The sequence below is a fragment of the Talpa europaea genome, assembly GCF_964194135.1.
Source record: "Talpa europaea genome assembly, chromosome: 8".
NCBI lineage: Eukaryota > Metazoa > Chordata > Mammalia > Eulipotyphla > Talpidae > Talpa > Talpa europaea.
This window is the reverse complement of record NC_140075.1, coordinates 35,556,461-35,628,549: the sequence shown is the minus strand read 5'-3', so window position 1 is coordinate 35,628,549 and position 72,089 is coordinate 35,556,461.

Below are 72,089 nucleotides of genomic sequence, written 5' to 3'. Positions count from 1 at the left end.
CTCCAATGGCACACAATGCAGCTGGAGACACCTGTGTCTTTCCAGCAGCACCCAGAGTTGAAGCAGGACCTACATGGCAGGGAATAGGGAGGAGATCAGAAAGAAGTAGGGAAGTCCACATATGAGCCTGTGGGCATTCCATTCCTGGGGATCCCCCTACTGACATGTGGACAACCCCACTACCTCAAGTGCTAAACCCTACCTCCCCCACTCTGTGACAGGTTCCTTGTGTGATCTTCCCAGTATAGTGATGACAGCAAACTCCAGTAGAGTTTGCTGCACTTAGGAAACAGGCCAGGGTCTGTGGGTAGGGAGAAACCACACACTTGAACTAGCATCACTATCTGGAAAACAAACGACAGGTTTCAAATATAAAGCCTGGTATTGTAAGAACCAGGAAGACACAAAAGTTTGAGAATTCTGCCACAAGGAAGAGCAAGAAGAGTGAAATGGGTGAACCCATACACAGGAAAGTCTACATAATAACAGCACATTCTAAAGGCAGCTAGTAAATATTGAGGTGTTTGCTACTACAAATGTGAAAGTAGAAAAGCAAAGCTTCAGGGACTATGACAAAAATCAAGAAATTATCACAAAAAGATAGTTCTTCAAAAACCAAGCTCACAGACGTTTGCACACTAACTGATAAAGAATGAAAAACAGTTAGAAGCAGCTCAATGAGCTACAAAAAAAGTCAGACAGATTAATAAAATCACAAAAATATACAGGTTCAAAATGAATGTTTACTAAATAGAATCATAAAAAGAAACAAACATATGTTCTGGAATCAACTCAATAAATGAAATAAAAAATGTAATAGCATCTGCAGTCGAGGAAAACAAAAGGAGGGGAGGACATTAGTTAAAAGATATAAAGATTAGTTAGAAAATCAAATAAATTCATAAAATCACCACAATTAATACATAAACAGCATTTGAAAAACACAACATCTTTTCATGATAAAAACCCTCAAAGTGGGTAAGGAACATGCCTCAACATACTTAAGGCTACATATGACAAACCTGTAACATTACATGCAGTGATGCAAAACTTGAAAGTTGTCCCTCTAAGATTAGGAACAAGGCAAGGATGCCCTTGCAGATATGATTTTGTATGTAGAAAACCCTAAAGACTTTTTTTTTTTTTTTTTTTTTTTTTATAGAGGCATGTTCCATTTATTTATTTGTCTGCTTGTTTGTTTGTTTTGTTTATACATGCACTGGGTACAGTCAGAAGCGCGGGAGGGTGAGAGAATTCACCAGAGCCAGAGCGGGGAGCAGAGCAGGCAGAAGGACCGAAGTACACTGCTGAGGGGAGCAACGGGCGGCAGGAGAGGTCTGCGCGCCATGTGGGACCCTCCTCTGGTGGCCGGGGAGCAGCCGGGGATCGAACCGGCGCCGCAGAGGCCGCGGGCAGCTTCGCAACCCAGCGCTCAACCGCTGCGCCACCGGGGAGGCCCAAGAAAACCCTAAAGACTTTTTTAAAGCAGTGCTAGGAGGAGTTAATTCAGTACATTGGGAGCATATGAAATGAATACACAGAAATCAGTTGCATTTCTATAAACTGACAGTGAAACGTGAAAAAGAAATAATGAAAACTATTACATTTACAATTGCATCAAAAACAATAAAAGACAGAAATTCAAGGAAGTAAAAGATCAATACAAAGAAAATTATAAGACTTTGATGAAAGAAATTGAAGAACAAAACAACTGAAAAGATGTTCATGGATCAGAAGAATTAATATTGTTAAGACACTCAAGCTGTGTGGAGATTTCTTGACCTACTAAACATAGAGCTTCCATATGATCCAGCCATTCCACTCCTAGGTATTTACCCAAAGGACACAGAAACATCAATTCCAACGAGCACCTGCACCCCTATGTTTATTTTATTTTATTTATTTATTTATTTTAAAGATTTATTTATTTATTTATACAAGCTCTGGGTACAGTCAGAAGCACAGGAGGGTGAGAGAATTCACCAGAGCCAGAGAGGGGAGCAGAGCAGGCAGAAGGACCAAAGTACACTGCTGAGGGGAGCATCGGGCAGCAGCAGTGGTCTGAGCACCACGTGGGACCCTCCTCCAGTGGCCGGGGAGCAGCCGGGGATCGAACCGGCACTGCAGAGGCTGCGGGCAGCTTCGCAACCCAGCACTCAACCACCGCACACCGGGGAGGTCCTGCACCCCTATGTTTATAGCAGCACTATTTACAATAGCTAAGCTTTGGAAACAACCCAAATGCCCAAAAAATAGGTGACTGGATCAAAAAGATGTGGTCCATATACACCATGGAATATTACTCAGCATTCAAAAAAGATAAACACATGCAATTTGCAGCAACATGGATGAAGCTGGAAGGGATCATGCTCAGCGAAATAAGCCAGAAAGAAAAAAAAAAATACCGGATGGTCTCACTCATAGCAGGAATCTAGAAAACTTAAATAAGGGACCAGGAAAAAGAATAACTATAAGAAAGAAAAAATCAAAATCAACAAACAACTATGAACCAGAGAAACTCTATGGGGGGTAGGGGGTGGGGAAAGGAGGGATTGGGGTCAAAATAAGGGGGTTGTAATTGTATGGGGAATATAAAAATAAAATTTAAATTAAAAAAAATTGAAAAAATAAATAAATTTTTTTAAAAAAAGACATTCATATTATCAAACTCATGTACAGATTCAATGTAGTCTCCATCCAAATCCTAGTGGCATTTTTCACAGAAATATAAAACACAATCCGAAAATTTGTATAGCCCCACAAATTATTCTACAGCCAGCCAATTGTGGAAAAGAAGAAAACCTGTGTGACAACGTATCTGCTTACAACAATGGCTTACTGAACATTTTAGGCCCACTGCTGAGATCTACTGCTCAGAAAAAAAAGATTTCTTTCAAAAAGATTACTGCTCCTTTACAATGCATCTGGTCACCCAAAAACTCTAAGATGTACAAGGAAGTTAATGTTGTTTTCAGGCTGGCTGACACCTTATACATTCTGCAACCCATGCAACCAAAAACATGATTTTGGCTTGCAGGTCTATTATTATTTAAGAAATCCATATCATAAGGCTACATCTGCCATCGATAGATAGTGATCCCTCAGACACATCTGGGCAAAGTCCAGACTCCTAACCTTCTGGAAAGGAGTCACCATTTTAGATGCCATTAAGAACATTCCTGATTCATGGGAAGTCAAAATATCAACATAACAAGAGTTTGGAAGAAATTGAGTCCAACCGTCAGGAATGACTGAGGAAAGACTTCAGTGGGAGAAGTAACCAAATGTGTTGGAAATAGCAAGAGAACCACAATTACAAGTAGAGCCTGTCAGAAATAAATGCATATAGATAGATAGATAGATAGATAGATAGATAGATAGATAGATATCAGTATCTAATCTAGAATAAAGCATCTTTGACCATACAATGGGAAAAAGGGAGTATCTTCAATAAATGATATTGGGAAGGTCACAAATAAAAGAATTAAGTTGGATCACTCTATAACTCAATACACAAAAATCACTTCCAAATGGATTAAAGATGTAGATATAAGACCTGCAACAATAAAATATGTAGGAAAACAATGGCGATAAGTTCTATGACATCAATGATAAAGACGTTTTCTGGAGCCTCAACTCCTGTGGCAATGAAAATGAAAACAAAAATAGGGGCCTCCCTGGTGGCCTATGGGTTAAGTCTCAGCACTATCACCACTATGGCCTGAGTTCAATCCCCCGGCCAGCGAGCTACCCACATGGCACAGCAGACCTCTTCTGTCTCGCCCACTGCTCCCCTCAGCAGTGTATTTCAGTCAATCTTCCTGTTCTGTTCCCCACTCTGTCTCTGGTGAATCCTCTCACCCCCCACACCTCTGGCCTATACCCCAGATCTTGTATGCATAGATAAAAATAAATCTTTTTATTCCACAGCTACTGGTCTGCAACTGTTCTTGTTGTAGCAGTTGTGGCATTTCTCTGTGGGAAAGAAACTTTTATAAGATTAAATACCTCTTTCTTAGTAAAACAGAAAGTGGGCATATCTGTGACAAAGATGTATTCTATAGTTTGGCAAAAGAGGTAATAATCCATTACAAAACAAATGGTGATGTGTTAGGTATCTTGCTCTAGGGTAGAAAAAATAAAATTGAGTTTTTAAGTAAAAATAAATAAATAAATAAATCTTAAAAAAATACAAAGACTTTCAACCACAAGTGCTGGAGAGGATTTAAAGCAAGAGGAAGCCTACTACATTGTTGGTGGGAATGTAAACTGATGCAGCCATTATGGAGAATAATTTGGATTTACCTTTTCAAACTATACATGGAAATACTGTATGACCCAGAAACCTACTTTCAGGCATCTCTCCAAAGAGCACAAAACCATTAGCACAAAATATATATATGCTCTACAATGTTTATTGCCTCACTATTTACAATAACTAGGACGCAGAAGCAACCTAAATGTTCATCAATAGATAACTGGATCAAGAAGATGGGGTACAGCCACACTGTAGAATACTGTTCAACCATAAGGAAAGATGAAATGCTGCCACCCACAGCAAAATGGAGGAGTTTTGGGAATTGTATGTAGTAAAGAAGTCAGACAAACACTGGCCATTTACGTAGTGGAAAATTTGACAAAATATTATATGAAAACTGGGGGGGGGGCATTAGTAAATGAAGTGGGGCGAAGTGGGGAGAGGACATTAAGAAGAGAAAGGGAGAAAGGGTGAAAAGAACAAGGGGATATATGGGATGATGGTGGGGGGAAATAAAAACAATAATAGCAATATTAGTCATTATACTGAACATAGACACAGAAGGAAAAAAGCCAGAAATGGAGACTGAAGATGCGACGAATTGCTGCAATATCAAAATAAAACTTCAATGGATGAGGAGTTGCTTCTTATGGATGAGCAAAGAAAGTAGGCTTTTTTGGGGTTTTTTTGAGATGAAGTATATTCCTGGGGAAGATGCTGTGAATATTGTTGAATAACAACAAATAATTGAGAGTATCACATAAATTTAGTTGCTAAAGCAGTGTCTGGGTTTGAGAAGACTGACTCTAGTTTTGAAAGAAATCTGTTTGTAAAATGCTATCAAACAATACCACGTGCTACAGAGAAACCTTTTGTGAAGGAGTCAATCAAAACAGCAAGTTTCATTGTTGTCATATATAAGAAAATCCCACAGTCACCAGCCTCCAGGGACCACCATCTTGCCTGCCAGCTGCCATCAACATGGAGGCTGGACACGCAACTCACTGAAGGCTCAGATGATGGTACACATTTTTAGGAACAGTATTTTTAAATTAAATACCTTGGTTTTTTTAGACATCATGCATTGTACATTTAAGAGATTACTATACAATATAGATCTAATTTTGGTATGCACTGGAAAAGCAAAAAAAAAAAAAAAAAGTGTGACTTGCTGTATTCGCAGTGGTCTGAAACTGAACCCATACTATCTTGAAGCTATGCCTGGAGATCAGGATCTTTGTTGTGACAGAATCACAGGTAGCATCAACCCAGAAGCATTCCACAGGGTCCTAGTAAGCCACCTACGTTTGGTAGGCTAAACTGCACATGCAACATACAAACTAGGCCTCCCCGGTGGCGCAGCGGTTGAGCTCTGGGTTGCGAAGCTGCCCGCAGCCTCTGCAGCACCAGTTCGATCCCCAGCCGCCGGGCGAGGGTCCCACATAGCACACAGACCTCTCCTGCTGCCCACTGCTCCCCTCAGCAGTGTATTTCGCCAATCTGCCTGTTCTGCTCCCCGCTCTGGTGAATCCAATCACCCACCTGCGCTCTGACTGTACCCAGTGCTTGTATAAATAAATAAATCTTAAAAAAAAAAAAAAACTATTCTTCTATGTGAGAGACCACCCAATGGGCCATACATTGCACAAGGCTTTGTCTTGTCTTTCCCTGAGTCCTCTATAGAATAAGACTCAATGCCTACTTAAGACAGATAGCCAGTGGCCACAACAGAAGAGTCATTACCCTGAGCTTAACATTAGGCATAGTTTATGTCAGAGTCAAGATGTGATTCAATCGAGATACAAAGGTCCAGACCAAAACACAAAGCAGGGCTACATATTCTCATTCACCTCATGTAGGAAACATTTAAAACTTCCAAATGAGGTCAAGTAGGCAGTGAAAGCCTTTAGTAATGCTTACTACCACTCTCCCCCATAACAACCAACATTCCTCCTATCTTGGCCTTATGGAATAAAGCAGCCAGTTTAGAAATATTTCCCTTTTGTTAGACAAAGGACAGAATATTGCAGGCATCAGAAATGTTGAACCTGATACCAGAACACCAGTTATTCTCACTGGATGTTGGAAGAAGCACTGTGATAGGTATAATTCTAGGATGGCCTCCCAAGATTCCCAACCGCTGGTACACTTGCCCCAATAATCCCCACAACTTGAGTTTGGGTAGAAATTGTGAATATGATGGGAATTTTTTCCCATAAGTGGTTATATTATATGGCACAGATAAAGGGATTTTGACAGATGTAATTAAGGTTCCAAAGAAGGTGAATTTCAGTAAATCAAAGGGGAGTTAATGTTGGGTGGGCTTGCCCTAATTAGGCAAGATCTTTACAGGAAGATTCAGAGGTCAGAGACAGAATCAGAGAGATTCAAAGAAGCAGGAGATGCTCCTTTTGGCCATGCAGAAGCAAACTGCCACGGTGGGGAGAGGGTCACATAACAGAAAATAGCAAGTAGATTATAGAAGTTGATGGTCACAATTCTACAATCACAGGGAACTAAATTCAGTGGGCTTAAGTAGTGAATTTGGAAGAGCAGATCAAACCTCAGATGAGGTCACAGCTCTGGCCAACCCCTTCACTATACCCTGAAATGAGGATCCAGGTAACCTATGGCTAGATCACTGAACCAAAGAAATGGAAAGATACTAAATCTGTGTTGCCTTACACTACTGTTTGCAATAATTTGTGATGCAACAACAGAGAACACAAATACTATAATTTTGGAGAACTCTTAAGTTCATGGTCACGCTCACCTTCAGTACTGATACTTGTCTGTTGCTACTTGTAGCAGAGAGAAAATTTTGTCTTCATATAAAGACTTACACTACCAGACCAACCCACGCTACCAGAAGTCAGTAGAAAAGAAATGTTCAATAATTGTTATTGTACTGAAGTCACAATTTCTGCCAAAGTCTTTGTTTCATCACTGTGGAAGAGAGAATATGACTGTTGGCTATTTGGTAATCATGGGCCACAGATTCAGGAATGGATTATAACTAGTTGGCAGAAAGGCAAACTGCAAATAAATTTAACAGTTGTTTTTTTAATGGTATTTGGATGATCCTCAACCACTTTGAGAAAATTTTCCTACAGCTGGTTTATTTATCTGGAATTTTTGGCAGAGTATGGGTTTCAACAGGAAGATCTTTGCAGTAGTAGACATACTTTCAGAATAAAAATGGAGAGAGTAGCCATCTGTTTGGAGGGTCAAGCAGTATATTAATTATCTATTGCTTTCTAAAAAATTTCTCTAAAACTTAGCAGCAAACAATAAAAATGTATGATTTGTGAGATCATGAATCCAGGAGAGGCTTAGCTAAATGGTTCAGGATTTCCCATGAATAACAAGAACTTAAGTGATTTCAAGGTGTGGTTGAGAAAATGATTTTCTTCCAACCTCACTTAGTGGTTAACAAGAGATTTCAGTGGTAGACTTCTCCATAAGACCGCTCACAATATTGCAGCTAACTTTCCCCAACCAAGTGACCTAAGAAAGAGAAAGAAGAGGGCAAAGGGAGAAGAGAAACCAATATAAGTCCCAGTGTATTTTATGACCTAATTATGGAAGCAATATACCCTCACTTTTTCCATATCCGATTGATCATAAAGACCAACCCTGGAACAATATGTAAGGGACTAATCATACAAGGGTGTAAACACCAAGAGGGAGAGAGCATGTTGGGCCCATATGGAGTGGGAAGTCTGACCCACCTACTTCCTGTGACCTGGACCGCCACCAAAAATTAAAACACAATTCATGTGTCCAAGATTGAAAGTATTTCACAGCTTTAGGAATCCCTTGGGGTAAATGTCTGTTTTACCAGCAACGACAGATGCTCAGCGTTCACCTTCTTCTTGTGATTACTGTTTTCTCCCTGTTTAACAAATTTCAAACTGTTTTCATTAAGGTCTTCTCAACTAGGAAATATGACTGGAGTCTCAAAGCTGTTGACCTGAAATATTCTCACCAACTTCTCAACTTATTTGCATTGTCCTCCATATCTGACTGGAAAAACCTACCTCAGATTAGTTTTGTTAGCTTATGCAGGATTATTTAAAGAAAAGAGCCAAAGAATGTCTTGGAAGACACAAGCCAGACTTCAAGGGAAACAGCAAAGGGGAATGAGGTCTGGAAAAAGTCAGTCATCATCATGTCTACTCTGCTTTAGCATAGGTAATGCAAAGTTGCTTGTCAGGTAAATTCTGTTAGGAAAATATGCAGGGAGAGATCACATCTGAAAGGGGCCAGTCTCAGCAGCAACTGAGGTAAAAGAAGAGATTCTGAGAAACAGACAGCACCAAAATAATGTGAGCTGTCATGAGATCCATGTCAGTTATACCCATGTTCTGTCTTCTCTATCTCTATACTGAAACACGAAAGATAATTAGAAAACAAGGCATATCTGAGCCTCTCAGATCATAACCCCCATCCGAAGCGCTTCCCAATGTGCAACTGGATTTACTGATCCCCTACAGCTTCTCTTCTCTCATTTTTACCAGGCTTTGCTTTCATCACTGTAATGGGATGTCCTGAGGGATAACCCCAAAAGAACAGGGAAATGATCTGAGAGTAAAATCCAACTTCAGAATGAGACAGACATGTAATATCTGAGAGATAAAAGCAGAAGTGATTCTCTGATTATTCTTTCATCTTTTGCAATCCCACCAGGCTGGATCAGTGCACACTGAACATTTCCAAGTAACTGGCTCACTTAAGGTTCTTTCTAAGATATAATGTAAAGATCTTATACAAGGTTCTCCCTGAGTCTCCTTGGTCTTAAATTCCTCTTAAGCAATAGCTGAAATAAGAGCATTCTTCCTCAAGAGAGATTTTACTTGTACTTTAAAAAGTGACATTAGCTTTCATAGAGAAGGAAACACATCTCTAAAGAATGAAGTGCCAAGATGTATCTATGGCTACATCAAAGATTAGTTTGGGAGATGTTGTGTCGTGTTTTGTTTTGTTAAAGCACTCAAGAGAGTTCAACTCTTTGGGAGCAATAGTTTCTCTAATGTTTCTGTTTCAGAGGCATTTTTTTTTTCCAAAACAAAATCCCATATTGGGAATCCTCAGACGAATGGAAAATTCTACCATAAATATTTGTCTGAACACATTTCTCTATAAAGAGGTATTGATCAGCTATTCTTGGCTTTGAAATAGACTTATACAGGTCAGCTAATTTTGCATATCTCATTTTCAAAATAGGAGAGACAAACCCCCCATTTATAGAGCATGTCTTTTATACAGCACACCAGGCCAAGGTTGAAAATGACTGCCACCTGCAGCTTTTACCAACATTAAGTTTCAGACCATATCATCAAGGTCTATCCATCGTCTATATTTGGAGGTAGTTCATAATACCCACAATTGTGACAGGTATAGTGATGTCATGAGTCACCATCCCCTTTGAAAAAAGGATTTCTTGACCAGGTATGAGGGGTATATAGTTAGCTTACAGTCTTCAAGTATTTGCTCACTTACATCCCTATTTTGAACTATTATACTTTTCTCAGGGTGGACCCAATCAAAAACAGAAGACTATGGTATAATGTCCTAATCATTTCACATCTAATGAACCACATTGTTTCTAAAATTCTGAAATTCCCTGGTATATTGGCAGAGACTTGGTCTAAGATGCATTATGGCCTACCTCCCTTTGCCAATCTTATATCCTTCCCCCCCACACACAGATACTTCTCCCCAAATTTCTTTATACTTTTAAAAATCATCCCAGTGTCTGCTTCCTGGGAGCTCCAATGGACACAGCTGTGCCAGATGTGGTCTGAAAAAACAGACTGTAAGATGAGATATTGGGCCTAGGTCACTCACTGTCGAGATGATGATAATGGAACTCCAGTCCAGGTGAAATGCAAGTGCACATAGTCCCCGAACAAGTTAGCAGGACAAATGTTAATGATTTCTGGTGGAGGAAATGTGCCAGCAGTTGCAGTGAATTAAAAGAGCTGAACGTGAAGGGGTATAAAAATATATTACAAACAAATTGTAACCAAAAGAGGATAAGCATGGTTACACTTTCAGCAGACAAAACAGACTATGTTAAAAAAAAAAAAAAAAAACTGTCAAAAGGACAGAAAGTATAACTAGAGATGTGAAAAAGGGATCAATTAATCAAAAGGTTAAACAATTATAAATATATGTGCATCCACCATGAGAGCATTTAAATGTATAAAGCAAGTGATAACAGGACTAAAGAGAGAAATAAAAAGTGATGCAGCTAAGAGTAGGGAACTTTAATAACCCATTTTCATTAATAGCTAGATCATCCAGGCAAAAGCATTAACAGACCAAACTAACCTAACAGAAGGGGGAGAATATTGAGAATATTCTAACACCAAGAGAATACACATTCTCCTCAAGCACATATTCTCCAGGATAGACCATATGTTATGCAATAAAATAAGTCTTAACAAATTTAAAAAGATTGAAATCATATCACATATCTATTCAGACTACAATAGTATGAAACAAATCAGAAACGAAGAGAATATTCAAAAAATCATTAATGTGGAAATTAAACAGCATACTTTGAAGAACAAATGGTTGGGGAAAAAAGAGAAATAAAAAAATAGCTTGAAACAAATAAAATGGAAAACATGTCAAAACTTAAGGGAAGCAACAAAGGTTCCTCTAATAAGGATGTTTATAAACAAACCCTATGCTAAGAAAACAGATACTCTAATAATCAAATGAACAGGCCAAGTTTACATGCGAAGTAGGTAGAAAAAGAATAAGCCAACAATTTGTTGAACAATTGAGATAAAGAACAAAACAAATAAAGTCCAGAAAAAAATAGAAAAAAAGAAAAACCATGAAGCATAGGATTATTTTTAAAATGATCCAAGTTGGCAAACCCTTTTGCTAGATGAAGAAACAAGGGGTAAATAAAATCAGAAGTAAAAGAGGAGGCATTACAACTGATAACAGGAAAGGCAAAGGATCATAGTGCAAACCATAAACATTTTTATGCCAACAAATTAAACAACCAGGAAGAAATGCCCAAGTTCCTAAAAACATGCAACCTCCCAACGAAAAGACAGCAAAGCTGAACAAACCAACAGTGAGTACAAAGATTGAGTCCATAATCAAACATTTCCTAACATTGAAAACCCTAGGACCTTGCTTCACTGGTGATTTTTATCAAACATTTAAAAGAGAATTAGCACCAATTCTTTTCAAACTCTTCCAAATGAATTTTATGAGGTTACCTGATACCATGGCATAGCCACAAAAGGACACTAGAAGAAAAACAGGCGAATATTCCTAATAAACACTGATATAAAAATCACTAGCAAATCAAATTCAGCAATACATTTTAAAAAATTATACACCATGATCAAGTGTGATTTCTCATTAGAATGCAAGAGTGAAGAAAGACATGCAAATTAATACCACATTAACACACATTAATACGATGAAGGTTAAAAATCATGACAATCAATAGACACAGGAGAACATTTGACAAAATTCAACAAACTTTCATGACAAAAACAATCAGGTACAAAAGAATGCATCTCCAAGTAATAAAAATAGTATATGACAAACCCACAACTAGTGTCATACTCAATGAATAAAAGTGTTTTCTCTAAGATAAGAAGAAAAGGGTGTTCATTCTCCCCACTTCTATTCATTCTCATACTGGAGGTCCTAGCTAAAGAAACTAGACAAGGGGTGGGGGGGAATGCATCCAAATCAGAAAGGAAGAAATAAAATTATCAATGTTTCAGCTGATATAATCTTATATACAGAAAACCCTAAGACTTAAAAAAAAAAAAACCTATTGGGACTAATAAATTCAGTAAAGCTGCAGGACACAAAAATCTATTGTTTCAATATACTAATAAACTATCAAAGAAAGTTTTTAAATCACTTTTGCAATTACATCAAAAATATAAAAATACCTACAAATAAATTAAACCAAGGAGGTGAAAGAGCTGTACACTAAAAACTGTAAGAGGTTGATGAAAAAATTTGAAGTAGACACATATAAGCTGAAAGATAGTCCATGCCATTGAACTGAAAGAATATACAAATCCATATTACACAAAGCAACATACAAGTTTACTACAATACCTATCAAAAGTTAATGCATTTTTCAGAGAAATAATACTAAAATTTGCATGGGACCACAGGCCAATATCTCAAAACCAAAGAAATATTCAAAAAAAGCAAAACTGCAGGCATCATACTCCTTGATTTCAAACTATATTACAAATATATATTGATCAAAACAGTATAGAATTAGCATAAAAACAGATACATACATTAAAGGAGCAAAACAGAGAGTTGGGAAATAAACCCATTTATATATTGTAAATTTATATCAAAAGCAACAAAAGCAGTCAAGAACATGCAATGGGATAGTCTTTTCAATATATGGTGCTAGGAAACTGGACAATCACATGCAAATGAATAAAGCTACAGAACTCTTAAACACCATGTGCAAGAATCGTATCAAATAACACCCTGACATTGATGTCAGCCATGAATCTTTAGATTTGATCACAGAGGGCAACAAATGCAAAATCATACAAATGAGACTATCAAGTTAAAAAAAGTTGCTGTGCAGCAAAGGAAACAACCAAAAAAAAAAAAAGAAAGAAAGAAAGAAAGAAAGAAAAAACCCAAAAGGTTACCTACTAAATGGAAGTATATGTTTGCAATATAAATTATATAAATAATTCAGAATTCCAGCAAGATGGTGGAAGAGTAGCTACCTGAGGTTCATCTTTCTCCATCACATGTACAACAAAAATGACATTAATAAAAACCACAGTCCCTGAAGAATCCTTCAGGGATACTGGGGGGTTTCAGGGATAACTGGGGACCTCCGATTTCACAAGGAAAACACAGCAAGGAGGGGGCACAAATGCAATAGAATTTGCCCATGAGAAGGAGGGACAGCTGCAATATGGAACATTTTTTGTGACCAAAGCCCCACATCTGGGACTTAAGAGCCTGGGGACTGCGCTGGAGAGGTGGGCACACACCACCAGGGGTGAAAAACAAAGGGGTCTGAGCAATGTCAGGATTTGGTGGAGTGGGAATCGTTGAACACTGGGGGGACAACAAGATGCCCGCAGGGGCTGTAGATGTACTGTAGAAATCAACCAGGGTGCAAAACCCAGCACCTGCCACTAGGATGCTTCAGGCCATGGGAGGGTCTCTGTGACGTGGCTGAGTAGCACTTGATCAGCTTGAGCCTGTGCCCAGGAAACAGTGAGCTGGGGCTTCAGTGCAGACTGGTTGGAGGAACTAGCTGTGACTGAGAGGAGCTACACTTGCCTGCTCTGAGGCGGACACTGTCTCCCACGGGCTCATCTGTTACATGAAACCTCTACCCTCATTCTAGGGCCATTGCTGGGGTAACAGTCACCAAGGGGCCACTCCAGTAGTCAGAGTGTAGCACCCAGGCTCAGGCAGCAGGCCTCTGCACCCCAGGAAAGTCAGCACCGGAGAGCATTTGGGAGCAGACCCAGGCACAGCTCTCGCCTGACCTAGGCCCTTCCAGTGCCTCAGCCCCTGAGAGAGGACTGATGGGGGCTGCCAAAATGGCTGTCTTTACAGAGGCACCTACAGACCCTGAGAAGCACACAGCCCTCTCCTGCATGTCACCACAGGCCGAAGTTCCCAGATCATTCTGCTCCAGCCCATGCCCCTGGGGAAAACTAGTTGTCAAAGAATCTGAAAATCAATGCTGAACCATAGCTGAGAGGTCAGTGTCAGTCTCAGGTAATTGGCCCAGTGCTAGCTGAGGAACTGGCCAGAGGAAGGGAGGGAAGGAGGGAGGGAGAGAGGTCATTGCCAATTACCCACCTCAGCTCAGCACCTAGCCCCTCAGGATACTCTAAAAGCTCCCCATGCAAGTTCAGCGAGATAGTTGTAGCCATTTCATCCAGGTCACGGGGTCAGTGCTAGAGCAGACACATGATATTCAGCTATTAATTTGGAATTGAGCTATATTAAAATTAAGAACAAATATGTGTGACCAGGGGACAGTGAGTTTGTTTTTTGTTTGTTTTTTTTTTTTTCCCAGCGTCCCATTGATTTACATCTGTAATTGAAACTAAGTGCTTCTAGGCCTTCCCTGGTGGCGCAGCAGTTGAGCGCTGGGCTGCGAAGCTGCCCACAGCCTCTGCAGTGCCAGTTCGATCCCCAGCCACCAAGAGGGTCCCACATGGCGCTCAGACCTCTCCTGCCACAGACCTCTCCATACACACACTTAGCAGTGTATTTCGTCAGTCTGCCTGTTCTGTTCCCTGCTCTGGCTCTGGTGAGTTCTCTCACCCTCCTGCGCTTCTGACTGTACCCAGTGCTTGTATAACTAAATAAATAAATCTTAAAAAAAAAAGAAAGAAAGAAAGAAACTAAGTGCTTCTGCACATTCCACCAGGACACCAGAGTTCCTACTTATCTGTGCATCTCCAAGTAGACACTCAGGGTCTTGGTGGAGGTGACAGACCCAAGGGAGTCAGTGCACGTGTCCCAACCCCACTCACCACACTCAGGCAGGAAAATGGATCCCCAAGAGTACAAAACTAAGCAGATAGCCCAAGAGATCATCTGCGGAGGTCCAGTCTGCCTGATGGCGTACCAGGCGTGTGACTGGAGCAGAATGGAGGTGAGTTTTGAAGCAGAGGAAGTTGAACTGCCCAACTTGGTCCCTCTCCCCAGAGAGACACTGAAATGGTGTGGGATCTTGGTAGCATCAGAAGTGCTGTCTTGGCAAAGGAGGTTAAAAGCAAAGATGGTAAGTGATGGCCTACCTCTCCCAGCTGTGCAGGTTGCAATTAGAGGAACCCATTTCTTTCCTGCAGCACCCACCTTTCTCAGAAAGGACTTCCATGACTGAGAGGACAAAGAAAAAGGGAAAGAGGCAGACAAGAATATCAATGGACATTGAAGGAACACATTACCTACTGTCTGCTTTGGAATTTCAACTGGAGGTCTTCCTAGGGCCTTAGGGAGCATCCCACTTGAAAATCCCATTTCCTGTCCAGCTGCTTAGCCCACACCTCCCCCCAACTCTGCAGCCAGTCCCTTACTCTTGCTACCAAGCACATCCATAACAGCCAGCTCCAGCAAGAGAAACCACAAACTTGACCTATGGCACCAATTTCTGGAATAAAAAATGTTTCTAATTGCCAGCTTGTTGAACTGTGAAACCAGAGTAAACATAAACTCTTAACCTCAAACGTGAAAGCACGGACACATATCAAACACTATGAAAAATTCAAGGAAATTATGGCATCACAATAAGAAAATGATAATTCTCAAGCAACTAAACTCCAAGAATTAGAATATTGTGCTCTGACCAATAAAGAAATTAAAGAGCAAAATTCAAAGGGGACATTTAAAAAGCTATGAAAAAATTCAGAAAGGCAACTCAATAAACTCAGAAGTAAAACTGGAAAAACAGAAGTTCTTTACCAAATTATAAAAAAGAACAAAACAGATCTTTGGGAACTTAAGAATCTGATGAATGATACGAAGAATGTAATGGAGCGCATAGGTAAGAAGGCAACCAGATGGAAGCAAGACCAGGTGGGTGGATAGGAATACAGAAAAAATTCAGTTATAAGAGGATAGAGAACTTGATTATTTTAAGTTATGTAAATCTATGAGAGCTACCAGATCGTATTACAAAGGCAAATAAAAGAATACTTGGTGAGGGGGATAGGCCCAAGATAGCAGAACAGGGAGAACTTGTGCTCACCACCTCCCACATTTATCCACACCTAAATATGGCCTAATCTACACAGAGCAGACCTGAAACCCGGACAAACAGAGCTTCTGCAACAAAGGATAAAGAGGCAGCACCCAGACAGAGAGGAGAGAAACAGGCCCTTTCACCAAGGAGGAAACGCCAAGCAAAAGTAATGGGCCCCAATCAGGAAGACATTGTTAAGGGGGAAATTTTCCCTGGGAAGTAGGGGCAGAAACTGTGGCTAACAGCTGGTACTCCAGCCCTATGATCAAACATAGTTAATTAATTTTTTAACCTTCTGCATTGAGGGTCACAGGGAAGGGTGTGCAGAAAATCTGAGGAAAAGGTTAGAGCTAAGAATGAACCCTAAATAGGTTTTAGAGCAACTCACTTACTCTGGGATCCAAAGTAGTAACACTGGCCTGAACAGTGCCTGACCTATGGGTGAAGGAATCCAGATATCCTTACTGTGTTAGCCTGAAAGAAAAGGGACACTAAGGAATAACCAGGGATCATTGAGAGGTGCAATCTTGGCAACCTCTAGAAATCTTGACAGTAACAGCTTGGGTGGTGCCATCTTGGAATCCACCCTCAATACTACCAGACCCTGAGGTAAAGCAATGTAACTCATTCTACCCCCAGAAAGTAGACAAGTTAGCTGGGGGTCAGAAACAGTAATCAAGAGTCCAGCCTTGACAGGCCTGGCTCCGATAGCTGACAGACCTGGCTCCAATAGCTACCCACTAACAAGCAAGATATACCCCTGTAGCCAGCAAGTACCCCAAGGACCTCCTAAAGCACAGCCAGCTAGAAGCAGACACTGCCAGAATCCAGTGCTTCCTGGAAAACCCAAACATGCCAGATTCTACCCCCTTGAAAAGCCCCAGCTGACATCTGGTCAGGAGTAGCCCCAGACATTTGCTGCTGTGCTGAAGCAGGGCAGCTCCCAGCCTCCTACCTTCTCAGTCACACCTGCAGTCATCACAGCTGGCTCCAGCTGCCTGAACCTCATCCCTACAGGATGGTTGGCCCCAAGCCAGCAACAAGGCCCCAGTTGTGTTTCTCAAGTCACAATCACACTCAATTCTAATACAATCTAGCAATTTTATGACTTTTATTCTAGACAAGCCTTCATACCAATCATCTCATTAATGTTAAGAATTCTAAAAAGAAAAGACTATTGCCCCCCCTTATGAAGAACAGGAAATTGAAGCACAAAATGTTACCTTCTGCAAATCATGGAAATAGACTTTCAACACTGACTAGTCAAAGATCATCCAATATGGATTATTGCTCTCTGTAAGGGGGTCTTTCATGGTTTTAGACCACCTGGGGGGCTTTCTTCCTTGCAATCATCTAGCCACTCATAGAACTGAGCCAGGCAAGTCAAGGAATCAAGGAAAATGGTTCTATCTAAACCTTTCATTTAAAAACTCTGCCTAATAATAGAACTGACTGGCACCCCTAGGGGTGGCCAAGTGCTTTTCAAGCCCATATGTGCAGAATATGAAGGTCTGTGAAGAAAGAAGCCCTTTGTAGAACTGTTTTCATTTATAAACCTGAAGAGTTAGTCTTCTAGTCACACTTTGGATTCACACTTTCAATCCATATCAACAGGATTCACTAACAAATTGTCTTTAACAGCAACTTTTTGATGGGGATTTTGTTGTAGATTTAGATTTAGCTGTTGTAGATGTAGATTTAGCTGACATGGCCAATTATAGAGGAATGTAACATAAGATCTTATGCAAGACAGATCAGGTTATTGATCTGGAACCACTGAATTCAAGTGATCTTTATCAGAATATTTAGTTTAGACTTTATAAAAACAAACCCAAGTCTAAAACCTTAATAAGTTAGTGATGGATTAATATCAATGTAAATTAAGATGAAGGTGCTAGAATAAGAGGCAGTTTTTCTGGTACCCCAGCCACACTGGGTCTGTGCTAAGAGTCCTCACTCTGTGAGAGACAGGTAGTAGACAGTGACAGCAGCACTACAGAACAAGCAAGACTGTGACCCAGTTCCAGAGCTCCCTATGATTCAATCTTCATCAGAAAGTGGCCTGAGGGCCTCCCCAGTGGTGTAGCTGGTTGAGCACTGCTCTGTGAAGCTGTCCGCAGCCTCTGCAGCGCAGGTTCAATACCTGGCTGGCCAGGGAGAAACCCATATGGCGCGGCAGACCTCTCCTGCCTCACCCACTGCTCCCCTCAGCAGTGTCTTCGGTCTGTCTGCCTATTCTGCTCCCTGCTCTGTCTCTGGTGAATCCTCTCAACCTTCCGCACCTCTCACTGTACCCCAGTTCTTATATAAATAAATCTAAAAAAAAAAAAAGTAAGTGGCCTCATACTTTACTATGTGCTATATTTTCTTGGATTTCAATGCTTCTAATTTGAAAAGTCATATCAAGTTAAACCAAAGTTTCAGCCAATTCTAATGCTTCTCCCTGAATACTCAAGGATTCAGCCCCCACTGAGCTACATCACTACTTACTGACTGGAATAAGTGACAAGGCGAGGGGTCAGCAGTCTCCAACAAGACTCCACACTGGCATTTGTAACATTCCACATTTGGCAGTGTTCTAGCAGAACTTTTGCACAAATTCAAGCGAAAAAAAGTTTCTTTAAATTGGAACACTGATGATGCCTCTGAGAAAATTCAAATAGATTTCATGAATCGTGCTTCCCTCACAGGACATGAATTTGCTCAGAAAGTGTTCCTGTCAGATGCTCCTTGCTATATGGGTTTCTTTGTCAACTGTGACTACAAATTTTGTGAGCACTTTTTCATAGAGAAGACAACCTGCTTCACATGGACTTTAAACCAGCAAGCAAAGGAGATCTCTAGGAAGAGTGTAAGGTGGTCTACAATCTCTATATTGCATTTCTAGACTGGTCTGTCCTGTGGGTGTGTAGATGGAGTAATTTTTTTTTTTCCACCCACAGCCCTGATTGTTAATAGGGGCTTAGTAGACCTACTTTGACAATGCGTCAGTTGATGAGTGCTTATTTCTAAGGTACCCTTGGATATTTCAGAGCTCAAGACTCCATGTTCAACACCCTCAAAGTCCTTCCCAGAGGCTTCCTTTTCCCAGAGGCAGAGATTTAGCTACACCCCTCAAGTTAACTTGGTTAATGCCTTCTTGACTATAAACAGTGGGATTAAGGAGATTGTAAATGTGAGGTCAACATGAATTAATCAGCCAGAATAAGCCTGGTATCAGTCTCAGTCAAATCCCCTTTATAAGTGTGGATAACAAGCACAGAATCAAGGACCAAAAGAAAAATAAATTTGGTCATGTCAACAGAGATTCAAACTATTATTAAGAAACAGAGTCAAAGAAGTCATTCTCTCCACTACAGTTGAATTAGGTTTTACAGAACTTCATGTAATAGCAAGAGGCACAGATAAATTGCAGCTGAGACCCAAAGCCAGCAGCTGAGACCCAAAGCCAGCAGCACTCCAGCCATCCTGACTAAAACCCAACCATGAACATTCTGCTCTTCAGACAGTCTGATCAGTTCGTGACAGGACATGAGGGTAATTGTTGTAGCAAACATCTGTCTATAGACGATCCCAAGTTTCATACGTGCCAGTTAATCAACATTTTTCAGCTGGTTCAGTTAAGTCAATGATTTAAATGCAAACACAACCATTTACAGAGGCATAGAATCCAACAATATATTTCTCAATTAAGGTCCCTTGATAAAAACTGCCAACGTTGGCTTTGCAAAAAGGAGGCAATGGCATCTTGCGGGTGGGCTGGTCTATTTGCTTTGTTTTCTGAATGGTTCCAGAGAGTGTCCTCAGTGGGAGGTCATCCACCAGTTGGTTCCATTTTATTTGTTTGGCAAATAGCTATGTTAGTGAAGTTAGGGAAGACCAATCTCACTACACTCAGAATCTATCTTCCCTTAAACTAACCAACTTCTTTTACCAAAAGAAGTGTGTTTTGCTGTTGAGACATTACCGCACTGAGAAGCCCTCACAGAAGGAATAACATTTGTACTCTTCTAGACTGCTTCTCCTAGGCACAGCCTATACATGTACTTACTTTAAGGCTACAAGGGGAAAGAGGGAGGGAGGCATAGAACTACCTTTCTGGCCCACAGGATTACAGATCTTGTTTTCAGAGAAGTTGCTGTGTAGATACTTACAATTTGTCCTCTAGAACATTCCTAGGGCTATAACTTCATATTGTCTTTCTGCCCTTTGTAGTTAGCAGATAAAGAAACCATGGCTATGCTTATTTGTTCTATCTTCCCACCTGTCCATGAGCCAAGCCTGTGCCATATCTACAAACCAATGCTAATGGGTCATACTTGAAAGGATGTCAGTCTTTTAACTCAATGAAAACTTTTAGGGAAAAAAATTAAGCAAAGCACTTGGAGGGAAAGTTATGAAGACTGTCTATGTAAAAGTGACAGACAATCCAGCCTCTGAGTGGAGCAATAAATTTTGGAAACAAGTCCTTTCTCACAGAAAGGTCTTTGCAATGAGGAAACAAGATCTGGGCATCAAAGAAGGAGTTTTTCACAGAAGACATGGGATGATTCCAGTCTGTCCAGACTTCAGCTGACTGAAGGAATTCACTTTTGTACTATGGGTACTTGTTTTACCAAGTCCCAAAAGGGTTATAGTGGATGGTGTTCCAGCTTAACAAACTAGCTGCCTTTTCTCAGTCTGCCTGCACTCAGGAGTCAAGGAGAATGGGACACATTCTGGATATTTCATACAAATGGAATCATGCACTATGTGGCGTTCTGAATCGTTTCTTTCACTTAGGGTAAATTTTTCCAGGTTCATCTGTGCTGAAGCATATAGCACTACTTCATTTCCTTTCATGGCTGAATCATATTGCATGGTATGACTATACAACATGTGTTTCATCTGTTCATCAGTTGATGGGCATTTGGATGGCTTCTACTTTTTGGCTCTTACAAATAGTGCTTCTATGAACACACATGTACAGTATTTGTTAGATTATACATTTCTAAATCTTTTGGTTATACACCAAGCAGTAGAATTGCTGGGCCACATCTGTTTAACTTTTTGAGAAAGTGACAAACTTTCACAGTGATTTCACTACTTTACAGTCTCACCAACTATGAACAGGTTTTCAATTTCTTCATACACTTTCAATAATTGTTTTGATTTTCCTTTTATTCCACAGGCATGCTAGTGTGTGTAAAGTGTTATTTCATTTCTATCTCTATTTTCCCAATGACTAATAGTGTAGAGTACATTTTCATTGTTAGCTAATTATATATATTCTTTGGAAAAAATGTTTATTCAAGTTCTTTGTCCATTTTTTCTACAAATATATGGCAACTAAACAATATACTTTTGAAAAACAGTGGGCCAAATAGTAAATCAAAAGGTAAATAAAAATTCTCTGGAAACAAATGATTATGGAAACACAACATAGTCAAATGTATAGATGCTGCAAAATCAGTTCTACTATGAAAGTTTACTGTGAAATTCATATATTGAGAAATTATGGCCCAGTTATTCCACTTTCTGGTATTTATCCAAAGAATATAAAAACACTTGCTCAAAAAGATATATGTACAGATTTGGTCACTGAAGTATTATTGTCAATGCCAATATTTAAGTGCCCACTGACAGATGAATGGATAAAGATGTGGTATACATACGCAATGGAACACTATTAAAAAATTTCATGTCATTTGCAACAATATGAACTGGCTCAGAAGGTATTATGCTAATTGAAATTAGACAAATATTTACAATTTAACTCACATGTGGAAGATACAGAAACAAACAAGCAAACAAAACAAAAGCAAACTCAGATTATAATCAGATTATAAGGATAGAGTGGTGGTTACCAAAGGGGAAGGTAGAAGGAGGTGGGTAAGTCAGGTAAATGGAATCATTGTGTGGGGATAGAAACCAGACTTTTTTTAAAAAAAGATTTATTTATTTATGCATGCAAGAACTGGGGTACATGCCAGAGGTGTGGGGGTGAAAGGACTCACCAGAGACAGAGTGGGGAGAAGAACAGGCAGAATGACTGAAATACACTGCTGAGGGGAGCAGCAGGCGAGTCAGGAGAGGTCTGCTGTGCTATATGGGTAGCTCCCTGGCTGGCCGGGGATGGAAATCATGCTTGCAGAGTCTGCAGATTGCTTCATAGTACTGTGCCTACCCTTTGCAACACCAGGGAGGCCCAGAAGCTAGACTTTTGATGGTGATTATAATGTAGTATTTTCATATATCAAGATCTAATGTTGCACACCTATATAATGTTATAAACCATTGTTACTCAATAATTTTTTAAAGAAACTAGAAAGATCTCAAATGGCATAACTTTATATTCAAGAAACTAGGAGAACAAAATTAAGTACAAAGTTCTTAATTTTGGAAGGAAATCGTAAAACTCAGAACAGAAGTAAATGAAATAGAGAAACAGGATAGGATAAACCAAATTAAGAACTGTTGTTTAAAAAAGATAAAATGGACAAGCCATTATCTAAATTAAGAAAAGCAGAGAGAAGATAAAGTAAAATTAGAAAGAAAACACAATACAGTGATACTACAGAAATACATAGATACAAATGAGACTATATGATTAATTATATGCTAACAAATTAGATAAAATGGAAAAAATAGATTAATTTCTAATGTTAAAAAATAAAAAGAACAGGCTCAAAATGGAGATCTTCGTGCTACCCCCCCACCAAGACTTAATACCTAATCCAATTGTAATTTCAACCTCTCCCAGAAGTGTAATCCTAAACCAATCAATCAGGAATTTTCTAATCAGCATCTATGAAGTAATCTGCATAATTACACTCTCCTGATTTCTGCTGAAGAAAATGATTTTACCTGAAATAATTTCTTCTGTTGCTAATAACCTTATACTTCACTCCTCCTATCTATAAAACCTCCCATTTTATGTTCTCTCTTGCAATATCTAGATTAGATGCTGCCAATCCATGAATTATTTAGTAAAGTCAATTAGATCTCTAAATTTGTGGATTTTACTTTTCAATACTAGAAATACAAAACCTACAAAGACTGAATCATTAAAAAATAGAAAACCTGAACAGATCAACAAAGAGTAAAGAGATTAAGTAATCAAAAATCTCCCAATACAGAAAAGCCCAGAACCAGACAATTTCTCTGGCAAATTATACCAAACATTTAAACAAGAATTAATGCCATTCTCTCACAAATTTCTTTCCAGAAATTGAAGAAGGAACATTGACAAAATTAGAAGGGCAGCAATTACTGATATCAAAATCTGTGGACACTACAAGGGAAAGACATAGACCAATATACCTGATGAGTCTAAATTTAAGAATTCTCAATCAAATACTAGCAAACAATCAACAAATACATTTAATTCATGATCAATTAGAATTTACCCTTGGGACACCAGGATGGTTAACATACATAAATCTATAAATATACCTACCACATTAATATAATGAAAGATAAAATCATAAAATCATCTCATAGATGCAAAATATTTGACAAAATACAAGTACAACCAACGTATAGAAATTCATTACTCTATACTAGTAATGAAACATCTGGAAAAGAAATAAAACTATCCCATACAAAATAGCATAAAAAATATCTGGTTTCAGTTGCATAAACTTTCACCTTTATAAAACAGCACAAAAAAATAAAATACTTAGGAATAAATTTAACCAGAGAAGTGAAAGATCTGTACTAAAATAACTAATATTTTGTGAAAGAAATCAAGAAAACACAAATGGAAAAACACCACATGCCCATGGGTAAGAATAATATTGTTCATATGTCCATACAACCAAAAACCAACTATAGATTCAATGAAATCCACATCAAAATGTCAATGACATTCTTCACAGAAATAGAAATAGCAATCCTAAAAATTGTATGGTATCACAAAGACACTGAATATTAAAAGCAATCCTGAGGAAAAATAACCAAACTGGAAGTATATATCCTACCCTCAAACTACACTACAAAACTATAGTTACAAAATCAGTATGGTGCTGACATAAAAAAAAAATGGATATACAGACCACTAGGACAGAATAGACAGTCTAAAATAAAACCCTGCATACATGATCAGCTAATCTTTGACTAAGAAGCCAACAATACTCAATGGGAGTAGAAGTCTTTTCAACAGCTGATGCTGGAAAAATTGGATAAACACATGCAGAATAATGAAACTGGATCCCTATTTCACACTATTCACAAAAATGAATTTTAAATGGATCAAAGATTTAAACATAGGACTTGATACCTTCTCCTAGAAGAAAACTTAGGGGGAAAATTCCTCTACTTATGTATTGGCAATGATTTTTCTGGCTATGACATCAAAAACAGAAAACAACAAAAGTGAAAATCAACAAACAGGACTACATCAAACCTAAAAACTTCTATACAACAAAAGAAACAATTAACAAAATGAAAACAGGAGACAATTTTTGCAAACCATGTTATCAGGCAAGGAGTTAATGTCCTAAATACATAAAGAACTCATATAACACAATGAAAAAAAAGCTATTTAAAATGTGGAAAAAGGAACTAAATTATTTTTCCAAAGAAGATATTTAAATGCAAAATGGTACATAAAAGCAGTTCAGCCTAACTTGTCATCAAGGAAATGCAAATCAAAATCATAGTGATACCACATCACGTCTGGCTGTCATCAAGAATACAAGGATAAGTGTTGGCAAAGATGTGGAGAAAAGGAAGTCCTGGTTCTCTACTGGTGAGAATGCAAATTGGTTCAATCACTATGGAAAGCAACAACAACAAAAAATCTAAAAATACAGCTACCATTATGATCCAGCAATTCCATTTCTGGTGTATAACCCAAGGCAATGAAAATAGGATATCAAATAGATCTATGCATTTCCACGTTTATTGCCACATTATTCACATAGTCAAGACAGGGAAACAACCTTAGTGTCCATCAATGGAAAAAGAGTTACATATAAAGAAGATTTATACATAAATTATAATTACATATATAAATAATCACTGAACAACTCAGAATAGAATGTTATTTAGCCATGAGAAAGGACATCCCATTTACAACAACCCAGATGGAACTTGCGTATATTATGCTAAACGAGATAAAATAAACTAAGTATTATATGATATCACTTCAATTGAAATCTAAAAAAGCCAAACTCATGAGAGCAAAGTAAAATGCTAGTTACTAGAAAATAGGATTTGGAAAGGGTGAAGGAGACAAATGTTTAAGTGTAAACCAGTAATGAGTAGCAAACAACCCTGGAGTTCTAATCCAAAGTACAGTGAATATAGACAACAATATTATTAATATAATCATCAAACTTCCTAAGAGTCTAGAACTTATGTTTCTAGCCACTAACAAGAAAGGATAACTATGTAACATGACAGAAGTACTAAAATCATTACAGTGGGCCTCCCTGGTGGTACAAGGGTTAAGACACAACCTGTGAATCCACAGCCATTGCATTCCAAGTTTGAACCCCCGCCAGGAAGTTACCCACATGGCACAGCAGACCTCTCCTGACTCACCCGCTGCTCCCCTCAGCAGTGCATTTCAACAGAACTGACTGTTCTGTTCCCCACTCTGTCTCTCATGAATCCTCTCACTCCCCACACCTCTGGCCTATACCCCAGTTCTTGCATGCATAAATAAGTCTTAAAAAAATCATTATTACAGTAATCATCATATTACAACATATTAATGTGTCAAATTGACATGTACTAATTAGGTTTCACAATGTTAGATTTCATATATATTATAAGGAAAAAACAAAGCCCATTTTGCTCTCACATGGAGTAGAAAACCATATATATTCACAACAGGGGATTTAGGGTTTCTAGAGCAAGATTAAACCACCTGCAGCAAAGAATTACCCATTTTTGACAAACATCCTTAGCATGTCCCTGGGATTTGATATAAATGGAGTGCTTGACTATTCCGTCTTGGTCTCAGTCTACTGATCTTACAACAGCACTGGCTCTTAGGGGTCTTAGGTTTGCAAGATGCCCTTCAGCAATAACTGAGGAAATGGAAAAACAGATGCTTACTACTTACAAAACCTGGAAATTAAACAGCATATCTGGGCCACAGTGAGGTTGCAGGTAGAAAGACAGACAGCAGGAGTTTGGATCCTGCTTTAATTGGGGCTGAGGGTAGAGGTTTTGCAGGCAGTAAACTCAAATTATAAAAGTGGGAAATTAAAGCACAGGAAGAGACTAAAAAAGAAAAAAAGGAAAGACATCAGTCCCAACTCCCCTGTCATCTAAATAAACCAGGACCTGTAAAACAAAAGACACCTCCCTGAGGGCAGGGGTGGGAGGAGAGCCTCACTCTCATCTGGTCTTGGGCCTCATTGAACTGGAAGCCCCAAGATGGATGCCTAGGCATTGAGCTTGGTTCAAGCATTAGCATTACAAAAAGGAAACATCAACTCTGGGAATTTACCATATATTGACCATGGGACCCAAGGTGTCCATGAAACCGTAAGTGTTTGTATTGAGCTGCCAAGAAAGTCCAAGTCCTACAACTGTGTAGTCCCAGCAGTAATGCACAGTGATGTGGAAATGGCACAGTCATGACCAAGCATGAATGGAACCAGGAAAACATGCAGGCACCATGAGTAGACAGCCCAGGCCCCAAGTCAGTCACCACTATTGTATCACCCCACACCCTGCAGTTCAGACTGGTGGTTTCAAGGGTGTCCCCCTCCTTGGATGCACTCAGCAGCTTAAACAAAGGTAAAGAAGAAAATTCTGAACTTGATTTCTGGATGGGTTATTACATGGGTGCAATCCAAAGAAAGACAAGGCTCTCACTCAGGGACAGTTAGTGGAAACAGAAAATTCTCCCAATGGAAAAAGTACAACTAGCATTGCATGGAAGCTTAAATGGCCCAAGGTGAAAATACATCTTGAAAAGATAGGAGAAGTAAAGGAAGTTCAGACAAGAGATCGGTAGATGGAAATAGAGAAATGAGCATGACATTTTAAATGCTCACGTAACATATTTATGCCCACCAGAAAGCATTAACCTGAGAAGCAGCACTAAACAATCAGCTAGACAAAACAACCAGTTGCTATCAGCACACTTTTGTCAGCATCAACCCTGCTGGCATGATAGGAATGTAAAGGAAGGGGTCGTGGTGGCAAAGAAAGCAATTATGCTTAGTCTCATCACCATAAGTTTTCCTTACCAAGGCTCATCTTGCCTTGCCAGTTCTGATATCTACCCTGCCAGCAACAGAAAACAAAACAGCCTCCATTTTGGCACTACTCCTTGAAAAGACCAATTGCTCACTTGCTAACAGTGGACTAAAGGAAGCCACTGCATCCTGGAAAGGTTATTGATTTGTTTTCATGAGAATATATATGGACATACTTCACAGAAGACTTGTGTAAGTGGGCCCATGTTTTAGGATCTATTGGTTTTGGTTTTATCACATCCTGCACCACCCAAATCTGCTGGCCTGATAAAATATTGGAATGGTCTGGTAGAAAGACAGCTGAAGTATGAGCTCAGAGACAAATGTTCAGAGGCACTTGAAGAGAATGTAATGTGTGCCCAAAAGGAAGGAATATACACCATGAAATCAAAAAGTAAAAGCCAAAAAGGCTATACTTATTCCAATGATGTACTGGAGGACTTTGTTTTTTATCCCCATAATTTTCAGCTTTGCAAGATTGGAGTTTCTGTTCATCAAAGATACAGTCTTGCCAGGGAACACAGCAAGAGCCCATTGCACTACTAGATACAGCTGACACCTTGTATTTGGGATTCTTTATGCCCATGGATGAGCAAGAGGAACAGTCACCATCCTGGTGTCCTTAATCCTGATCAGGAGCTTGCTTTTACTCATTAGAGGCAGAGAAGGGTATATATGGATGGCAGGTGATCTACTTAGCTATTTCTTGACTTTCTCTTGCTGTATGTAACAATTCCTTTGAGCTGTTATAGCAAAATACCATTGACTAGGGGACTTAAACAACAGACATTTTTATCCTATTGTTCTAGAGTTTAGAAGTACAAAATCGAGATACTGGCTGATTTGGTTTCTGGTGCATTCCCTCTTTCTGGCATGCAGATGGCTGCCTTCTTGCTGTGTCCTTGCACAGTGAAAGAGTAAGCTTTCCAGCATCTCTTTTATAAATTCACTAATCCCATCATAGGGCCCCACCTTCATGATCTTATTACTTCCCTAAGATTCCACCATCTAATATATTAAGAGTCTGGGCTTCACACAAGGGACAATGGAGATGGATCACAGGGGCTATCTTGGTGGAAGAACAATGGGGACACTACATGTGAGGGGAGAAATCAAATACTGTCCAAAAATTAACTGATCTAAGAAAATAATTTTAATAAAAAAAAAAAAAAGAACAGTTCTGAATCTTTATCCAGTTGCATTCATGACTTAGTCCATGCTGCCTCTGGTTGCTCATTCCCTCCAGGACCCACCTATCCTCATCAAAGTAACCCTGAGGCCACCAAGGCTGGATTTGCCTTTGAAAGGACCAGAAACATCTTCTCATGACTTTCACCTAGTGATCTTAAACTCTTTGAATACTAAAGGGATTTTCCCCTTTACTGCAGGATTGACATTGTTTTAGCTCTCCCACAGCAATTTGCAAATCAAGGGCTTCTGCTCTGCCTTGTCTACCTGTATTTTCTCAGGATCCATCACTTTTTCTTCTCTGCCGGTCCCTCTTGAAGTCTTCTGTGTGCTGATGTTCAGTCAAATCTCTGTCTCGCTTGGTAATCACAGAACCACTGAGAATCTTGGGAATTACCTTTTCTGAGTTGCTTTCCCATTGTGTATGCCCTCCACAGCAGCATCTACCTTATTTGGGGTTGGTTAATTAGGAAATCATTAGGGTTTCTCCTCAATTTAGCAATGAGAGTTTAAACTACAACCTTATTATACAAAGCCCCTTTTATACTTGCTCAAAATAGATCAATTATATATAGTCTATCTATTGTCTTTTTTTTAATATCTTCTTATGTATGCTAGCAGTCATTTTGTAAACTTTTCAACTTTTCAACCTTCGGACACATGGTTAAAAACCCTTAGGAACATAGGAGGACATTCGTGAATATTTGTAAGAGTGACTAGATGCTTCAGTCAGGCCAAATTTCTAAAATGTTTTTCTGTTTCATGACAATGAGATGCTAAAAAAGCATTTTTAAATTAAAGTGGAAAGAGTTAGATGGTAATGGGCCTGATGTGTTCATTATTTGAGGACAGCCCTCCCTTGGCCATAAAGGACTGTTTCCTTGGGCTCAGTTAAACACTGAGAATATTCTGCCTTTTGTATACCTTGTGACTTTTCAAGACATAATAGGCCTGCCTGCTGGTGAGCCAATATTTGAGGTCCATGTCTCTCAAAGTTGGTGCTGTCCAGGTATTTTCACAGCCAAGACTTATGACCCTTAGCCTGAGATACACTGATGACATCTCTCATTCTTCATGTTATTGCAAAACTTGTACATTAAAGGATTAAGATTTTCAACACTTTCCAGGTCTCCACCCTTTCCTGAATTAAACTGGTATTTGTCAAATGACTAGTTTCCTGGGAAATCACTAGTAAATCTGCATTGATGTTTTCTCTACACTTTGCTAACAGCTGTAGTTCTTTGTAAGCCTAGAGCATGTACTCAGTTTCCTCATTTTCACAGTTCATTGGTACCCCTACAAACCCACAGATATCTTCATAACCAAAAACATACCTTTATAGCAAAGAAGCTGCCTTTGGTCCCAAACTTAATTTGTTGACAGTCTGTGGGCAGTAATGATCCTATAATCAAGATAATCGATAGATCACAATAATCAGCATACTGTACTGAGAGCCATAGAACTCCAAAACTCCCAGCCTAAATTGCACTGGTTCCCTAGCCCAAACCTTAACAGTGTCTTCCCAATGTTTCTTCTCTTTGTCTCACTCTTTTAGTGATTCTCACAGTGCTTCACATCAGGAAAGCAGGCTGCTTTTCTTGTGACTCATTTCCAGTTAGTAACATTGCTGCTGTAACTTCCAAAACTAGAAAGCTTGCAGACAATCACTTTTGAAAATGGGAAATATAAAGGTGAGACAGAGAAGAAAAGCTTTGTTATAATCTACCACATCTTTCCAGTGCATTCTTCAAGCTACATTCTCAATATACCGGCCTGTGTTTAGGCTCTAAAAATTTGAACTAATCAAAAATCTCTAGACTACTCTAGCAGACTAGTTTTGCCAGGCCAACTTCCACACTGATGCCACAGTGTTCTTGCTGAACTTAATTCACATATATCTTGCTTGTCAAACAACTTTATTAAAAGTGATCTGTGAAGTATTCAGTGACTGATTCTATGCAGTTGACTCAGATAAGCTATTAACCCCAATCACCAAGTCCTGGAATATTTTACAGAGTCATGAACTATATTTGAGGTTTTCATTAGCAGAATACTATTTAGTTTTCAGAGTTAATTATACATCATTTGCTATTGCTTGCTCACTAACAACGTTATGATCCTCAATCTTGTATTCAACAAGTTGCTTCTGTCTGTCCTTCTACCTGATAGCTATGCATACTAAGGCAATTTAACCTACATCTTATCTATAAATCCAGAAGGGTATTGGACATTTCCATGGAAACCCAGAGTTCCTGGATCTTAATTCCTGAACCTTTCCATGGTCTACAAGACTAGACAGTATTACATTCACTGGAAAAAAGATTTGGGTAATGTATTTTATCAATCTACAAAAGAGAGTCAAATTAATTTCTGCTTAAATATAGAGAGGCAAAGCATTTAAAGAGAAAGACACTAGTCACAGAAAACAAGACTTTCAAATATGTGGCTACAACAAGACTCTAGAACTGCCCAGTGTGCATTTGAACCAATATATTGAAAATTTATGAAGCTCTATTAAGTACAAGACACTGTTGACTAGGTAGTATGCAGACACACTGATAAAAATATGAAAGATTAACTGATACTATAAATACATAAAAGAAATGCAAGGGGCTTCAAGGGCTCCAACATCCAGCTGTGTGAAGCTCAGATAAGATGGAAGGATGATATCGCAAATGAATATTGAAAGACTGACAAGAATTTATTGGGAAGAGACAGCGGAAGGCATTTTGCATGGACCAAATGGAATGAGTACTATTAAAACACCTGCAATTTCAAGTGAGTTGTAGGAAAACTGAACCAGAATGTATGCTCCAGGAAGCAAGTATTGTGAAAAGATTCCCCTATCCTATCCTTACACTGTCATGCAAGACAGTGATTAAAAGGACAAGTAGTTTATCCATTGGCTATAGAAATACAAGCACTGGAGACTTTGAAAAGAGACATAATCATCAGAACCTCAATTTAGAGAAACTTGCGCAATAGAAAAGTCCCATATTGGAAGAAAAATAATGAACAAGCAGACTTTTAGAGCCAATAACAAAGGACATGGTGATTTCTGACAGTCTTAAACATTTCCTCTCAACTTCCCAATATAAAAATCTAGAAAGGCACTAAGTTCTCTTAGAGGGAGAGATTGCACCAGCATGGGAGCAGATACCTGCTCCAGCCCTCCCTACAGACCCTCTTAGATTATAGGTAAAAGGTTTATATAACAAGATCATCCAAAAGCCAACTCTTTCCTTCAAAAATCATTACCTACAAGTAGAAAACAGTGTTTCTCTTGGCCCCCATCAATATATCTTTCTACAAATATTCAAAAGCTATAACTCAAAGAAAATACTAGAAGAGAAAATGGAAGTAGTAGAGCCCAAATTACAAAACCACTTCTAGCATTTGCCCCCAGTTGGGTTCCTCACCTCTTTTGCCCAGTGTTCTGAGGAAGATGATATTGCTCTAAATATAAAATATCCTACCTGCTTGAGGTAAGGGTAGAACAAGACATTTCTGTCATTATTGAACTAAAGTAAAGCCAAAAGCCCTGTAATGCTAATAACTGAGTAGGGAACTGTGCAAGACTGCCTCCTTTCCAGTTGTAGATCTGACAAGGGGGTTTGAGGAAAGCTGAGTATAATCTGCATAATACAATTAAATACATCTTTAATCAAGAAATGTCTCATATTGGTTTTCTTCTGTTCAACCAGTTAAAAGTACACTGAAAATAAAAAGACAAATATTATAAATTCAAGAGAAGCAAACTTAAAATTACTTAAAAATTACTTTCTGTACTTAGAAAAGTATTTTAGGAAAAAAAATGGCTTTTCATTCTCACTAAAATACATGAAAATGTGGTCCCTAAGGAAGAGAAACAAAAGTTACAAGAAATTCAAGGTAAGAAGAGAAAAAAGAATTGAGGGGCAAAAACTAAAAATGTAAAATAATTTGAATGTGTACTGGAAGAACAGAATAGCATTCAAATTGCAGATCGAATTAGTATATAGCGGACACTTGCTACACACTCCTTAAATGCAAAGGAAATAAGTCAAAGCAAAAGTCAAGATGAGGTGAAATAGTAGATACTCATTTCTTATCTCCCATAGCTATAATTCAGATATTCAGGAATAGTAATAAAACAAGAAGAGATGAAAATTTTAATATAGGATTAAAAATGTTCTCCAAATTCTGTGCGATATTTAAAAACCAATGTTTAGACCTATTTTAGCAAAACATTAACATTACAATTATAGAAAGATAGCATTTAAAGTAAATAATGATCACAGCTGCTTCTCACCAGTATAATTCAACTTAAATTGGGGGATTATTTGTTTTGAGAAAGGTAGTTCTTTTATTCATCTGTTGTTTTATCTGAGAAATAGTTTTGACAGGTCTTTCTGAGTCTATCTCAAAGTCACAAATATTAGGGAATAAACTTCAGATACAAGATAGTTGAGCAAAGAATAACCCTGAGAAATTCACCCAGAGAAGAGCCCAGAAATCATATTGAAAATATGTGAAAGAAATGAGGACATGAAAGAAATATCTTCACACATCAAAGTTCCAGTAGGTACGAACTTAACTAATATTCAAAAATAATGCTGTGATTTTCAATCTAAACACTTGCATTTTTCCTTACATCTAGAAAAACTTTAACCACACACTAACATTAATAAAAATAAATCCATATTTAGAAAAATACATACACTTACTTTAGGATAACCTGTAGCTTTCCTCAGTCTAATTGTCATCCCATCATACATATTCTGTCTCATCTTTCTCTAGATTGACGGAGACAATTCTTCAACATAAATTATAGGAGAAAATAGACCAAAATTCTCAGGGAAAAACGAAATGTATAGATTTCTTGACGAGCTACGTTAGTACTCAAGGAAGGGGATGGTAGGAGTTCAGAAAATCAAAAGGACTAAGTTCTTTCAGCAAGGACTAAGGGGCTTTATACTCTATTAAATAATTGCTATAGCCAGAGACAGGAAGTATGGAATGCAAAACAAAGAGTGAGCAAAAAATTAAGCAAAATACTTTGAAAGACAGAAATAAGTTTACAAACAGTAATTGAAAAGACAGACTGGGATATTTGGGCTCTTTGGCCTCCTCCTAAGGAGACACCAGCACAGTAATTAAACATGTGTAACTATAGACTTTATTATAAAATATTACTTTGTTTAAAATTTAAATCAGTGAGGGGGAAGAAAAAAGTTTTTATTAAGAAAAGACAATGAAGGAAGAGTAGATAATTAAGACAATACAAAATGAGTTTTTAAAAATATCAAAGCATCAGTAAATTATAACAAAAATGAATGGATTAAACTTATGGGTACAAGACTTGAAACCATAAAATACTTAGAAGAAAACACAGGGAAAACACTCCATGACATAAACTTCAGAAACATCTTTGTAGACTCATTTCCAGCAGCAAGGAAAACAAAGGAGAAAATAAACAACTGGGGCTGTTTCAAATTAAAAAGCTTCTACACAGGGAAAGAGACAGTGACCAAAACAAAGGGATACCATACTGAATGGGAGAAAATATTTGCATATCATATGTCTGATAAGGGATCTGCACTGAAGAGCTTATACAGCTCAACAAAATGAAAACAGACAACACAGTCAAAAAATGTCCTTCTTCTGCCCAGAAGAACTAAATAGGTCCTTCTTCAAAGAGGACACACAGATGGCCAACAGGCACATGAAAAAGTGCTCATCATCATTTATCAGGGAAATGCAAATCAAAACCACAATGAGACACTAACTCACACCTGTGAGAATGACCCATATCAAAAAAATCACAACCAAATGCTAGTGAGATTGTGTGAAAAAATGAAACTTATGACACTGTTGGTGGGAATGCAGACTGGTCCAGACTCCACGGAAGGCAGTGTGTGGATGACTCAAAAGACTAAAAATGGATCTTCATATGACTCAGCTATTCCACATCTAGGTATCTATCCAAAGAGCACAAAAATATTAATTCAAAAGGAAACCTGCATGCCTATGTTTATAGCAGCACTATTTCTTTCTTTAAAAAGATTTTTATTTATTTATGCATATAAAAACTGGGGTGTAGGGGTTGAGAGGATTCATCAGAGACAGAGTCAGGAGCAGAACAGGCAGATCTACTGAAATACACTGCCGAGGAGAGCAATGGGTAAGACAGGAGCAGTCTGCTGCACCATGTGTGGATTAGTTCCCTGACCAGGGATTGAACTCAGGTCGCAATGGTGATAGTGTTGAGACTTAACCCCTATGCCACCAGGGAATCCCAGTAGCATTATTTCAATAGCCAAGACATGGAAACAGTCTAACTTCCCCAGGACAGAGGAGTGGATGGAAACAAATGTGGTATATATACACAAAGGAATACTAGTCGTCAATCAAAATATATAAACTCATGACATTTGTGGCAACATGGATGGAACTGGAAGGCATTATTCTAAGTGAAGTGAGGCAGAAAGAAAGATAAATAACAGATGGTTTCACTAATATGTGGAATCTAGAGAGACTAAACAAAGATTAAGACAAATTGCAAAGCTGACCCTTGAGAACTGTGGGCACTTATCAGACTGTGAGGAGTTATTAAAATTGCATTTTTTAAAAATCTCCCAGTTATCACTTAAAATGTATAAAACTTAAGCTATGATGAGACTTGGGTGTTGAATTTTTAAGATTCTTCTTCTAGATAATGTTACAGGGTAGTACTCAGGGAAAGGGAAGGTTCCAGATTCCCTGTCTCATCCTAAGGAAGGGCAGAGCTGGGCAGGGAGATGAAGCTAGAAAACACTGAGAAAGGAGAGAAGACCTGGCTGAGGAGAAACAGAGACATATGGAGATCAAGAAGATGACTTGGAGGAAGCTGAGCTTGCTTCTTGGCCATGAACTTGTACCAGAAACTTGGGGTCATGTAAGGGGACAGTTGAAATAATCATGGGTGAGAGACCATGGGGAGGCTCACAATGGCAGCCTTTATCTTAGTTTTGATTTTGCTCTTTTCCTTCCAGACTAGTCTGGCCCCTTCTCTATGGGTCCTCACCAGAAGGTGCCTTAGACTTTGGCAAGCTTCTGAGCTTCAGTGGCCCTATCTTGGGCTAACCCTGTTTGGCTTGGCATTTACCCATGAGGGGTTGAGTAATTTTGGGTGTTTTAATTGAAAAATACATTTTTTTTTCTCTTTCTCTTGTCTCTATCACACACTAATTATATGAAGTTCCTTTCTATTGAAGGTCTTATGCAATCTAACGTGTTTTGTTTTGATGCGGCAGATGGCAGAGACCCATTTGAAACAGGCAAGTTGGGGGGTCCTGGAGCGCCCCTTACCTTGCTCAATAACAAGAGAACGTTCAGAAAAAGTGAAAGAGGAGGAAGTTATCAAAAGCTGTAGAAAAATATTTTACCACAATTGAAGGCCTTGATGGAAATACATTGACACTGAAACATCACCATGTAAGGATGAACACAAGATTCTAGAGGCTGCTAGAAAAGAAGAGGAAAATGGTTATCTATTACAGGGTTAACTTTGGAGTTGGTTTAGAAGCCTGTTAGCACAGATCCAAGAAACTTTAGGACACTAACTCCTTTTTGTAGCACTGATCTATTTGTTCATTTTTTAAATCTCATTTTTACTTGCTAATGTTGGTTTATGTTACCATACCACACCCACCACCAAAGTACCAAAAACTCTCCATCATAATCCACTGAGGCCCTCCCCCCTCCCAGGTGCTACTGTACTAGAGAATCTAAGCATGATAAATGAAGATTTTGGTAGCCTGTGAAGGAAAAATATAACTTAAGCGGAACCTAAAGTGACTTGCAGTTAAGTCATGCATTAAATTACTCAGTCTTACCTGGATTTATGATGAAAGCACCTGACCTGGGCTTAGAGCCCCTCACTCTATGCGCAGGGCCATCCAAACTTGATGTGTGAAAATCTGAACTTGAAGGGGAAAATTATGCCTCCAAAGGCTTAAAGGCCATTGCCTGAAATCATGCCACCTAGTGGCATGCAGGTTAGACAATGTGTTCCTTTCTTGGAAGTAGTTGCTTTCCCTTCTGGGTACTGTCTGCAGTGAAACAGAGAAAGAGGAATGGTCTGCACAAGGATACACTGCAAAGTAGGGTTACTGCTGCAGGTGACTGATGGGGAACGTTCTGAGGAGTATGTGAAATCAAAGAACGAAAACACTGACTTCCATTCCTGATTTGAATGAGGATTGCTCATTCAGGTATTAACTCCCCCACACTTCTGAGTTGGGTATGTGACTATCCAACACGTTCCCACAGGATCCCACATGAATGATATCTGAAGACCCAGGCATAGAGCAGAGACCCCCAGTGCAAGTGTGGAGGGAAGTGAGGATGGCACAAAGCACATGAGAAGCAGTTTGATATCCTTGGCCAGAGTCAGCAGCAGCAGCAGAGAGGATATGAGACTTTACATGAGAAGAGTTTGATACAGGAGCCCTAGAGTGTTCCTGAGCTCTGTGTCAACAGTTTTGGTTGTTTTTTTTTTTTAATTTATTTATTCATTTATACAAGCACTGGGTATAGTCAGAAGCGCGGGAGGGTGAGAGGATCCACCAGAGACAGAGAGGGAAACAGAACAGGCAGACCGACGAAATACACTGGTGAGGGAAGCAGCGGGCAGCAGGATAGGTCTGCTACACCATGTGGGACCCTTGCCAGTGGCCAGGGATCGAACAGGCGCTGCAGAGGCTGTGGGGGCAGCTTCGCAGCCCAGTGCTCAACCACTGTGCCACCACGGGAGGCCCTGTGTCAACAGTTTTTATGTAGGCATTATGTAAAGTCTATTGGACCTCAGGAAAGAAATGAAGGCATCATATTGGGTTGTCTCTACTAAGTCTTATATTGGTGCAGTGTCCAATGCGGCTCCCCACCACATATTTGTAAAACAGTTGACTCTTAAATAACTGAGGTTTGAATTGTTGTGATCCACTTATACATCCATTTTTTTTTTCTGACTGTGGATTCTGCATTTATAGATTCCACACACTGCAGATGTAGAACTGCACGTGCAGGTTGAGACAGGAAGCAGACTACAGGTAGCAGAGGATTTTCAACTAACTGCACAGAGGTCAGCACCCCTAACCCAGGCCATGTTCAAGAGTCAGCTATAGTTCCTTTGTAAACAAACCTTCCTTGAATCATCCTATTTTGAGCATGCCCTCTGATTTTTGTTGGTATCCCCCAACCCAAAAGATAAAGCATTGTTCTCATGAAGCCAATGGAGAATCCCTGTCACACTTAGTCCTGCCCCACAGCTGTGACCTATGAATACAGTCATGTGTGGGTCTGATTCAAATGCAAATCCATCATGTAGCAATGCTCTTCTGTGCTGTACTCATAACTGGTGTTCTAACAATATTGATCCCAACTCATTTTTTTTTTCACTTAGTATTATTGAAAAGATTTCTCCTTGATAACACAGCTTACAAAATGAGTTTTTAGTGATGAGACAAAAAGCATGCCCAGCATTTCATCCTCATGTGCTTCATATATGGTGGAATTGGTTTTGTCCAACTATAAAAGCAAATTATCTGTCAGCACTTAATGTGACAGTAATTGCTTTTCGACTTTGTATACCATCACTATAAGGCCAAGGTATCTTTCTAGTAAAGAAATTGTACTTAAAGCTTTTCTTTTCTGCATGTGCTCTATTTCTCCCGTATGTATAATATGGGCTTCTTAGACCAGAGGGTATTGCGTTTGTATTTTCTATGAGCTTTATAACTTGGAATAAGAGTGCTAATGTTTTGGTCTCTTTTTGTCTTAATTGCAATAAGTTTTACACTCGATGCCATTAGTGTATGCTTTTCCTGGAAAAAAAAAAAAAAAACTTGCCTGCTAGCATGCTCACTATACTTTGCTTATAAAACCATGTAAAAGATTTTTTATTATTGAAATTTTATTTTTATATTCCCCTTACAATTACAACCCCCTTATTTTGACCCCAAGCCCTCATTTCCCCGCCCCCCACCCACCATAGAGTGTCTCTAGTTCACAGTTGTTTGTTGATTTTGATATTTTCTTTCTTATAGTTATTCTTTTTCCTGGTCCCTTATTTAAGTTTTCTAGATTCCTGCTATGAGTGAGACCATCCGGTATTTTTCTTTTTCTTTCTGGCTTATTTCGCTGAGCATGATCCCTTCCAGCGCCATCCATGTTGCTGCAAATGGCATGTGTTTATCTTTTTTGAATGCTGAGTAATATTCCATGGTATATATGTACCACATCTTCTTGATCCAGTCATCTGTTTTTGGGCATTTGGGTTGTTTCCAAAGCTTAGCTGTTGTAAACAGTGCTGCTATAAACATAGGGGTGCAGGTGCTCTTTGGAATTGATGTTTCTGTGTCCTTTGGGTAAATACCTAGGAGTGGAATTGCTGGATCATATGGAAGCTCTATGTTTATTTTTTTTAACCTATCAAATGCATTTTTATTTTCAATCAGACATTAATTTCAAAGTTTCATTTTGATCCTGCTTGAGTGAATGGGTAAATAATTATGCAATAATTTTCTACAAGAGCAAGTGCTTAATTCCATAGGTGATGGTAAACATTTATATCTGTGTTTAGTAGGTCAAGAAATCTCCACACAGCTCTCCATAGTGTTTGGACCAGTTTGCACTCCCACCAGCAGTGCAGAAGAGTTCCTTTTTCTCCACACCCTCGCCAACATTTGTTGTTGCTAGTTTTTTTAATATGTGCCATTCTCACTGGTGTAAGATGGTATCTCATGGTAGTTTTGATTTGCATTTCCCTGATGACAAGTGATGTTGAACATTTTTTCATATGCCTGTTGGCCATTTGCATTTCCTCTTCAGAGAAGTTTCTTTTTAGCTCTTCTGCCCATTTTTTGGACAGGATTATTTTCTTTGTTGTTGTTGAGTCTCATCAGCTCTTTGCAGATTTTTGTGATCAGTCCTTTATCATTAGTGTTGTGTGCAAAAATTTTCTCCCAGTTGGTGGGGTTTCTCTTTGTTTTTGTTATTGTCTCTTTTGCTGTGCAGAAGCTCTTTAATTTGATGTAGTCCCAGCTGTTTATCTTTGCCTTCACTATCACTGCTTTGGGTGATGTGTCTGTAAAGATGTCTTTGATGTGCATATCATGTAGTAAAACCATGGAAAAGTTTTAAGGCTTTCATGACAATTTCATGACACTGTACTGTGATTTCTTTTTTTTTTTTAGATTTATTTATTTATACAAGCACTGGGTACAGTCAGAAGCACGGGATGGTGAGAGAATTCACCAGCGCCAGAGCAAGGAGCAGAACAGACAGACTGAAGAAATACACTGCTGAGGGGAGCAGTGGGCGGCACGTGAGGTCTGCGCGCCATGTGGGACCCTCACCCAGTGGCCGGTGATCTAACCAGCTCTGCAGAGGCTGCGAGCAGCTTCACAACCCAGCACTCAACCGCTGCACCATCGGCGAGGCCCCTATACTGTTACTTCATCCATTATATCAATATTCATATTCTTCCTCATCTTTCCTTGAATGCTTAATAACTAGTCAAATCACTTTTTTAGTAGATACTAATTTTAATATTCACTACACTACTATAGAGTATTTACCCATTCAGCATTATTTTGAGTGGCAGTCACTGTTCCTATTTTATCATGGCATTGTTTCTCTCCATTCCTTATGAACTACTTCTTGCACTACTGTGGAACTACAAAGTTTAATGAAGTAGAGATACAACAGAAAAGAGAAATTACATTTTCACAGATATACTAAGTTCTTCCTTATTGTGTTCTTAAATGCAATTCACTCTACCACATGTGCAAATTATTAGTTAACATCAATTATGGTATTAATGAGATGCATTTTATGTAATTTATGTCACTTTACAATTAATAACTTAAATATAAAATTTGTGGTGCACATGAGAAGCTATTGAAAATATTAAACTCCCCTGTGGACTACTTGAAAGGCCAACAGGGATCACCACCAAGTGACATCTACATCAAGAAATACTGACGCAGGTGTTAAGAGTCTGAAAGTTGCAACCTGGCCCTTCTACTTTCTAGTGGGTGATCCTCAGCAAGTTGTTATATGTTTTAACCATAGATTCTAGTAGAACAGCCACTTCACAGTTGAGAAGTTCACTTCATCAGCTGCTACATGATTATTGATTTTTACTGTTTTGTCTTCATGTCTACAGCAGGGGTGCAAAGAGCATGTATGTACAGGCACATGTGTGTTACATGGATCGTGACACTGCCTTGCAGTGCAGCCTATCCTGACGAGTAAATCACATCACACAACTGAAAAATCTCAGATTCAACACAGAAACTTGATTTCCTGCTAACATATACTGTTCAAAGCAGATCAGCAGATAGGATCTGCCCTCATTGTCACTCTGAGTTCCAGGTTTTAATAAACAACATGGTAAGAGGCAGAAATGCAGAAAATCATGCCTTCACCCATGAAATACAAGCCTGATCCTTTTCACTCGCACTCACAATTCATCAGCTAAAGAAAATTTCATGATGATGCCTAGTTTCAAAGATCACAGAGAAGTACAATCTTACCAAGCCCCAAAAGGAAAGTCAGAATATTTTTAAAATTAGTGCCATCAGTCAATGCTGAAGAAATTCTTACATGAAAAAGTTTATTCCAGTATGTTTAAGTTGACATTATCCTATTTTTCTAATTATCCAACTGTTTCCATAAAGATTTCCTGATGACAGCATAGTCATAAAAATTAATGTTATGCTACCATTAGATGAGGCTGTTCTGCCTCAAAACCTGGCCTGACTTGCTCTGAAGAATGCTTGAGTGACGTGGCTGAACTAGGGAATCTATCCCAGGGGGCAGGATTTTAGGACAGAAGAATGAAACAGGAAGTTGGGAAGGGTAATACAAGGATGTTATCTGTTTTCCCCCAACAGACAACAGGTTCTTTCTCCCATATCCACCAAGTGGAGTAAAGGGGTGGCACTGACCATGAAGTCAGACGTGCCCCATAGTCTGGAGGCCCAATCCTCCACTATTCAAGGTAAACCACAGCCAGTGGCTCCCTGAACATCCAGATTGTCTGGCGTGAGCAGGTGTGGACACTTCTGGGAGTGTCGAGCAAGTGCCCCTGAGACACCCCTATGGTGGCGTCAGTTAACAAGAGGTGGAGCTCGGGAATAGCTGTAATAAAATTCCATCAGTCTGAAATCCTTTCAGCATGTTTGATTAATGCAAGTTTGGTTTGATTTTTTAACTCATTAGATACAGTTTTAGGGGGGAAAAATGAGACCACTAATCTCAATTTCAGGAAATTCGTAACTATCACTTAATAAGTATCTAGCATGTCAGATTTTATATGTATATTTTCCCCCAAGGACCCCTAATATATATGTATATATACACACATATATACATACATACATTATATAATATGCATTTTCTATAAACATGTTTATATTATATATATTATAAAATACATAAATTAGGGATCCTCAGGGGAAAAAAAGCAGTGGGTTTCTATTAGCCAATCATATTGAAAGAGGACAGAGAATGGAAATATATATCATAATTCCTAATGTAAGGTATAGGTTATATTTTATTTGATCAATCAAATGCTATTAAAACTTGTGACATACACACCTTGAATTCTGACTGCCTTTCCTCACCACTGGAACCAGAAATTCAAAGTGCCTCCCCCAGACTGGGCTTCACAGAGGCTGTTGGAAGCTGCTGTGTCCAATAGATCTTGGAAAGCACCTAGTGATTCCCCAGCAGGAGGAGCCTAGTGTCTTTGCTCCTGGCCATTCTGAAATGCTGTCATTTTTATCTGCTGCCCTCATATTACTGGGATATCACCACTATTACTCATGTCCTGGAGCCCAGTCCACCTGACAGCTGGAGCAGAAACTCAGACGCCCAGCAACAGCATAAAAAATGAAGAGGAAATGAAGCATTTCATTTTCTCTTCTTATTGAACACCAATCAATTCATCACCACTTCCAGAAGTGCGTGTCATAAAACTTCACACTTTTTCACCAGTCACTGAGTTTTCTGGAGATTGACCTCTCCTTTACCTTCCCCTCAAATCCATCTCTCTCCTCCACCAATATGATTGGCAACTAGAAAACCTATAGCTTTTGTGCCCAGAGCCCCAAATAATCCTCACAACAATAATGTGACATGGAGAAGATCTTAATAAGTATAACAGCGTTCATTTGGGAGTATAAGTTGGATCCATAATATTGAAATTTGGGTACTAATTAAAGGAAGATGGAACTCCAGTAAGATAAGCAGCATTATCCAAGACTATGCAGGCTCACAGATTCAGAACTTGATTTCTTAATAAAACTCCACACATTCTCAAAAACCATGCTGCTTTCCTTGCTTCAAATTACTCTTCTACCAGTATCCTAAAAGGAAAGTCCCTAATCATTCTGTCACCTTATTCTGCTTTTCACACATCCAACAGCATCAGTGCTCACTCACTTCAAACAGATCTAGTCTTTGAAGAACGTGTTTCAACATGACTCCCTGTCCCAATGAATGCATTTCATTCCAGTCCTCAGTACCTATGGAGATTCAGTGAGATAGGAAAATCTCCTCTAGAAAAATGGTATAGGACTAAGTAGTCATAGATTTTAATATTAAATGAGAAGCCTAACTTCCCTTAAGAGTAATGACCTATCAACTAATAACAGATCCTTGACTGTACATAAATTTCACCTAATTACATTTTGATTATAAACCTGTGAGTTATTTTTAATATATAGAGAGAGATAAATACATAGATTACATCATTGTTTATTTTTATACAACGTTTGATTTCTCCTCTCAGGTATAGTCCCCACAAAATTCCCACTACCAAGTGACCCGTGAACCATCAGCAGAGTCTCTTGTGCTCTTCCCTCCCCTGTTTTGATCCTGCTCCCTTCCCCTTCCCTGCTGAATGTCTCAAATTTATAGTTTTCCTGCTAGCTTTGTCTTTTTTTGCCCCGATCCCTTGTATGGTTTCCCTATATTCCTCCTCTTAAGTGAAACCATCTGACATTTTTTTCCTTCTGACTTATTTCACTGAACATAACCCTTCCAACTCCATCCATATTACTGTAAATAGCACAAGTTTATCTTGTTTGCCTGCTGAGTAGTATTCCGGTGTGTATATATACCACATCCATTCATCTATTTTGGGGCATTTAGGTTGCATCCATATCCTAGCTACTGTAAATAGTGCTGCAATGAACATAGGAGTGCAGGTTTCCTTTTGGATTAATTAAACCTATGAGTAATTAACTGAAATTTTAACAGCTGTCTGGCTGACCACATCCCATAAATAGGAGTTTACTGCATTCATGGTTTTATGTAATTACAGAGGGATGTTGGCTGTGGCAGACTCATAGTGAAGTGGGCAGGAGGGGGCCTCGCAGACATGAGAGAGCTGACAGAGCTTCTTATAGGCTGAAGCAATGCCCAACTGAAGCAGCGCTTTGTTCCTCTAGCTCCTAAACCAAGAGCTGTATAGCACATCCTTTAAAAGAAGTAGTTTATGGGCCTCCCCGGTGGTGCAGCGGTTGAGCGCTGGGTTGCGAAGCTGCCCGAAGCCTATGCGGCGCCGGTTCGATCCCCAGCTGCTCCCTGGCCACCGGAGGAGGGTCCCACATGGCGCGCAGACCTCTCCTGCCGCCCGCTGCTCCCCTCAGCAGTGTACTTCTGTCCTTCTGCCTGCTCTGCTCCCTGCTCTGGCTCTGGTGAATTCTCTGACCCTCCCGTGCTTCTGACTGTACCCAGTGCTTGTAAAAATAAATAAATAGATAGATAGACAGATAGATAAATAGATAAATAAATAGATAGATAAATAAATAGATAGATAAATAGATAGATAGATAAATAAATTAAGTAGTTTAGTAGGTCCTCCAAAAGCTGACACACTGAAAATAACAAAACATTTTTGAAAGATATTAAGGAAGACCTAAACAAATGTAGGGATGCCACAATCACAGATTGGAAACCATTATTATTAAGATGGAAATTTTTCTCAATTTGATCTACAGATCCAACATAATCTTTCCCTAAAACCCAACATGGCTTTTTTTGTAGAAATTGACAAACTGGTTCTAAAACTCAGACAAATACAAAGGACCCAGGTAGCCAAATAATCTTGGAAAAACACAAAGTTGGAAGGTTCACATTTCCTAATTACAAAACTTACTACAAATCTACAATAATCAAGTCGATGTGATACTGGCATAAGGATCAACATATAAATCAATTAAACAAAATTGAAAGGCCAAAAATAAACCCTTACAGTATGGTCAATTGATTTTCTACAAGAATGGCAAGAAAAATCAATGATGGAAAGTATATTTCAACAAACGGTGTTGGAACAAATAAATACACACATGTAAAAGAATGAATGTGGACCACCTTCTCACCTCCCACAGAAAATTAATTCAAAATATACCAATGACCTAAATTTAAGAGCTAAAACTTTAAGACTCCTTGAAGAAAATATATTAAATCAATACGACCTTGGATTAGACAATGTTAATATGATACCAAGAAGTTAAATACACCATAAACACAAGTGTCAAAATTTAAAGTATAGAAACTGGTCTTTCACAAAATGAAAAACTTTCATGCTGTAAATAATACTATCAAGCAAATAAAAGACACTCTTCATAATGGAAGACATTTAAAAATCTTATATCCAAGATGAGACTTATATCCAGAATACATTAAAAATAAGTCTTACAACACTACAATAAAAAATAATCTAATCTAAAAGTGAGCAAATATTTGAAAACACATCTTCCAAAGATATAAAAATGATCAATATGGAGATGAAAAGATGTTCAATATCATTAGTTATTATGGAAATGCAAATCAAAACCACTGTGAGCTGGGACTTCACCTATGCTAGAATGGCTAAAATAAAAAACTGTTGAGTATGTGGAGAAATTACAACCTGCATTTATCACTAGATGTAAAATGTTTCAGCATTTTGAAAAGTTATTTAGCAATTACTTAAGATGATACCTATACAATCATCATGACCCAGCAATTCCTTTCCTAGGTACATACTCAAAAGAAAACGTAAGTCCACATAAAAACTTGTGCACAGATGCTCATGACATTATCATGATAGCCAAAAAGTGAAACTCAAATATTCATGAACTGAAGAACAGATTTTGAAATTTGTTACGGGACTTATTTTTAGATTGATAAAAATGGTCTAAACTTAGATTGTGATGATAGTTGCATAGTTGTGAAAATACTTTGGCACCACTGAATTGTATGCGTCAAAGGGGTTGAGTTTATAGCACATGAATTATATCTCAATAAGGATTTCTATTAAGAAGACCAGATATGAGTGTGATTTTAAATTGTCATAAGCTACATGAAACGAGAGGTTTAGATTAATCATCTATACTCTGGAATGATCTATGAGGAAGATCTCTCTCTTCAAGCACATGCTGCTTGAAAAATTTTCTTTGGATAACCACTCATTCCACTGTTTATGTATCTTGCCGATTGACACATCCTAGCAATGCTGCAAGAATAATGGGGCTGGACACTTTTTCTCTGTGTGTGGAGCAGTTCTAGCCCTTTCAAATATATGAAAACTGCAGTGAAAAAAAAATTCCTACTTTACTCCCCACTGATTCCCATGCATCTCTAACACTGTGTGTTTATATACACTCATTTTAAAAGGAAATTATATTATATTTCCACAAAAAGAAATTGGATGTAATTGTACTCAAGAAAGACCTAGCAGCCCGACCCTCAGGAAATTATACTTCAGTTGGAAGCAATCTGTCCTGGGAAAAAAAGAACCTAAATGTGTAGGTTTATGAGCTTTCTCACAGAAACAACCACAGTTGTGCACATTCCTCTTCTAGGTCCTCTGTTGCATCTTGTAGTCGAAAGGACATGGGTTTGGAAGTCACACCTAGTTTTGAGGACTTGCAGTGCCAGTGACTTTGGGTAAGCTGGATGACCTTTCAGAGCCTCTGCCCATGATATCTACTGTTAAATATGATGGGTGGAGACAGGAATGACTGTGTAGATATATGTATGGTAGGCAGAGGGCAGAGATCTACTCATTACGTATTTAACACCAATCAAAATTCTTCCTCCCATTTCAAAAACACAGTAACTTACTCAGTAAGGAAAAACATAGTCCTTTTTATCCCTGGTCTCTCCCCACCAAATGTACCTCAGAAGTAGCTAGTATTCAGCAAATATTGTTAACTGCATTTTCAGTCACTAATATTCAGTGAAAAGCCAGACTCAAAGAAATACTGTAGCGCTATCACCTCCAACGGTGAGGTCTACTTCCCAATCCCAGTTCTGACCTCCAAGCAAATTTCTTTTTGAATAAGAACCACAGCTTAAGAGTTTGCCTCTTCCTTGAATTCTAACTCCAGTAGGACAATGCTGTACATGTTTAAAACTTCCACCCACCTTGTCTCTGTAGCCCTCCCCCCAAAAAAAGGACTTGAGACCACCTCCTAGGCCCTTTTCTTAGTCTCTCTCCAGCTCATCTCTTTATAGTTAGACAAGGCTGTTTCTGCCAGATAGAGAAGAACCAATGCAGTGTAGACTCTTAGATCTATCAAGGTTCTGAGTAAAGTAGAATGTTTTCTTCTTCAACTATTTTCAAATGTTGGAGTTTAAGAGCCGCTTTTGCATTCTAGTTCAGATAAACATTTTGACCCCCGTCACATAAAATCTGAAACTCTAAGTTAAGAAGCTCTTGGCTACCGTAGATCAATCTCTATGTATAGACATCTGAGACAACAGGATGTTTACACCTGTATGAGGACATAGCTAGCTCAGAAGTCTCAGCAAATGCCTATAACTTAAACCTGAGACCAAGCCTGTGGCTTAGGGGAAAACCATGCAGTATTAAGAACTCAGTCAACTGGGAGGAGTTACAGACCTAAGTGTTCTTTAACAGACCACATTTGCCAAATACATCTCAACTTGATATTTTATTTATGAATTAAGTTTAATTATCCTAAGAGTAAAGGAGGGCTTGAAAGGCATTATGAAAAATGTGACTTTCAAATGTTGTTACTACCCTCTCTCTAGCCACATGAAAATCTTTTATTTAAGAACAAAATGTATGGATTTTATACTTGGATTTTTTTTATCTTGTTTTTATATCAAGTATACTTTGAGATAACATTTCCACTTACTTTTTTTTTAAGATGCATTTATTTAATTTATTTATTTTTATACAAGAACTGGGGTACAGGCCAGATGCACAGGAGGGTGAGAGGATTCACCAGAGACAGAGCGGGGAAGAGAACAGGCAGACTGACGAAATACACTGCTGAGGGGAGCAGCGGGCAGCAGGAGAGGTCTGCTCGCCATGTCAGATTCTCGCCCGCCGGCCGGGATTGAACCCACACAGCAGAGGCTGCGGACAGCTTCAGTGCAGCGCTCAACCACCTGTGCCACCAGGGAGGCCCTCCACTTACTTTTTAAAGGTTATCTTGTTAATGACTTGTTTCTCACTTTTTTGTGTTAAGATTGTTCACTCTCTATGGTAATTTTACAATGAAGAATTTGGGTCATGTACTCATTAGATCCCTCTTTGCCAAGGATGGAAATTCTTGTTCAACTGCAAAAGGAGATTAAATGCAGTAAATTCTTGAGCATGTTATAATTAGGTTAGTGTTTTGTAACAATCCATCCCAATAACACAGTAAGCTTAAAGGTTTAATATTTTATATTTTTTCTTGCATTTACAGGTTAGATGGGGTTTTTTTCTGGTAGACTCATAATGTGCATATAATCATCTGTAATTTTAGTTCTGCTCATCTTGTCTTGGCTCCCCCACTTATTTGGGGGCCAAATATCTGTCAGCTTGTCTAGGATAGTCTCAGCTTTTCTTTACATGGTCTCTTTCTCCTTCCCTTCTCTCTCCCTCCATCCGTCTCCCCTCCCCCACCCCTTTTCTACTACATTGTGAAAAAAAGCCCAGACTAATCTAATAGCAAATGACAACAGAAGCATATAAAGCCTCTGGGAGCCTAGCACAGAATTAACATACTGTTTTTATTTTGGCCAATGACTGTGGCAAGTCACAAGTCAGTCCTATTTCAAGAGGTGTGGAAATTGCAATTCCTCCCATAAGTGGGGAGAATCTATTAGTACTATTACAAAGGATATGGATACAGGTAAAAAAGAGAGTCGACTTCAAGCATTGACCATAAAAGTGCCAAGATAAATAAGACATTATTTTGGAATCCTAGAGTCACGGAGTGTGAGGAAATTAGGAAGACAACAACGATAATAATATAGATTACATGGTGATAAATGCCGAGTGAAGGATGATTAGATAAAGGGAAATCATGAAAGAACAAGTTTTATGAAGGATTCTTAAATTTTAATAGGCAAAGGGGAACAAGTAGAAAGACATTATGTACTCTCAAGATTTCAGGGACCTCAGTATGTGGAGAACAGCAGAGTGAAGGATAATAGCATTTTATCTCCTACTTGATTTTCTAGCTTTTTAACAGCAGCTGTTAGATCTCCATATGATTTTAAAAAGGACAAATGGAATTAACACAACCAATTTTTAGAAAAAATTAGGGCATTCTAGAACAGACATTCTCATGATTTTTTTTTTTTTTTTATCACTAACTTACTCAAATCATCACATTATATTTGGTCCATTCCACTGAGCATAGCTCTTACAGGAGACATCTTTGGCTGTCCATGCCCCACCCATTCTCCACTAGAAGACAGAACCCAAGAGATAAGAATATGGGTGAAGGGCTCCCCTGGTGGCGCAAGGGGTTGAGACGCAGCCTATGAAGCTGTCCACAGCCACTGCAGCACAAGTTTGATCCCCAGCCGGGGAGCTACCCACATGGCCCAGCAGACCTCTCCTGTCTTGTCCGCTGCTCCCCTCAGCAGTGTATTTCAGTACATCTGCCTGTATGCTCCCTGCTCTGTCTCTGGTGAATCCTCTCACCCCTGCCCCTGCCCCACGTTGGCCTGTACCCCAGTTCTTGTATGCATAAATAATTTTTTTTTAAATAAAGAATATGAGTTAAGAAGTTAAAAATGCCAGATCTGTTTTTTTTTTTTTTTTGCCAGCCTTATTTCCACCAAACATGGGCCTATGACTCAATCTGTGGCAAATTTCCCTGAAGAGGAATATTTACATGTGGGGTCTCTGGGAAAGATTTTTGGATTTTTTTTTTTTTTTTTTTTTTTACAATTTAAAAGGACAGGTTTATTAGGAAAAGAAGAAAGAAGTGAGAGGCACCTGCATAATCACAGGTAGGGCAGGAGAGCTCAAAAATTTTTCTACCTAACTCAAAACCAAACAATCCAAGTCAGAAGAAGAAAAGAAGTACTGGATGATTCCACTCATAAGGAATACAGAGAAACACAACAAAGGAACTCACAAAACTAGACCAAAACAAACTAAAAATCTGTAGAACAGAGGCTATTAAAGGGGGAAGATGGTGGTGGGAAACAAGGGGCCCAGTGGACTACGGTGGAAGACAATGGAGCCCTAGTAGTTGGGTGGTGTAGTAACATACATCTGAGGGTGTAAGCCTACTCCCCTAAATCATATACAGTGTTGTAAACCAATGTTACCTCAATAAAGTTAAAAAATAAAACAATAAAATCCAACAACCTATAGGAAAAATATGACTTGTGTTGTTATTTTGGCCACATGTCTGCATGCACTCTCAGAAACTATGGCAGGCATCTTACAACCATGAAGGTAAAACCCTAAACACCTATTCACAGTGCTAACCATTGTGGGAAATAATAAAGTTTTCTCAAGGGCTAGACCAGGCATAGATAAATGAAAGGCTGAGTGAATGTTTTTAGATAGCAATCCATAAACTTAATTTAGTTTTTTTTTTAATAAATTTTATTTTTATATTCCCCATACAATTGCAACCCCCTTATTTTGACTCAAGTCTGGCTTTAAAAAGTCATGTCCTAAGGGGGCGGAGCAACATGGCGGCGAGGAGACGCTGCGAGTAAGATCTCCCATTAAAAAAAGTTAATAGGGAGGAAAAGCGGCAGGTCCCAGTGAGAACTGGGACACGGAAGATAAACGGAGGACTCCAGCAAACTGCCCGAAGAAGAAAGTGGCCATAAAAGAGGACGAGAAGGGAGGGAAGCACAGAACCCTGCTCCCCTCCCCCGCCCACAGAGGCGGCACTCTCCGACCGGCAGAGAGGAGGAAAACAACAAACCAAAACGCCCAACAAGAAAAACGGATGCAGCAAGCGGGACTGTGAGTGGAAAGGAACTATTTCAGCCACCACACCCCGTGAACGGGAGCTGAGGCGAACCCTGCAGGATCCGCCCCGGAGGTGAGCTCCAGGCGCCATTAAAGAGAGCCTCGCCCCCCAGGAGGAGACCAGCACCAGCACACAGCCCCGGCCGCCCGGTAAGCTTGCGCGAAAGCGGCGCTCGGATTGCAGCTGCCCAGGTCCCCGCGACTGCGACCTAGGCTTGCGGGGAGACGGCGGAGGCCCTCCCTGAGTGAGCAGGGACAAGGCGCCCAGGCAGGGGAGCGGGATTCAAAAGGCGCCATTCCCGTGCCACTGATCTGGGCTACAGCCTGCTTCCTGGAACTGAGGTCTTTGGAACTGAGACCCTGGGCACGAAATTAGGGGGAGACGGCGGAGGCCCTCCCTGAGTGAGCAGGAACAAGGCGCCCAGGCAGGGGAGCGGGATTCAAAAGGCGCCATTCCCGCGCCACTGATCTGGGCTACAGCCCGCGTCCTGGAACTGAGGGCTTTGGAACTGAGACCCGGGGCACGAAATTAGGGGCGTGGGTTCCCCACGACGGTGGGGCACAAGGCAGACACAGCACCCCAAAGCCGTTGAGGTGTACCCTACCATCCCCGCTCTGCTCCCTGTCCCACGGGGTGGAAAATCAGCTCCCCAAGGGCTCTAGGAGAGATCTCTGGCGCCACCTAGCGACTTGACCCCAGCACAGGCTACTGAAGGAGCTAGTGGCCAGCTGGGGAGTTAGCCCACACCGGGCCCCTTCCGAACAAGTAGTCTGAGCCCACAGGGAGAGCGAGCACCCACAGCCGGGGCAGACCAGGCGCGCAAAAGAGTGTGCCTGAGACCAGACGCGCAGGGAGTGTGTCCCACATCACCATTTTAGAACAGGGACATTTCTTCAGTAAAGACTACCTGCAGAAGGCTTCCTCAGGAGCCAGAGGTGAGCGGGGGAAGTTCGCCCACGCCAGACCCCCTCTGGCCTGCAGTCCAAGCCCAGAGGGGAGCAGGAACCCACCGCCGGGGCAGACCAGGCGCACAGGGGAGTGTGTCCCCACATCGGCATTTTAGAACAGGGACCCTTCTCCAGTAAAGGCTGCTTGAAACTGACAGATGACTCCTGCAAGAACCAGAGGGGAACAGAGAAGCCCACCCAAGATGCCGGCCAGTCCCAACAACACAGTGTCCCAACGCATACGGCAAATTAGAAAACAGACAGTAGGGAGGAGAAGAACCACACGCAACCTAGCAACTCTCCAGAGAAAAAGCACACCACAAAAAGAAAGCCAGCCCCCAGATTGCAAAGACAATAACTTGGAAGAATTTCTGAGCCTTCCAGAAAGAGAATTTAAAATTGCCGTGATTAAAAAACTGACAGAAGTCATAAAGGAAAACAATGATAAGGGAAAAATAATCAACGATCAGAAGAATGCAATTGAGTCCCTAGAGAGGGAAAACAATGGTCAGAAGAAAGAAATTGAGTCCCTAAAGAGGGAAGTAAAAGAAATGCAGGAGATCAAAGAATTAATGGAAGAACTAAAGAATTCTGGGAAAAGCAATGAAAGCAGAATAGATGAAATGGAAGAACGAATAAGTAATCTTGAAGACACAGAAATAAAAAGAACCAAAACAGAAAAGGAAAGAGAAGTACGAAGGAAAAAGAACGAAGAAAGACTTCGGGAACTATCTGACTCCATGAGGAAAGGAAATATAAGAGTTATAGGAATACCAGAAGGAGAGGAGAGAGATGTAGGAACAGAGAAAATATTCAAAGAGATAATTGAAGAGAACTTCCCAAATGTGAAGAAGGAGCTGAAAATTGATATACAAGAAGCAAGAAGAACACCAAACTTCCACGACGAAAGGAAAAATACAGCAAGACACATAATAGTAAAGCTCCCAAGAATCCAGGACAAGGAAAAAATAATGAAGCTGGCAAGAGGGAAGAAACAGATAACATTCAAAGGAAAACCAATCAGGCTGACATCAGACTTCTCCGAAGAAACACTACGGGCAAGGAGAGAGTGGAGGGACATAGTCAACAGACTCCAAGAAAACAGATGCCAACCAAGAATACTCTATCCCGCAAAGCTCTCCTTCCTCTTTGAAGAAAGAATATGGACCTTCCCAGACAAACAGAAACTCCGGAATTTCATTGCAACTAAACCCCCACTCCAAAAAATACTACAAGGAGTCCTAAAGCCAGAACCTCAGAGCGACGAATAACAATGAAAGAAGGCCAAAAAAAAAAAAAGTTATTAAAAGAATAAATAAATAAAATCAAAGGAAAGACAAACACAATGGCAAATACAGATGTTAACATATCAATATTAACTCTAAATGTAAATGGACTAAACTCTTCAATAAAAAGACACAGAGTTGCAGCCTGGATTAAGAAACAAAACCCAACCTTTTGCTGTCTCCAGGAAACACATTTAGCTACAAAAGATAAAAATAGACTCAAAGTTAAAGGATGGAAAACAATCCTACAAGCAAATGGACCAAAAAAGAAAGCAGGAACAGCTATACTTATATCAGATAAAACAGATTTCAAACTCAAAAAGATAAAAAGAGACCCCAATGGTCACTACATTATGATCAAGGGGACAATACTTCAAGAAGAAATAACACTCATTAACATACTCACCAAACGAAGGAGCACCAAAATATATCAGACAACTGTTGTCCTCTCTGAAAACAGACATCAGAGAAAACACATACGTAGTGGGAGACTTCAACACACCACTATCAACAATGGATAGATCAACAAGACAAAAAATAAGTAAAGAAACCAAAGCTCTAAATAAAGACCTAGAGCAATTGGGCTTAACAGACATCTATAGAACACTAAACCCCAAAAAAACGGAGTACACATTTTTCTCAAGCGCACACGGATCATTACCCAGGATCGATCACATACTGGGGCACAAGACAAACATCAACAGATACACCAAGATTGAAATCATATCAACCATCTTTTCTGACCATGAAGGCATCAAACTAGAAATAAACCATAAAAAGAAGGCAAGGAACTTTCCTACCTCATGGAGATTAAAAACCACACTACTGGAAGACCATTGGACTAATGAGGAGATCAAAGAAGAAATTAAAAAATTTTTTGAATTGAACGACAAGGAGGACACCAATATCCTAAATGTATGGGATGCAGCAAAAGCAGTAATAAGAGGAAAATATATAGCAATAGAAGCTCACATCAAGAAACAAGAAAGAACGCAAAGAAACAACCTAATCTCGAAGCTCAAAGATCTAGAAAAAGAACAACAAGAAAACCCCAAAACCAGTAGAAGAAAAGAAATAATAAAAACCAAAGCAGAAATAAATGAAATTGAAACTAAAAAAACAATCCAAAAGATCAATGAAACCAAGAGCTGGTTCTTTGAAAAAAATCAATAAAATAGACAAACCCCTAGCCAGGCTCACAAAGGAAAAAAGGGAGAAAGCACAAATAAACAGGATCATCAATGAAAGAGGAGAAATCACAACGGACACAGCAGAAATCAAAAGAATAATCAGTAACTACTATGAACAGTTATATGGAAACAAGTTTAACAATCTAGAGGAGATGGACAAATTCCTACAACTCTACAATCACCCAAAGCTAGATAAAGAAGAAATAGAACACATAAACAGACCAATTACAAGCAGCGAAATTGAAATGGTAATCAAAAACCTCCCCAAAAACAAAAGCCCAGGACCTGATGGATTTACAAATGAATTCTACCAAACATTCAGAGACGAATTAGTGCCTATCCTTCACAAACTCTTCCAAAAAATTGAGAAGGAAGGGACAATACCAAACACGTTCTATGAAGCCAACATTACACTAATATCAAAACCGAACAAGGACAACACAAAAAAGGAAAACTACAGGCCAATCTCCCTAATGAACACTGATGCAAAAATCCTCAATAAGATTTTAGCTATCAGAATCCAACAATGTATCCATAAGATAATTCACCACGACCAAGTTGGATTCATTCCAGGGGCACAAGGATGGTTTAACATCCGAAAATCAATCAACGTTATCCAACACATCAACAAAAAGAAATATAAAAACCATATGATAATATCAATAGATGCTGAGAAAGCTTTCGACAAAGTGCAACACCCATTCATGATAAAAGCCCTTGAAATTCTTGGGATACAAGGAACATACCTCAACATCATAAAGGCCATCTATGACAAGCCAACAGCCAGTATCATTCTCAATGGTGAAAAGCTGAAAGCAATTCCATTAAGATCTGGAACAAGACAAGGATGTCCACTCTCACCATTGCTTTTCAATATAATACTGGAAGTCCTAGCCAGGGCAATAAGACAAGAGAAAGACATCCAAGGAATCCAAATAGGAAAAGAAGAAGTCAAACTATCACTATTTGCAGACGATATGATATTATACATAGAGAACCCCAAAACCTCCACAGAAAAGCTAATTCAACTCATCAATCAGTTCAGTAAAGTGGCAGGATACAAAATCAACACGCAAAAGTCAGTAGCCTTCCTATACACAAACAATAAATCTGAAGAAGAAGAAATCAAAAAGACCATCCCTTTTGTTATTGAAACAAAAAAAATCAAATATTTGGGAATAAATCTAACAAAAGAGGTAAAGGACCTATACAAAGAAAACTATAAAACACTGTTAAAAGAAATAGAAGAAGACACAAAGAAATGGAGAGACATCCCCTGCTCATGGATTGGAAGAATAAACATTATTAAAATGGCCATCCTTCCAAAAGCAATATACAGATTCAATGCTATTCCAATCAAAATTTCAATGTCATTCTTCAAAGAAATAGAACAATTATTGATGAAATTCATATGGAATCACAAAAAACCCCGAATAGCCAAAGCTCTCCTGAAAAAAAAAGAAGGGAATGGAGGCATCAGACTCCCAGACTTCAAACTATACTACAAAGCCATAATCATCAAAACTGCATGGTATTGGAACAAGAACAGACATACAGACCAATGGAATCGAATAGAAAATCCAGAAATAAACCCACAGATTTATGGTCAACTAATCTTTGACAAAGGAGCAAAGACTATGCATTGGAGCAAAGAAAGTTTGTTCAATAAATGGTGCTGGGAAAACTGGGTCGCTACATGCAAAAGAATGAAGCTTGACCACCACCTCACACCATACACAAAAATCAACTCAAAATGGATTAAAGAACTAGACATAAGACCTGAAACCATAAAATATATAGAAGGAAATATAGGCGAAACACTACGTGATTTGCACATCAAAGACATCTTTACAGACACATCACCCAAAGCAGTGATAGTGAAGGCAAAGATAAACAGCTGGGACTACATCAAATTAAAGAGCTTTTGCACAGCAAAAGAGACAATAACAAAAACAAAGAGAAACCCCACCAACTGGGAGAACATTTTTGCACCCAACACTAATGATAAAGGACTGATCACAAAAATCTGCAAAGAGCTGATGAGACTCAACAACAACAAAGAAAAGAATCCAGTCAAAAAATGGGCAGAAGAGCTAAAAAGAAACTTCTCTGAAGAGGAAATGCAAATGGCCAACAGGCATATGAAAAAATGTTCAACATCACTTGTCATCAGGGAAATGCAAATCAAAACTACCATGAGATACCATCTTACACCAGTGAGAATGGCACATATTAAAAAAACTAGCAACAACAAATGTTGGCGAGGGTGTGGAGAAAAAGGAACTCTTCTGCACTGTTGGTGGGAGTGCAAACTGGTCCAACCACTGTGGAAAGCTGTGTGGAGATTTCTGGACCTACTAAACATAGAGCTTCCATATGATCCAGCAATTCCACTCCTAGGTATTTACCCAAAGGACACAGAAACATCAATTCCAAAGAACACCTGCACCCCTATGTTTATAGCAGCACTGTTTACAATAGCTAAGCTTTGGAAACAACCCAAATGCCCAAAAATAGATGACTGGATCAAGAAGATGTGGTACATATATACCATGGAATATTACTCAGCATTCAAAAAAGATAAACACATGCAATTTGCAGCAACATGGATGGCACTGGAAGGGATCATGCTCAGTGAAATAAGCCAAAAAGAAAAAGAAAAATATCGGATGGTCTCACTCATAGCAGGAATCTAGAAAACTTAAATAAGGGACCAGGAAAATGAATAACTATAAGAAAGTGAAAATCAAAATCAACAAAAAACTATGAACCAGAGACACTTTTAGGGGGGCGGGGGCGGGAGGGGAGGGATTGGGGTCAGAATGAGGGGCTGCAATTGTATGGGGAATATAACAATAAAATTTATAAAAAAAAAAAAAAAGTCATGTCCTGACTCTTCCTCATGGGCATATACCTAACTTGGAATTTCTTTTGCCCCACAGCCCATTAAGGAAAAAAACTGTTGTGTGTGTGTGTGTGTGTGTGTGTGTTTTAATGACACACAGCCCTACAGTTTTGGTCAGAATGCTCAGTGATCACTCACTTTAACACCACTAGTCAATATGTAATTAAGCACCAATTTTATAGATGTGTATTATGCTATCTTTGCCCAAAGTGTGCACTGCAAAGAACAAGAGGATGTAAAGTCATATCCGAGGTCTTTAAACTGTGTTCTTCCATGTTTGAGTACTCATTAGTTCAATAGTTACTGACCCCCCACCCTCTATGAGGCATTAAGTACAAAGAATATAGTAGCACATAATACAGATGTGGTCCCGAGTCTCCTGGAACTTGCATTCAGGGAGGAAGATGGAACTTAAAAACAACTACAAACTGTGATGAGGATAAAGAAGACCTTGAAGAACACTCTGAAAAACAGATCATGGGGTCAGAAATCATCGCTGGAAAAATGGTGTTTATGTTTGTGAAAAGAGATGTGAAAAGAGCAGCTCTTACACTGTAAACATGATTAAATAACAGTTCAGCAGAAGGTTTTGGGCAGTCACAATTTTTATTTCTTAACCAGCCCCTATACCTCTCCTGTTATTTCTCAGATCACCTTATACAATAGGTATTCGAAAGACATTCATGTAATAGTACCACCCGGTCTTCTTTTCAAATCTAATAAATGCAGCTTGTGTTTCATTTCCATTTAAATCCTGGTGGCCAACTTAAAGGCATAAACAAGAAAGATTTCTTATTTTCTCTCCCTAATTGTCCTGTGAGCTCTAAAATTTCCTCATCTTCAAGATGAAGAAAAGCTCAACTGTGGAGAGATTTCAGTCCAAATCCCATTAAAATAGGGCCAGGGTGGAGAAGCTTATCCTTGAGGTGCTATTGATAAGTCCACATTTTTGTGTGCCTAGAAAATAGAGACTACTCTATTTCTTGCCTCAGTGAAGTTTTATTTGAACTATTCTTAGAACTATCCTGTGTGACCTACATCTAGACCAAACCAGCCAGGCTAAGCAGTCTGAGGTTTTACCTTCTGAGAGATGACTGGGGATTATTCAGAAGGGCCATGGCCATAATTCTGATCTGCTTGCTCAAGAGAGCACAAAGACTCTGCTGTAAGTCTGGAAGGGTCTTAAAGGGCATGCTTTGGGCTTTACCTTCAGCAGTCTGAATTTTTAAATAAGGCAATAAAATGACCACATTTTGTTCATATAACTCTTCTGCACTCAAACCTTTATTTCAGGGTCCATTTCTGGGGCAACTAAGCCTAAGATCAGATCCTTCTGAGAGCCAGTTCCTAAGGGATGTGATACTAGGAAACACCGATAAAGCAGTAAAGAAGTAAGGCAGGGAAAGGAAGGTTGTCATGGAGGCTTACCTCACTGAGAAGACTGTAACTGTAGGCAACTAAAGTTAAATCACAGGTGACCTCTGAGAGACCAGGTAGGACACACTTCAGAGTTTCCCATCAGAGTGTTTCTCCACTCACTCCCATCCACCAAGAGTTGAGGGCTGTTCCTAGCCCTTGACTCCCAGCACTTCCCATATGTCCAGGGCACAAACAAAATACTGCAGAGGCCAGAGAAAGCCTTCAGAGAGTCGCAGGTGCTTGTTTAGGAATAGCAAATGATAAGGAATGTGGCAGCACACTGACAGAATCTGCTAAATATCTGTAACTAAGGTCTAAGGTGGCTGTTCTACTCAGGCAAGAAATAGTGGGGAACTTGAGCCATAGCAGTAGCGGTAGGGATGGAGAGAAGAGAAAGTATCCAGAAATTAATGTGAGAGGGTCCATAAGACTAGTAGCCAAAAAAGAAAGAAAGAAAAAGTGTTGATTACTGCATCAACTCACTTCTCAGCAAAGATAAAAAAATAAAGTCCTAACACTACACTGCACAGTATAGAGTACCTGTTGACAAAGAAATGTAGGAAAATGTTACTTAATTGCTTTGCTTCAAAGGTGGATAAGTAAAATACTAGAAATATTATGAAGGACATAAACATATATAGTAGGGATAAATGTTTCTGTTGGTACATACAAAAATCTTTGCAAAAGAAATTACCCAGTTTTTATTTTGATATTAGATAACATCTATAAATAAGTGATTAAAGAAAATATGGCTTTTAATACTCTTGACAAGTATGCAATTGGAAATAAAAATGTGAAGTATTTGTCTACCAAATGCTGTATTATACATGATGGGAAAGTCAAAGTTAAAAAAAAAAACAAACACAAATACACGAGTAAGTGTGAGTGTTGCTTTCTCAGGACACCCCAGCCTGAAATGTGAAATAAAGAGCTGAGGACACGCTAAGCAGGTTTCCCTGGTATTTGCCTCCTTTCACCCTCCCATGGTCATTCATACTTCTAAGAATCTCTGTGAAAGAAGTAGAGTGCACTGGCCTGAGAATTATCCCTCCTTCCCCATGTGTCAGACCCAATCAAGCTACGTGCAAGCCTCTCAAATGTACATCATAATCTTCTCACCTGTAAAATGAGGTTAATAAAAAGACCCTGGTGGCATTGCCAAGGGTTTACTGGCACACAGTAAGGTTTCTAAAAGCCTACTACTACTGCCAGTGGGTAGTGGTAGGATGAACTGGCAGAGCACAGAGGATTTATAAGGATACATTATACATTTGTCCAAATCCATAGAATGTACAACACTAGAATGAACCCTGAAATAAACTTGACTGGATGAAAATGACCTTTTTGTGGAGGTTCATCAGTAGTAACAAATGTACAACTTCAGTGAGAGGTGTGATAATGGGAGACGCCACACGTGTGTGGGGTATATAAGAAATCTCTGCACCATTCTCTGTGAAACAAACAATTCTTTTTCACCCAAGAACACATTATAATTATAAGTCATTACTATTATTGCAAAGAACCAGACAAAACCACCTGGTGTCTCTTCTTCTCAGAGCTTGCCAGAAAACACGACCAGCCACTGGTGAACCTCCCACCAGGGAGGCCAATGCGGACTGAAGTCTTCAAGACACCAAAGCTACTTCTGCTATTAATGCTTCATGCTGGTGACACCTTCATTTTGTTGTAACAGAAAGTGTATGAGTTCTACATCCTCATGTCACTGAGTAGCAATGACCACAGCAAAGGCAACCTAATAAAACACCAGATTTCCCTTTCTCTCCAACTCAGATACCATTAATCTGTGGGAACTCTGGGAAGCCCCCCTTCTGGAATCTCAATCCCCTACATCCACAAAGTTGCACATGGTAGTGAACAATCAACATCAACCAGCTCACAGCCTCAAAGCAGCAACATACATGTCAGCCATGTCTTGGCAGAATAAAAGTTTATCAGTGTAACAGATCGTAGATGTTTTATTCCAAGAAAAACTAAACAAATGATGGATGGTCTCAATGCTTCCTTTTAAGGGAGTGCTGCCCACATTGGGTCTTATTAGTTCTACAACTAAATACTGTGCCAGTAAGTTCATATCTGCATCTGGAAGAAAGGGGTGCAAGAATGGTACCCCAGCATTCCTGAGTAGCATATCCCTGCCTCCTACTTTTGCACCACCCAGGAAATTCACTGCCTGCAGGAAAGTGTCTTTGCCAACCTGGTGAGCACACTGTTCCACCCTATCTAGAAATAGCCTTCCTTTCCTCCAACTTGGTTTCATTCTTTCAAATCTAACTCATGAACACCCTTCCCCTGTCCCAAGATTGAAGCAGTATCATTTAATCCTCCCTCTTCCTTAGGGGTTTCCTTTCCTTCCATTTTTTCTCTGATAAATACAATCCTGAAAGGCCCGTATTTACACAGCTCTTCAAATATTCCAGAGGTGCCTGAATCCTAAGGCAAATTCAATGTAAGCACATGCTGTTTTCCTGCTTCCTGTTAAGGTGAGGAAATGAGATTATAAAATTAAAGGGAGTGGACAATGGTCCACTTCAATGGTGGTGTGAAGAATTCAACAGATCTTCTCTTCTAAAAGCCACCATAACTGACAAAAGAAGAGATGTTTAAAATGTCTAGATATGACACTAAAGGAATACAGCAAATGTAGAAACATATTTTTAAAAATCTGTTAAATCTCTGTAAAAAAAAAAAAAGGTGAGTCTGTGGCATTTGAGTCATGAAATGCTCTTTTACACCCCATGTCTGCCTCGGCTCTGCTATGGCAGCTCTACAGTGAGCCTAGCAGCCACAGTGGAAGCAATCCCTCCTGCTCAGCTCCCAGCGTAGGTCTGTGTTTTCTCACAGGATGCAGCATTTCTATTTTTCCATAATCTGTGTTGTAGAAGCTCTTTCCCAGAAAATGCAGCTGAGATGTCTCCCACCCAGCCCTCATTCAGAGTAGCAGCTCTACTCTAGGTATGAGGGAGAGAATATTGAGCTCTTCACCAGCTGAGCATCACTCACAGTGTGGACATTCCATGCAGGAAAAGGCAAGGCAGGAATTACCACGCCCATCTACTGCCGTGCCTACAGATCAGGGCTTAACTCAGAGAAGCAGGCTACAGTCTGCTCCCAAGAGCAGTGGCATGGAATTTCTGCCTGGGGAGAGGCAGGGACTACTACCAGAGAATCGACTTTATTTGGAACAAAGCGGAAAGTTCGTCAAGGGTGATGTCAAAAAACAAAGAGGATTTTGGTAACAAACTATTAACCAACTAGTGGTATCTCCATAATATTAACTAACAAAATGGTAAACCAACTATTTTAACAGAATCAAAAAGAGAAACAGCTAAGTAAAGCCCTTCTGGGGTTGAAATAAGCCTCCAACATTACTCTTGCAATCAGACTATGGAACAGCTTATATCCAGCACATAATTAGCAATTACGGGAGACGAGCAGCTAGATGTGACACCAACAGAGACAAACGAGGTAAACCAGGTAGCAATGAGATGAGGGAAAGAGACATTTAAAGCTACTTGCCACTGTCAGCCCTGGGACGGGAGTTGAGGTGGTCAGGGTGACTGTGAACAACCCCCAGGTTATACCTTTGAAGAAGCACCATTGGAGGTTTCACATTGAACAAGGAAAGAAGTTTTACTGAAATTATCCAGGCAAGTCACTAAACAAACTAAACAAACAAAAAAATTCCCCAAAAGGGTGGTAGTATTAGACAGTTAGGGGAAGTAGAGTGATACCTAAAGCAAATTAACAGGAAAATATATCCAAGACCCCAAAAAACACTTAAAGGGTAAATAAAGCCTTGGGTCAAGAAATGCCCAGAGGGGAGAAGGCAGTTCTCCACTCCAACACGCAGGCCAATAAAGCCCGAGGACAGCAAGGAGCACCCAAAGGCCCAACAGGCTGCCAGAGCTGACAACACCCCAGAAGCACAGTAGAAGTGGGAGTGTATTAGAAACTCCTGCCCAGGAGTTCTTCCTCACCTCCCCCAGCTTCTTGTAGCTCCAGCATTTCTTCACTTTCAGTATCATAGTTCTAGTCTCTGCCCCTGTCATTCATGATCATGTTACACACATGTAACTGTCTCTTCACCTTACAAGGTGATAAACTGATAAACTAACATCCCAGAGTGCCTGCACAATACACCTCAGAAAGGAATAGAGTGAGCAACCCTCTGCATCCCATGTAAGCCAGGAATTGCCTACCACTCCTCGATGCTATTCTTCCACTGACTCTGTCCACCCAGGCCTCTTCCTGGGTATACTGTCACTAAGTAAACTTTGCTTTGCTCTTGGACTGCAAATTGATAATGCCACTTTAGAAGACAATTTAGCAGTTTCTTACATTGATGAACGGCCTTATCAAATAAACCAGCAATTGCTCTACTAGGCAGTTAACAAAATTAATTGAAACTTCTACACAAAAGCCTAAACATAAATATTTGTAGAGGCTTTATTCATAATTGCTGAAACTTGGAAGTAACCAAGATGTCTTTGAATAGGTCAACAGGATAAATTGTGGCACATCATGAAGTGAATTCTTGTTCAGCAGTAAAAAGAAATGAACTTTCAACCCACAAAAAGACATGGAGGAATCTTAAATGTATATTACTTACTGAAAGGAGCCATATATAATATGTAGGAACAAAATACATATTGAAAAAGAATCTCAGATGGTGGACTAACAGCAGCTAGTCATCTTTCTTCTGCATATGCAGGAGACCAGCATCAAAGAGGGAGCAAGTGCATTTGGAAAAAGCAATGAGGACTTGATTTTCAATATCTCCACAAGGAGGAAAGGATTCATTATGTGCCTAGGCTTCAAATTATACTATAAAGCAATAGTAATCCAAACAGTCTAGCATTAGAATAAAAATAGACACACAGATCAATGAAAGAGTCCAGACATAAACCCATACTTATATGGATATTTAATCTATGACAAAGAAACCAAGAACTTATAAATGAAAAAGGAAAGATTTCAGTGATGTTCTTGGAAACTCAATTATAGTGGCAGGTAAACAAAAGCAAAAATAAATAAATAGGACTAAAACAAATTTTAAAACTTCTGCCACAGTGAAAAAATACTAACCCTAACCAAAATCTACAATAGACTCATTCAACTCAACAAGAAAATAAACCAAACAACAAAGAAAAAAATATGCAGAAGAGTTAAGAGACACATCTGCAAATAAGACACACATTTGGCCAAGAGGCACATTAAAAATGTTCATTATCACCTGTCATAATGGAAATATAAATCAAAGTCACAATAAGCTCATAGCTCACACCTGTGAGAATAGTCCATATCAAAAGACCAGAAACAACATGTGTTGGCAAGGGTGTGGAGAAAAGGGACCCCTATTACACTGATGGTGGTAATAGACTGCTCTAGCTCCTATAGAAAATGTATTGAGTTTTCTACAAATATTAAAAACAGATCTATCATATGATCCAGCTATTCCACTCCTAGGTATCTACCCAAAGAATGCAAAAGCACTAATTCAAAGAGATATTGGCACTTCTACATTGAGCACAATTTCCAATACCAGGTAATGGAAACAACCTAAGAGCCCAACCACAGATGAGTAAATAAAGAAGGTGTGGTATATGTACAGGGGAATACTGTGTACAGCTCTTTAAAACAAAAGGTTAAATATTGCCATTTGCAATAAGAATGTAGCAGTGATTATGCAAAAGTGATTATGCAAAAGTGATTATGGAAATAAATCAGAAGGAGAAAGACAAATGCTGGATGATTGGCATATAAAAAAGCAAGTGAACAAATAAACAAAACAAACCCATAAAATCAGGCCAAAGAACTGGGGCTACCAGAAGAAAAGGGTGGTGTATCGGCAGCAAAGCAGGGAGCAATTATTGGAGTTTTGGTGGTGGAACGTGATATAATAAACTTGAAGAGGTGTAAATCTACACCAATAAAACACAATCAATATTGTAAACCAATATTACTTTAATGAGCATAATTTTAAAACACTACATACTATACGATTCCAACTATATGATATTCCAGAAAAGACAAAACCAGATAAAGAGTAAAAAGACATTGGTTGTCAGGAAAGGTTAAGAGAGAAGGGATAAGCAGGGCCTCCCTGGTGGCGCAGGTGGTTGAGCACAGCTCTGTGAAGCTGTCCACAGTCTCTTCAGTGCCGGGTAGATCCCAGCCAGCCGTGGAGCAACCCATATGCTGTGGCAGACCTCTCCTGTCTCACCTGCTGCTCCCCTCAGCAGTGTATTCCAGTCAGTCTGCCTGTTCTGCTCCCCACTCTGTCTCTGGTGAATCCTCTCATCCTCCTGCACATCTGGCCTGTACCCCGGTTCTTATATAAATAAATAAATCTTTATAAGAAAGAGAAGGGATAAGCAGATGTCACACACAGGATTTGTAGGGCAGTGAAACTATACTGCATGTTGTTGTAATTGTGGATTCAACATTATGCATTTGGCAAAATTCATATACCACAGTGTGTTTCCTAATGTAACTATGGATTTCATTTAGTAATAATGTAGCAATATTGATTCATCACTTATAAAAAATGTACACCAATCCAAAATGTTAATAATGAAAGAAACTGTGAGTAGGGACAGAGAAAGTATATGTAACTTTTTGCACTTTGTTCAATATTTATGTAAAATTAAACCTGCTCTAAAAATAAAGTATATTGATTTTAGAAAATATAAAAATTACGAAAGTGCTTTAAAGACATTTCCAAATAAATTGGCAGAAAATGTGCTGCAAACACACCTGTCTTTTAAGTAACCTAAGATAAAGTCCTTTCTGAAAGAAAACAGCATCAAATAGTAATTGAAATCCTCACAAATAAGGAGCACAAGAGGTAGATGCATTGTAAGTATAACAGATTGCATTAAATATATCTTTCTGTGTCCCTTTATTTTATTTTAAATATATTATTACATAAAATAATAACTATAAAACTGTATCATTGAATTTTATATGTGTTGTATATTTAAAACAATAATAACACCTAAAGGAAGTTAATTGAACTATACTAAATGAAGTTTCTATATTTAATCAAAATTTTAGATGAATGTAAATGAAAAACAATATATCAAGACACATGGAGGGGAAATTTATGCCACAGACATCTTTAGTACAAGAGGAAACAGTTTCAAATCATTAGTCTGTCTTCCACCTTAAGATGCTGGAAAAGGAGCAAACCAAATTTAAATATTAGGAAGAAAAACATTACAGACAAAATCAACAAAATCAATACAGTTCCTCAAAAACGTCAATAAGTAAATATTTAGGCTGCACTCACCAAGGAAGACAAAAGGGCTAATACAATCAAAAATGAAGTAGGGTGACTAAAACTTACAGAGGTAAAAAGAATTCCAGGGGAAACTATGAAAAACTCTGTGCATCAAATTAGATAATTCAGATAACATGGACGATTTCCTGGAAGGATTCCAACTCTCAAAAGTGACTCCAGAAGAAATAGAAAATATGGAATATACATCCAGCAGGCAAGGAAAGGAATTTCCTCAACCTGATAAGAGGAATGTTAGCTCCTAAGTCGGCCATAGCAAAATACCACAAACTGCGTGTCTAAAAACAATGCAAAAATGTATTCTCTCACAATAAAGGAGACTATAAATCTGAAACCAAGGTGTTAGCAAGGTCATGCTGCTTCTATAGCTTCTAGGGGAGGACTCTTCCTCACCACCCCCCAGCTTCTTATAGCTCCGGCATTTCTTCACTTTCAGCAACATAGTTCTAGTCTCTGCCCCTGTCATGCATGATCATTACACACATGTAACTCTCTTCACCTTACAAGAACACCAGTAGTACTGAATTAGATCCAACCCTAAAGACCTATCTTAACTTGACTAATCCACAAAGACCCAATTTTTAAATAATGTCCAGATATTACTTATTCATAATTATTTATTCACATTATTCATTTATTCACATGATTATTCACATGATTATTCACATGATTATTCACATGATTATTCACAATTACTAGGGCTATGACTTCATCCTATCTTTGGGGAGTTGCAATTTAATCCACAATAAAGGACAACCTTTTTTTTTTAAACACACAGCTAGCATCATATTTAGTAGTTAAAATTCTTAGCAAATTTAAGAATATAGAAATCATACCAAGTATCTTTTCTAATCACAATGGTATGAAACCAAAACCAATGAGAGGAAAGTGGAGAAATCCACAAATGTGTGGAAATTAAACAACATGCTCATGAAAACTCATGGGTCAGAGAAAAAAATCAAAAGGGAAATTTTTAAAATATCTAAAAACAAGTGAAAATGGAAATATAGCATACCAAAACGATGAGATGTTACAAAAACATTGATAGAAAAAGCATATTGTAATAAATACATGTATTAATAGGAAGATCTTAAAAACAATCTAACATTATACTTCAAAGAAGAGCAGAGAAAACTATGTCCAAAGTTAAAATGGAGGTAATAAATATCAGAGTATAAATGAAGATGAGCAGAAAAAAAAAATCAATAAAATTAGAGCTGGTGGGACTCCCCTGGTGGCACAGTGGTTGAGAGTTGGGCTGCAAAGCTGCCCACAGCCTCTGCAGCACTGGTTCAATCCCCGGCCACCAGCGAGGGTCCCACATGGCACAACAGACCTCTCCTGCCACGCCCGCTGCTCCCCTCAGCAGTGTATTTCGTCAGTCTGCCTGTTCTGTTCCCCGCTCTGGTGAATTCTCTCACCCTCCCACACTTCTGACTGTACCCAGTGCTTGTATAAATAAACAAATCTTTAAATAAATAAATAAATAAAATTAGAGCTGGTTTGGGGGAAAGAGAAACAAAATTTTGAAAAAAAACTTCAGTTAGCTTATCTAACAAAAAGACTCAAACAGGGGCCTCCCTGGTGGCGCAAGGGGTTAAGACGCAACCTATGAAGCTGTTCGCAGCCACTGCAGCACGAGTTGAATCCCCAGCCAGGGAGCTACCCACATGGCGCAGCAGACCTCTCCTAACTCGCCCGCTGCTCCCCTCAGCAGTGTATTTCAGTCAATCTGCCTGTTCTGTTCCCTGCTCTGTCTCTGGTGAATCCTCTCACCCCCACACCTCTGGCTTGTACCCCAGTTCTTGTATGCATAAATAAATAAATCTTTTTTAAAAAGACTCAAAATCACAAACTATGCAGACCTTACAACTGATACTACAGGAAAAAAAGGATCATAAGAGCCTACTATCAATATTTATATGCCCATAAATTGCATAATAGAAGAAACAAATTAAAAAAAATACACAACTTAACAAGACTGACTCACAAGGAAATCTGAACAAATAATGAGTAAGGAGATTGAGTCAGTAATCAAAACAGGACACTCCAGGAACAGATGGCCTCCCAGGTGAATTCTGTCAAACATTTAAAGATTAACTCATAACAATGCTTCTCAAACTCTTTCCCCAAAATGGAAAGAGAATATTTCTAAGCTCATTTTAGGAAACCTGCATTACCCTGTTATGAAAGCCAAATTTGGACACAGCAGGAAAGCTAGCTAGAGCAATATTCCTAAAGAATAAAGAACTAAAAGTTTTCAGTTATTAGTCCACCAAATTCACTACAACATTAAAAGGACCATACATCATGACAAAGGGTTACAAGGATGGTTCAACATATACAAGTCAATAAATGTACTACATGATATTAATAACATGAAAGCTAAAAGTCATACGGTCTCAATAGAAACAGAAAAATACATTTAACAAAACACATCTTTCCATGATAAGAGCTCTCAACAAATTGGGTATAGAAGGAACATACCTTTCCATAATAAATGTCATGTATGACAAACCCACAAATTACAGTATAGCCAGTGGTGGAAAAAATGAAAACTTTTCCTTTTAGGTCAGGAACACAAGCATGCCCAATTCTCACCACACTTATTCAACATTGTACTGAAAGTCCTGGCTAGAGCAATTAAACAAGGCAAAATAAATGCAAATCGGAAAGGAATATGTCATCTTTTCACATGATTTGATTTGGTGTCTAAAAAACACTGAAGGCGCCACACAAAAAATAATTGTCACTAGTCAATGAATTCAAAACATTTGCAGAATATAAAGTAAATATAAATAAATCCATTGCATTTCTACATATGAACAATGAAACATCTGAAAAATAAAGATTTGCCATAGCATCAAAAGCAATAAGGTACTTAAGAATGAATTTAACCAAGGAAGTGAAAGATCTGTGCTATGAAAACTATAACACTTTGAAAAGAGGAATTGAAGACTCAAATAAATGGAAAACTATCTAGTGTGCTCATGCATCAGAAGAATTCATATTGTGAAAATGTCCACATTACTCAGAGTCATCTATTCATTCAACACAACCTCTATCAAAATTCGAATGGCATTTTTCATACAAATAGAAAAATCAATTCTAAAATTTGCATGGCATCACAAAAACCATTAATTATCAAAGCAATCTCAAGGACAAAAAAAAAAAAACTGAAGGTATCACCAGTCATAAACTTAAACTGCATGACAAATCCATAATAATTAAAACAGTATGATTCTGGCAGTAAAACAGAGACCACTGGAAAATATTCGAGAGCCCTAAAATAAACCCCACTGTCAATGGTCAACTAATATTTGACAAGGCAGCCAAGAGTAGGCAGTGGGGAAAAGATAGTCTCTTCAACAAGTGGTGTTGGGGAAACTATCAGCCCATAAATGCGTTCAGAATAAGCTTCTTAAAACATCCTCCCATTCTAATTGGATTACTTGGATTTCTATTGTTGAACTGCAGGAGCTCTTTATTTACCTTGGATGTTAATCCCTTACCAGATGTATGATGTGCAAAATCTTCATCTATTTAGAGGCTCTTTTTATTCTGTGAATGTTTTCTTTTGTTATGCAGAAGCTTTTTAATTCAATACAGTTCCATTTGTTTATTTTTTGCTTTCATTCCCTTCATTACAGTTAATGTTCCTCTTTCACATTCGCATTCAGAAATCTAAAAGGAGAATAAGAAACCCTACACATGCCCTTTAGAGTCATGTGCTTAGTCAGCCCCCTCCCTGAGATTACTGTTACCAGAAGCATTTATGGCCCAGGCTGTGGTTATCACCAGGTCCTCACTACATCCTGCTGTGAATTAGTCAAAGCAGGTATGATATAGTTATGCATGCAGCGGATAGAGATGACCTGGCACTCTCAATTATAAACTGTGAGATCTTAAGCCAGTTCCTCAACTACTTTAGCCAATAGGTTTTCAGCTGGAAATAAAGATATTGAACCAGATGACCTCTTAGTTCTCTTCTAATTTTAAGTGCTCTGAACCCTGTGACAGTATTCGTCAGCTCTCTAGATAGCACGGACAGAAATTTCTATGATGCTGGAAATGTTCTATATCTGCATTGCCCAATGTGGTAACCACTAGCCGCCCATGCATTTATGTGGTTGGAATTGGACTAGTGTGACTGAGGAACTGATATTTTAATTTTAATTAATGATTTAACTAGCCACTGGTGGTTAGTGGCAACCATAGTGGACCATACAGCTCTAAAGACACATGCATGGATGGAGAGAATAATTATTTTCTTAATATGTAAGCAAGTAGTTATTCCATTTTATTATTCAAAGAGTAGTTACAAGGATTAAATGAAAATATGTGTAGAGAATGTTAAAGAATACCTACCCCATAGCAAACACAAAATTTGAGCTTTTCTATTAGTATTCTTATTTACATAGCTAGTTGTTAAATTTTAATGTTTAAACAGGTTGTTGTTTGTTTTGTTTTTTTTTTTTTTTGGTAGTTTGAGAGGATAAAAAAATATTTATGAAATTGTAAGTAATTATATCCATTTTTTCAATATTTAGCTTCATAGAAAAATGAGAAGAGAAGGTTAAATGGTAGAGAAGGTTAATTGACTTAATGTATATGGCAGAGCAATCCCAAAATCCAGATCTGAATTTTCTCTACTTTTATGGAACAGTTTCTATTTGTGGTGGGTTTTTGGTTGTGGGTTTTTTGTTTTGTTTTGTTTTGTTTTAAGTTTCAGCTCCATTTCCTCTGAACCCTTAAAGGGTTTCAACCTCCTTTTCTGTGGCTCAGTAGTTTTACAATCACTGAAAATAGCTCATTTTACCTCTTGTTAGGTGCCCTTCCAAGCAAGATAAGATGGCTAATTACATATGCCATTAACTGAATGCAATTCCAAGTAATTGACAAAAAGTATTATACAGCAGCAATTTTTGAAGACCAAAGTTATATGAAATACAAGGTCATACTTCAGAAGTTTGTCTCTAGGAACAAAGAATCCTAAACAGGTACTGTCTTGCTGTGAATTCTGCTAAGGTCTGAGTTACTCATATTATTTGGCTTCCCAGAAATATGAGAAATTTATCATTTCACCAAAATTCACTGAGTGCCAACTAATACTAAGCAACTTCTCCAGGTAACATGAAGGAGACAAGTATGTCTCCTAGTACGACATAGTTCCTGACCCTCAAGGAACTTGCATTCTCTCTTCTATTCACAGCACTTTTGGGCTTCTCTTATGCCCCTAGGAGAGCATAGCACATACTCCATAGCCCATCATGCTCTAACCCAGCTTTCCCAGTCAACCTGATCTCCCCAGTTCTCCCCCATATCTCCTCTACCTCAGCCTCATATCAACATAACTTTGCTCCTTCAGTGCAGGCCTGCAGCACATGCAAGAACCCCCATAACTATCCAACATTTGTTACCCGACACACAAACCCCTATTAATTCACCACTTTTTTTAACCACTCAGGTTTAAATGCTAACATGGTATCTTTTGTGAAAACTGCCTTAAAATCTCCCTCTTTTCTACAAAACTATCAGGCAAACTATTAATCAGAGACATACAGTTGGGGGGTGGGGGAAGGAGAGGGATCAAAACAGGGGTGGGAAGAGCACAAGAGACTATGGTGATAGTGCACGGGTGAATTGGTGTTGGGAATTTTATGGGGACTACACCTGAGAGGAGAAATCAAACATTGTACAAAAATGAACAATGATGCAAAATACATAAACTCTCCCTCTTTTCTTTCTGCTCACTTTGTAACTTGAGCATAACAATATGGTAACAACTATGACAGAGATGTTTTATAAATCCATCTATCCTGAATCATATGCTCCTTGAAGACAATGACCAAGCCAGCTCACTTAAGTAACTATGTCCAAAACAGAGGTCTTCAAAGTTTACTGACTAACATAAAATAAAAATAAGCACTTCACCAGATTACAAGGTAAAGTATCACAGCATACACTCCTGTGTTCACTGCAGCACTATGTACAATGGCCAAGATATGGAAACTACCCAAAGGCCCCCTAATGGACAAATGCATCAAAGAGTTGCAGTGTATTTGCACAATGGAATATTACCCAGTGATCAAAAAAGACAGCTCCTGCCATTTGCAGCAACGTGGATGGAGTAGAAAGGGACTATGCCAATCAAAATAAGTCAGAAGGAAAAAGATAAATATTGGATGATTTCACTTACATGTGGAATATAGAGAAATCAAACAAAAGACCAAGAAAAATACAAAACTAGCAAGCTGACCATAGATCTGAGGCATACAATAGAGGGGAAGGGAAGGGGGTCAAAAAGAGGGAGGAAGAATGTAAGGGAATGTGATGATGGTTCATAGGTGATACAGT